Source organism: Calypte anna, chromosome 2, assembly GCF_003957555.1.
Source record: "Calypte anna isolate BGI_N300 chromosome 2, bCalAnn1_v1.p, whole genome shotgun sequence".
In the NCBI taxonomy this organism is placed as follows: domain Eukaryota; kingdom Metazoa; phylum Chordata; class Aves; order Apodiformes; family Trochilidae; genus Calypte; species Calypte anna.
The window spans coordinates 104,052,401-104,124,489 of record NC_044245.1 but is presented as its reverse complement, the minus strand read 5'-3'; the positions used below and the strand labels follow the sequence as shown (position 1 = coordinate 104,124,489).

At 38.8% G+C, this 72,089-nt stretch overlaps 1 protein-coding gene across 1 annotated transcript; it reads right to left on the bottom strand.

Annotated features, from left to right (window-relative positions):
• Nucleotides 1-17,582: 17,582 nt before the first annotated feature.
• RBBP8 (RB binding protein 8, endonuclease) lies at nt 17,583-51,421 on the bottom strand. Its single transcript, XM_008497591.2, has 19 exons — nt 51,060-51,421; nt 47,999-48,221; nt 43,141-43,183; nt 39,600-39,695; nt 37,524-37,636; nt 35,724-35,799; nt 33,690-33,853; nt 32,228-32,329; nt 31,115-31,212; nt 30,405-30,532; nt 28,563-29,448; nt 28,350-28,476; nt 27,197-27,294; nt 26,281-26,395; nt 25,200-25,370; nt 24,529-24,598; nt 23,529-23,625; nt 19,570-19,711; nt 17,583-17,804 (listed from the first exon to the last, which is right to left on the bottom strand). Exons 2-19 carry the CDS (start codon nt 48,108-48,110, stop codon nt 17,707-17,709), a joined length of 2,736 nt encoding a protein of 911 aa, XP_008495813.1. The 5' UTR covers nt 48,111-48,221; nt 51,060-51,421; the 3' UTR covers nt 17,583-17,706.
• Between the last annotated feature and the right edge of the window lie 20,668 nt (nt 51,422-72,089).

The following is a 72,089-nucleotide window of genomic DNA, read 5'->3' as shown; positions in this document are numbered from 1 at the left end:
TATAGCCCAAATGTGTGGATATTTCAGGAAATACATTACAGAGCATTAGGAGTAAGTCCCATGAAATATCATTAAAGTTGTCCCCAAATCTGTACAGTTTTGCCCCAATTAAGAGTCAGAGGCAGGACACTGTAATGCTCAGTGCCAAACAGTCTGACGGGCAAAGGTTTTAAAGGGGAAGGTCACGTTCAGGGAGGATCTTTTTTTATCCTCTCCCATTTGGGGTCCCTTAGGTAATACAGACATGGAGCTGTTGGAACAAGTCCAGGCAAGGGTGACAAAGATGATCAGAGCTGAAGCATCTCTCCTATGAAGACAGGCTCAGGGAGTTGGGGTTGTTCAGCCTGGAGAAGAGAAGGCTCCAGGGAGACCTTATAGTGGCCTTCCAGCACCTACAGGAAAGCTGAGTAGGAAGTTTTTACAAGGACATTTAGTGATAGAACAAGGGGTAATGGTTGTGAACTGTAAGAGGTGAGATTTAGGTTAGACGTTAGGAAGATTTCTTTCCTGTGAGGGTGGTGAGACACTGGAAAAGATTTCCCAGGAAAGCTGTGGATGTCCCATCCATGGATGTGTTCAAGGAGAGATTGGATGGGACTTTGAGCAACCTAGTGTTGTGGGAGGTGTCCCTACCCCTGGCAGGGGGGTTGGAACTAGATGTTCTTTAAGGCTCCTACCAACCCAAACTTCTGTAAGCCTATGATTTGAATATTCCCTTTCAAGTGTTACAAAATGTAAATGAAATAGCCTTGTGTGGGTGAAACCTAGGAAGATCCAGGCCTGAAATGTGCCAGCACTGTTAACTATTGATAGAATAAATGCTTTTTTGTGCCAGCAATGAATAGGTAATTTCCCCAAACAGCAGCAGTATGGGTCAGTGTTACCATGAGGGTATTTTTAGAGGGAGGGAAGTGTTCAGGTAGAAAAGAAGTGGTTTGCAAGAGAATCAAGACTGATTTTTCCTGTAAACATGTCTACACCAAGTGCCTTCAGCATGGGTTTTTCTGATTTTCCACATGCCATGTGGACAAAAATCCTTACCCCTGGATGTGGACATGTCCCTGACCTGGGCAGTGCTTCTCCCTCTCATCCCTCTGCCCTCCTGGGGCATCTCCTCTGGCAGCCCTGCAGCCCAATGTGCACAGCAGATGATTTCAATGTGCTGTTTGAAGCCCATCAAAGAGATCTTTAACACAGTGTGACTGACTTAGAGGCTTTTTGCTTTTGCATTAGCTGCATGAAGAATAAAGCACATCTGATGCAGGACATGGCAATGTTTTGTCTTGTGCTGGAATACAGGGGCTTTGGCAGGCCAGACTGCCAGAGGGACATAATCTCTGCCCTCACTCTTCCTGACCAGGGCTAATGGAGCTGTTTTTCCTGTGAATTTCCACCTAGGGTATTAAAATGAACTTCTGCCTGAAAGCTTCTTCCTTGGAGCAGCCACCCTGCCTCTGTATTTGCCTTCTTTCTATAAATCTCTGTGCAGCTGAATGGGGCTCTCCTCTCACAGCCTGTCTCCTGTGAAGCAGAAATTTCCCCCTGTGCAATCCTAGGGAGCACTAAAACTTCACCTCAGTCACACAAAACCATTCTTTTAAGGATTTGGAGGCATCCTGCCCCAGTGATAGTTACCTGAATGCCACCCATCAGCTGTATCACAGCCTGAAGTGAATTGGATGTTTTGTTGTGCTTTGTGCCTCTTGCATCGCTAGGTCAGCAGGTGAAAGGGTTGGTTTTTGTCAGTTTTTATTTTGTCATGTTTTTTTTGTGTTTTAATCATCATTATTTGCAGCCAAATTCTAAAGTCCATGGCTAAGGCCCCTATGGTCAGCTTGCCTTCAGCTCTTCCTAGCAGGGGGCAAAAGTTGAGTCAGGATCTGACCTTACAATCTGAACATAAGCAAACAATCTGTCGTGGACAGCTCACGGGGGGTGGGGGGGCAGATAAAAAAAATATGATGATTCAAGACAGCGATGTAGTTAACCTGAGATCATAATTTTCACAAAGGCAGGGGGTAACAGCTGTCTGCTCATCAGAGGATTATATCTTCTCGCTGTTACTCCTGTGACCCTAAATAAAATCTCTAATGCCAGAGCAGCAGCGTGGCCTGGGGATTGCAGTGAATAAATCTCTCCTTTCTGTTTTGGAAAGGTTTCTGTGGATAGCATTTCCTTCTGAAGTCTTTGCTAAATTATTTTCCCTGTCAGTTCCAGGATGTGGAGATTCAACTGATCTCCCTCCCTTTCTAAATTTGTCCGTGAGGGATATCCATGATGCTGAAGAGATAATTGAAAGGCATATACAAATACAGTGTTGAATTCCCAGATTTTCCTGTATTTTGGTTAAAAACCTGCCGAATTATGAAGCTTAGGCTGTGCTAGATTTAAAAACACATGTCCATCCAAGAGCACAACATGAATGAATAAGAGCATTAAATTCTGCTGACCATTCACTTGCAAATTTTTCCACCGCATGTGATTCCAGGACAAATATTGATTGAATAACCTCCGTGTGTGTGAAGTGTGGCCTGACACCCAGAACGACCTTTCTCTTCCGTGTCTAATCACCACAGATAGCTGTAAGCTTCCTTTTGTATCAAAAATCTTGTTTCATAACCCAGCTCCCCTGCTCTTTGGAACCTGAGTTTCTCTGTTTGTTTGTTCAGCCATTTGAGGTCTGCTGGGATATTTCTGTTTGATTTGCTTGTTAGCTTTGTTGCTGGATGAAATGGCCCCAGGGCTAGTTTGTTCAAGGCTTTTTTTTTTTTTCCTTTTTTTTTCTTTTTTTTCCTTTTTTTGTTTCCTTTTTTTCCCCTTTTTTTTTTCTTTTTTCCTTTTTTTTCCTTTTTTTTTTTTTTTTTTCCTTTTTTTTTTTTTTTCTGGAAGAACTGGTGGAGGGTTTTGTTCTCCACAGGCTGGCCAACATAGCTGGCCATGAGGTTTGCTTTGCTGCCCACTGCTCATCCACCAGGGTGGGCAGCATGTGGGCACACACATGTGGGCACTGAGCATCCCCCAGTCCTCCAACAGATTTTACCCACTGGGCCTCCCTTTTTGTTTTTAAGAGCACCAGCTGATATTTTTAGATGCTGATTTTTTGGGATGCAAGTCTGTGACAGCTTTTCTTCTCCTGAGCCCTTGGGGAGATGCAGGGTGGAGGGGGTTAGGGTTGATATTCATTTGGGGAGAGCTCAGCCAAAGCTGGGGAAATGGAGGATGGAGCAAAGCAAAGGAGTTTGGATGAGACAGTCTCTCCTAGGGATGCCCTTTGTTACAGGGAAAGAAGAAAAATATAATAATTGACCTTATAATTGCTTTTCACAGAGAGCAGTGTACAAGGCTCCTGTAGAGTTCCCACCTTCCTTGGAGGCTCACCACTGGAAAACTGGGGGAGTGCCCAGGCACCACGCACACCTCTGTACCCACCTTCTACATTCTGGGGACATGTTCTAGGAGCTAAAGCAAATCCAGGGCCTGGATTTGTTTATCTGTTGGGTTTTTTTCCCTCACCGAAACTTCTAATGTCTCCAGCTCTCAGAAAAGACACGTACATTCCTGGAGTCTGCACTGCTGCCTTCTAGTCCATGAAACAGTATGATTTCTTCTCATGTTAATCAAAAATATTCATATTCATGTCTCCTGAGATTCTGATTCTTAATTCTCTATATAAATACATATGTATGAAAATAAACACACTATATATATCAATAAGTATGTGTATATACCCTGCTGGCCTCCCCTTTCCTTCTCTTCTCACAGACTGAGCAGTCCCAGTGAGAGGACAGTAACTTTCCATCACAAATGCTTTTCCTGTGACTGTTCCTTGTTTTCTAAACTGGCCACATGAAAATAGACATAACATTTTCATTTTAGTTATCTATAAATAAATAGAAATTTGACTTCCAGAATGTGTTACTAGAGCAAATCAATTTGTTCCAGGATTGCTACCATTTAAAAAATGTACTTTCATGATTTACATGCAGATAGCTCCCTGCTTTAAAAAGCACTGTGATGATGATGAACCAAAATCTCTGTTACAATGGTTACTTACAGCAACTTCTGGTTTTAGTTGATATTTCCTCTGTTAGATATTCATAATTCAAAATCATATGCTCACATCTTTTTGTTACCTCCTTTTAAAGACCTGATTAAAACCAGATCTTTGTCTCCATCTGTCCAAGCCTGTGTCTGAAGCCATGTATGTGCTGAACTGAGGGGATGCAGGGCCACAAGAAGCCCTCTTCATCCCCTGCCTGGACTTATCTGGCCAGTGAAGGTTGGTGTGCAGACTTCAGCTGCCAGCAGAGCTTTCCTGGGAATTGCTTCCTTGGCTTCCTCCTGGGCCTAACTGCAGGAGATTTCTTTCTCTGAGGACTTTTTAGCATGTGCTATCCTGATATCCAGGCACCAGGTATCCAGGTATCCACCCTCCAGGTGGGTTACAAGTCAGTGTGGACACGGTCAGCTCCTACTGGTCTGCTTCTTCTCTTTGGCTTCAAGTTGCCAAAGTGTGTGCAGCTCATTCTCTCTGCTTGAAGGAGATGGGACAAAAAGCAAGACCTAGGAGGGACTTAGTATCACCTGAGATTTTAGATCACTTTGGATTTTGCCTGCTGTGAACAAGCAGACCCACATCAAAGAGGCATTCTCAACACAGTCTGAATGGAAAATATGGAAATATTTCCTCTAATGCCCGGCACAGGAAAACCATTACTGGCATGGAGCTTTAGTCAGCTCTGAGCTAGGACCCTTTGGCAGAATGGCAGGACACTCTTGACCCTTAGTGTCAGGGCATGTGGGACAGCATTGTCCCACAGTGATGTTTTGCTCATCGCGGCTTCCACGGAGATATCTGCATATTTCACATGGGAACAAGCCTCCCTCCTCCATGGAGGGTGTGAGTAATCTATATGCCCAGCCATAACCTCTGGTGCAGCAAATCTCCCAGCTGTTGGAAGCTGGGATGCTCTGCTTGCTGGGAAGAACAAGCTTGCTGGCCTTCACCTGTGTCTTCTATATATTTTCATTAAGTTACATCTGTGGTTTAGTGGACCTCTGCTCCAAATAGATGTGCCGCTCTTCCCATGGCTATCTTACAGACATATAGACTAAGCCTTGAAGCTGCCTTTCATTTAAAAAACTCCAGTATGTGGGAAAGGAGAGCTTTGTCAGGATCTGTCCCTTGCTGAGGAGGACTGTCCATGCAGCACACACAAATGCTCAGTGCACTGATGTGGAACAGGTCATGCCAGACCAGTTTGCATTTGGGTCACTGTATTGACAGCTCTCTCTGACCAGCATGTTTAACTGTTTGTTTCCCTGGTACATGCACTGGAAATCCCTGCTCCAGAAATGTCCACCTGCTGAGTAAACAGGCTGAGTATTAGGTTGGTAGAGAAATCCTTGTTCCTTCCCTTAAGATGTGAGCTTGCAAAAGGTTTTGCAGCTCAAGCATAGATGACACTGTACACATCTGCCTTCACCCAGCTGTTTCAGTCACTTTAGAGTCTCTTTACAACATAGCTTGGAACTGATGAGATGTGGGATCAGTCTTCTTTCTCCTAGAGAGTTGGACTTAAAATCCCAGCTCAGCCTCCTTTAGACTCGTGTCTAAAGGACACTACTTTTGACTTCTTGTGTGCCTTTCTGAGCCCATTCACCACTACCAAAGTGTGCATATTTTTGCACCACTAAGAGAAATGTCTGCTCCTCCCTGTCTTCTCTGTTCTTTAAGCTCATAAGCTCATTATTGTGACAATGGGAGGTGACTGTGGCCACACGTTGTCAAGTTTTCGATGCTGTTAGACCCTGGGAGAAGGAATCAGTGGTTTAGGGCAGGGATTCTTTGTTAACTCCAGTTTCCCCATCAATCTAATCCTCCTGGGCACTGCAACATTCCCCCTTCCTTCCCCTTTCTTGTGAGACACCCTGACCCACATTCATGGTAGTTCTGCTTTCTCAAGGAACTTACCCCAGGAGAAGGAACTGCATGTCTTAGCACAGGGCATGATAAGGGACCATGATGGGGTTTTTCCTTCCCCACTCCCAGAGAAGAGAGATAATGAAAAAGTCATTTAGAGAGGCGATTTGATGAACAAGCACAAAGTGGGGAGATGGGTGTCTTGGAAAAATAAGGTGGGCCAGGCCAAGCAGTGCAAAATGCTGCAGAATGGGGCACAAGACTTCCAAGGAGAGTCATGTGCTGGTATCTGCACTTGGCAGGATTGTTTTGGGCTGGGAATACCTCTGTACTGTATTCTGTGGAGGTGGTGCACTACCCACTGTTCCTGTGTTATGATTGCTAAATTAGAATGTTCTTCCAAGATTAAATCTTTTTCACATCATGAGGTTGTTGGGTGGAATTTAAATTCTAATTTGCATCCTTCTGGGAGCAGAAAATGTTAGTGGAGGCTGAGAAATGGTCTCTGAGGGACCATCTTCTTGAGGTATGCTCCACATTCCTGCTAGTACAGCTCTCCAAGGCGGAGGATGCTCCTGCTTTACAGTAGCAATGGTCACACCTGCACGTGGGAGGTGGATGCCAGTACAGTGTGATGCAGGTGTCTGTCCCCATTCTGCAGGCAGGACTCTGACCACATGAGCATTCTGCCTATCAAAGCACCCATGGAATCACAGCTTGGACAGATGCAAACAGGAGATGACAATACAATGAAAAAGAGGAGGCCCAATGATATTGGCTGCCTGGCTTGCAAACATCACCAGGTGAACCCAAGCTTGTCCCCAAGGACATCTCCAAAACAGCTCTTTGGAGCTGACATGTTAATCAGGAAGAATTTTTTTTTTCTTACCTTTTTATTCAACCTAGGGCTGCGACCAAAGCCTTCAGCAGAGGACTGTGTCAGAGCCCCAACTCTGTGTGCACCTCATGTGACAGGTCTGCCTCTTATAATTGCATAGCTTGAGAAAGATTACTTGAAAGAGTGGCTTTGCAGGGAAAAGTGAGATTGCAGACCAGCTATTCACAGTGAGCAATGCTTGCAAAATCAAATTATCTCACGTGGGACCAAAAGGCAGGCAAGGGAATGAAGCTGACCTGCTTCCACCGGGTCTTTTATTTTCCTGGCCAGAGGACACAAGCCATCACCTGTGAAATTTGCTGTCTCCACTCAGCTGGGCAGTAGATCAGTTGTTCCAAGCAGTGTCACAGCCAACCCAGGCAGTCGGTGTTTCCACTTGATACCACATCTTGAGAATTTTAGAGGGAATTTTAAAGGTTCTCAGGAATTCTAAAGAGTTTGAAAAGCTCTGAATGGAATTTTGAAAGTTTCCATTGCTTTGCTTTTGTAAGAGGGTTTTTTTCCTTGTGCTTATCAAGCAGATGCTTGCTTAGAAACAGGTCAGAATTCCCAGACTCATAGGAGATACTCTCTGCTTTATTTTGCACTGTTTAGTACCCAAAGCTAAGCACACAGACTGTCCCTGTGAACAACCTGAGCCATTTTGCCATCCAGGGCCCTCCTTGCTGCTCATGCTGAGAGCTCTCCTAAGGCAGAAGCAGTAGGAAACCATCTGTGTGTGAGCTGGAGAAACTTATGTAAACACAGCCAGCTTTGGGACTGTTATTTAGAAGGTGTTGGGCTAAATGATTTATTAGTGTGCTCAGCACTGACGCTGGGAGGGTTCTTCTCAGGTTGGCTTTTATCACTGACACCTCCTTACGGGCTCACTTACTGGAAAATTCTTAGTAACAGGATAGTGGGAGGGACCTGCAGCCCTGGGTCATGCAGCTGATGCTCTGGTGCTCAAAGTTGTGTAAGCCCTTGCAGCACGAAGGAACAAAACCCACAGGCACGGCCAACCTGGAGGCATGGGCCTTGCACGAGTGAAATCTGATGGGCAGAAGCATCTCCCTCTTCACATGGTTCCCCTGCATCCCATAATGTGCCACCCCATCCCTCTCCGAGTCCCTCTCCCCTTCTCTCAGCCTGATGGGTGTCACTTCCCAGCCCTTGGGGCTGAGAGTCCCCTGGGACACCCCTGAAAGGGCCCACGAAGGGACTTGTGTCCCTCATGAGGTTATTGGAGTCTCCCTACCTTCTGTCACACCTCTGTGTGACACCTTTCTGTGTGTGGAGGGTGAGCCTTATGTCCCAGAACTTAACAACACCGGGTGGGACATGTGGAAAACCTTTTGCCACCCAGGTTGTTTTGAGAGCTTTGTTTTAATAAAAGCAGAAATTCAGATGATCCTTGGATAGTAGGGGCTGGAGTTCTGGCCATGTAACAACTGTGGGCGTAGTGCTGAGATCACAACCTGCAAAAGCATTGCAGCAGTGACACTGGGCAAGTGGAATGGTTTGAAAACAAAAATGCATTAAGTGCACACATGTAAGTAGAGCTCAAAAAGGAAGAGCTCAAAAGGGCTGACAGGCAAAAAAAATCCTGCAATTTCAGTCCCTAAAACCTCCTTCATATAAAGTTCTGTGCAGGCTACTGCTGAGCAATAAATGAGTTCCTATTATTCCGAAGCCTTAAAAAAAAATTGAATAGGCTACTGAGTGGGCAGTTCAGAAACACTCCTTGGAAAATTCTCCCCTTTGGCATTAGCCATGGTCAAGGAACATCAGGTCTTTTATGTTGTAGCTTTTTTTTAACCTTTCAAAAGAATGAGAGATGTGCAGAGCTGCAGACATTCTGCTTGAGGTCTGCGGGGGTCGCAGCCACAGACATAATCACATTATTTTATTTTTCTGTGCTCTGTTCCTGATATTTTTCCACTTGCATGATTTATTCTTTGCTGGTATATAGCATAAATATGTAAAAAAGATGCAGTTCCCTCTGCTTGAGTGGAAAAAAATTACAGAAAAGAGGCAGCTAAGATTTAAAATACAGTAAGTCAATTTGAAATATTGGATTTAACAGCCATCAGTTGTATGATGGCTCAAGGAAAGACACCAGAGTAGGTTGATCCAGACTGGTGAGGTTTGAAAGTGCTGTACTATAGGCCAGGATCTGCCAAGAGGATCTTGGCTGTTTTTATGTGAACATACTTCTTGATCTCTGGGGAAACAACATTTTCACACAAAACTCCCTCCACATGGGTTGCCCTCTGCCAGTGCCTCAATCTACATCTGAACTTTTTGCAATGGGACATGAATTACAGCACCTTGCCTTCTGATTGCTGAGCCCCATCATGTTTCAGAGCATCTTGAGTCTCTCACCTTTGAAACAAGAGACCCTTTTGAAAACATTTTAAGTTAGTTTGAACCAAAAGCCTGAATCTGGAATTGTGAGAGAGACAGGAAATTACTGAAGGAAAATATTTTGGGAGATTCTTGGGAGTCTTGTAACTGTACGTTGGAGGTAGTTCCCTCCAGGAGAATGACTCAGTGCTCACCACAGCTTGTGGGTGTCTTTGCCTCGTGTAAAACGAGCTACCATGGGTTATGGGGAGATGGCTGAGCGCCTCTGGAGTAGGTCATGTCAAGCTGATATACCCCTTTTGGAATAACCATTTCCAGTCTCTTGGTAATAAATGCCTTCAGTCTTAGTGTTCATATTCTCATGTCCTTCCCAGCTTAGTCCTGGGATAAACAGATTCTGCTGAAGTTTCCTTCTTACAAAGCCCACGAGATCCATTTTTATATGTACTGAACTGGAAATAGTTTTCATCAGAAAGGGAAAGAAATTTAAAAAAGAAAAAAAAAAGATAATTTTTCAGTTCTAGTTCATATTTGATTTAAAGAGCAGAAATGCCTTTTAAAATTAACCCCTTGCTGTGAAGCAGTCATACATATGCAGTAACTTTATGCAGCTGACACAGTCGGGAGATCACCAGTCTCCACAGCACACGACTGTCTTTTGAAAGGTATTGTTTGCATTTAATGACTTGTTAAATCTTAGTTCCCCTAATATTATGGTAGAACTATTTGGTTCTCTAACTCCTTGACAAAATTGTCACAAAAGCCTCCTTTACTTATTCTTAGCATGGAGAAGAACCTTAACAGCATCTTGATGAGTGCAATTGTGGAGTGGTTTACTAGTAAGCACCACTAACTCAAGAGTCCCCTGGCTGATGCTCTCCTTTAATTAAAGCAGAAGATGGAGCTGATGAGACACATGTGCAGTTCCTTTGTCAGGAATGCATAATACCTTTCAACAGTCAGTAAAAAATACTCTGTGTCAGTACTCTGAGGTTAAGGAATAAAAAAGGCTTTTTGAACACCACACTCCTCCGCCCCTTCCCTAAACAGTTAATTTTTTTGACACAAGCTTGAGAAGACCAGAGATATATTTCAGAGTATTTCATGTGCTTATCTATCATAAACCAAGAGAGAAGTAGAGAGGGAGGTATGGCTAACAATATATTTTTTTTTTACTTTTTGTATTTCCTTTATTTCCTTACTTAAATGTCAAATTATTAGGACTAAATTTCAAAAGTCCCATTGCTTTGTCAGAATGACTTGCCAAGCACTTAACAGTTTGTCAGCAATTAATAGAATGTATTGTGTCAGCCTAGCAAACTGAAAAACATTCAGTTGATACCCAGCAAGCAAAACACTTTAGAAATGCATATAAGGAGCACAATGATTTCAGAGAAGGTTGTCATGACCAGCTTGAGTTTCTTGCCTGCTTCTGTTAACTTGACAATAATGATATAAACTGAATTGGATAAAGACAGAGTGCAGTACTTCAAGAAATCTAATATTTCAAAACCAATTCTTTGAGATGTATTTTTGTGAAAAATTTTGCCTTTTTCTTCCGAAGTGGAACACTGCTACAATTTCAGATACTGTAGGTTTCCATGGAGTAGAAATAGGAAATCAGCTTTTCTGATTTGCAAGGATCAGTGTCTTGGTTCTAATTATGTTCCTCCTTAAACCTATGTGATAAAGTACCTGTATTTTAGCAAATTGGCTTAAGTGAAGACAATTTGAATCAAAATAAATGCCTCTTCTAGGACATCTGTTCGACATTAAGAGAGTACCAACTTCTTATCTGATACTCATTATCCAAGATAATGTTAGCATTTTTTTCATTTTATGCTTCCTTTCAATTGCAGCTTAAATTCCCAAGCTCCCAGAAATGGTGAGTCATTAGGAATGTCATTTCAAAGACTGTATTTAATCTCTTTATCTTTTCCCAAAACCGATTTACCCAAGGACACAAGTAAAGCACATGTAACATTCTCAAAGGCCTCCAAATTGTTATTTCTTTCTTATCTAGCTTGATTTTATTCTCACTTTATTTAAAACTGTTCTAAAAAGACTCATTGAGTTGCTAATTTTGAATGTAAGGGAATTAGGTGGCTTTTATCACCACACGGATTTGGACTGATGCCTGGGTTTGAATTTTGTCTCCTCTGCTTCTTGTTTCACATGTATTTGATCCACAGCACAATCTCCTGTCTATTCCTTCCATCTTTGGAGTGCAGGCTTATAAAGATCATGTCTTGTCTATTGATATGGTATTTTTTTCAAGGCCCTAGCCGAAGGAAGCTGTTGGCTAAGTATAAACAGCATCAGGTAAGCTATTAAGTGAAAATGAATTCATTCAAAGCAGTTATTTAAGCTGCTGAATATCAAACATTTTAAATTAAAGACCTAACTGATTTCTATTCTGAAGTTTAAAGTCCTAGGTAACAACTTCATGGATGTTCTATGTAAAGTACTCAGAAATAAGAACGAAAAAAAGAGGAGCTCTTCTGTATTCCGAATTGTGCTTGAAGTTATATTTCTTCTGATACAGTAGTTGAAATGGATTGATAAGTGTCATCACCTCATGGAAGTAGCATTTTTGGAAAAGAAATGGGTAGACTGGAGGTAGACATGGGAATTCCTCCCATTATATCTGGGGATACTTTCTTCACTTTTCCTGCCTGAACATCTGTGCATCACCAGATGATATTTAAAATTTTGCTTATGGCAAGTGCAAAGTGTAGCCACTTAATGGTGTAGAAAGCATGTACCAAATGTTACTTTTCTAATCTAGACACATGTTTTGTTTTGATGCTGTCTTCCTGATAAATACATGCTTTTACCTTAAACCAGCTTTTCCTTCTGTAATTAAAAACTTCCCTTCTGTGCTGACCTTAAGCTGCCACTGATTTTCCTAAAAAGAATGCTAAGAAGATGCTAAGAGCCTTGGCTGTGAATGAGACTCTGCTTAGCCTTGTTCATGGCTGCAGCTGGAATGCAGACAAAAACCATCCAAGGGCAAGTGGTCCTCAAACATCCTTCTCAAAGTTCCTGGGAGGGCAGGATTATCTCCCACTGTTGCCAAGTGTGGGAGACAGTCCCTGCCCTTGACTGGAGACTGCCACTGCCTCAGGCACAGTGACTGTGGTGCAATAATTCCTTCCAGCCAGATGGGAGTCCTTGTGGCTCTGTGGCTGTGATGATGCTTGCACCTCAAGCACTGTGCCCAGGATACCAAATGTCTCTCCATATGTGTATCCTGCAAGTATTCTGAGGAGGAGAAGCAGATTAAAAACAGTGGGAGAGAGAAGACAATTGTAGCTCTGGAAAAATCATATATTCATGTGACCATCAAAGGGAGAAGAGATTTATCTGTATTTACATCACTCATAATTTCAAACTTGATGGCCAAAATCCATTGTGTATTTTTATAGCATTATCCTTGTCCTAAGGCACAGCAACCCAACCTGTGCTGACCCACCACTTTGTAACTTGTAAAATACTTCACCTACAGCACATAATTTTCCCATGTCCTGACATACAGGAGAGCAAACTGTCCTCCAAGACTGCACACAAAACACAGCACACTAAAGAAGCAAGAGGAATTCTGAGAAAGAACGCTGTACATTTCAGTTGTTTTCAGTAAAACTGTTCTACATGGATGAGCTTGGTCTACCCTTCATTGAACCAAACAGTAAGCTTATTTCTGCATTGTCTTGCTCCCTTGCTTGGTAGTTGGTTGTTCATACTTACACACAGGGAATGCTCCTGGACATTTTATGCTTCCTCTATGCAGGAAAAAGGCAGACTGAACCTATTCAGACCAAGAAGTCTTTTTGCACCCACAAACTCCAGACGTATCATCAGTTTGCTCTTCCAAGCTCTCCACGACTGACTCATTTGAATACAACAAAGCTCTTTCTTTGAGGGCTGGGGCTGACAAGGCTAGGCCAATATTAGTGCTGATTGTATCTAGAAAGAAACATCTACTGACACCTCATGATGTATCAACAACACCTCATCACTCTCTCTCCTTCCTCTTCTTCCTCTGCTCTTCCCCTGCCTATATTTTTTTTTTCTCTCTCATTGTTCTTTTTTGACAGGATTTTTAATCTGCATTAATCAGCAGACAGACGCTGCTTTCCTCATGCTTCATTAGGGACAAGCCATTCATCTTTTCTGTGTGAGGAAGGCAAAGTTCAAAAGCACAACTAATTAAAAGCAACTAATGACCGAGTTGGCCTTTCAGACAGTGCAGGAAAGACAGCTTGCCTGTGGACACTTTAACAACAATCTGTCTGACTTCTATGCTCCTGGCAGCCAAAGAAACAGTTTATGATCCAACAGTTGTTTCTCAGGCTGAGATAGTGCTCTGGATGTGTTAAAGCCGTCTACCTGCCATCTTTATATCTTGGGGAATGGCACTAGGCCACGGACATGAAGGCTGTACAATTGTTGGGCCCATGCCAGCGTCTGAAAACCAGAAACTTGAGTATCTGCTAAGAATTACTAGGAATAGAGGGGTGATACTGTGTTCCCCAGTACTCCAGAAGAGTAGAACCACTGAGCCTAACCTTGGATCTGAATTCAGAAAAGCTGATTTTCAGAAACCACTCCAACCCATTCCAACAGGGGTCATTTTGATGTTGTCAATTGGGTGGGTTTGTATTCCTGTGGAACTGGGATGAGGCTGCCAGGTGAACATGAAGTTGACAAATTCTCCTAGTCATGGCTAATGTGTTAGCACTATGTACCTACATATTCATTAGAAAAGATGCACTAATCCAAGCTTTCCCTTGATTCATGAAATAGGAAGGTGCAGCACGTGGACACATCTGAATCCCAAGACACTGTCACTGATAAGGAAAGCAGAAGACAGCTGTGGCTGTCCTGGTAGGAATGCCAGATGGTGCAGGCATGACCCAACAGACAGTGCTATTCAAAGATTTCCATTTGGATGCTCACACCTGAATATGCTTGAAATTTCACCCCCCTCTCTCAACTTGTGAGTATTGGCTTTGGGAAAGTGAGCATACAAATATTTGGCTCATAAACACTGGCTTTAGTAATTTGTCCCAACATACTCCAAAGACTCTAACCCTTTTCAGCTTATTGATTTTATCTAGAATTGCCCTTTCCTCTTCACTGCTTGCAGATGTGGAAGAATTCAGCTCATAAAAGAACACAGCCTACTCCCCTGGAAGCCCAGCTGGCCACAATCACATGCTGCTATACCACCAAGTATGAAGATAGCCAATGCTAATTCTGAATGTAAAAATCCCTGAGGTTTTTTGGGTTTTCTTTCCTGAGTCTGACTGGCTCCTTTTTCATTCCATTTCTCCTGGATAAAAAATAGACATCGTGAGAGTTTGCTAAAACTACAGGTAAATTGCGTAATCAGAAGTTGCAATTAGAAATCCCTGCAAATAAAAACCTTTAACTAAATTTTGAAATTTTTATACATTTCAGTCATCGTTTTTGGTACAGAAAAGTTGCTCAAAATTCTGGTATTTCTTTAGGAATTTCTCTTACTTTTTGGAAGGGAAATCAGTCTGTTCCTATTCTTGTTTCCAGGTTTTTTTTCAACTGAGCTTGTCAAGATGATGTCTGGCTCTCAATGGTGAAATGTTTTTTCTGGCATTAGAACAGCTAGGTAAAAGATAAAAAAATTTTAAAGGCAACTGGAGTCTCAAATTAAAACTGGCTAACTAAAGAGGAAAGGGGAGGCCTTGAATTAAGTGTAAAAGCAGTTCCTTGCCGTCCTCTAGTGGAGCAGTAATATCCCCACAGACACTAACCACTCCTTTATCTTTGTAAATAAACCTGCTGCCCCTTAGTGATCAATCCTTCCCATTCACTGATCCCACACTTCATGACTTCCTCAGCATTTATTGCACCTCTTCTGGGTCTCCTTTCCACACTGTACCTTACCTTCTGCTTTGCAAATTCCCTCTTCTTTTCTACGTCCCAGTTCTTCTTACACAGTGAATAATTTAACCAACTTTCCATTTTGCCCTCCAACCTTTCTCAAAACTCTTATAAAAAGGCTGAGCAAAGCAGGTCCTAGCAAAACTCCACTGCAATTTCCTCCCACTGTGGTGATTTATGTACCTTTCAACAAGCACAATCCAGAAGTTTTTCTTTTTATATCATGGCAGGTTGGTTCTATTACAAGCTGTCAGATGAATCATGATTTGACAGCCTCCAAGAGTCCAAAACACTGTCAGAATGACTGGCCTTTAAAACGTGTCAACTTGGCACAATATATATATCTATAGGTCTTAAAATCTTATTCATTATATTGCTACCACTGTTTTCAATACTCCATGAAATTCATGAGGCTGCAACTCCACTGATCTCCCTGGAGTCTTTTTTAAAAGTCTGATGGCAGAGTTATCACTTTGTGGTCCTTGACCATGAGAGTTGCTTTATGTGGCAAGTTCCATGCTTGAGTGAGGGGGTTATAGCAGCTGCTTCTTTCACTTTTAAATCCACAGGAGCAGCCTCCAGTCCTGGCAGCTTGCTGATAACTCATTTCCCTTTTCTGCCATTTTAGTTTCCAACTAAAATGTGAGCTCCACTCACTTTCCCTACAAAAAAAAAAAAGGTTCTTAAGTACTTCCATAATGAACATTGGTGCAAAAATCCTAATTTTCCTTGTCACTGTACCTTTAAGTGTTCCCATTGTTGTTTTATCATTTACACTACTAATGTGCTGTAGTTTGGCCTGGCAGTTCTTAAAAATAGGACTTTTAATTAATTAAGAAACTTTTTCATCTAGTCTGCTGGAATTTTATATTATTTTATAATATATATAAATATATAAATATATATATATAAATATATATATATAAATATATATATATAAATATAATATATAAAATATAAATATTTTATATTATATTTTATATTTGATGAGTGTCTCCACTTTCCTTTTTGTGGACTAACTTGTACTTTGTAAAGGTTCACCCTAGCTGAAGCATGGATTACTTTGCTACCTGCTCCAAGAAATGTATTTTTACAAATCTAAATGTATTTATTTGTAAGTGTTGATTGTCAGCATGAACAATGAATGTTCATATGTTCATTAGTTTATATGTGAATTATTAAGGATTTTAATTAATTATTTGGCTTTATGCTTTTGCTTATTCCTTAGAATATATCCCTGTGAAATGCTAAAGCAAATCAGCTAAGCAGGTAGGGTGGGGACAGTGCTCTGCAACTCCCTGAAAGGAGGTTGGAGCCAGGGGGGGGTTGGTCTCTTTTCCCAGGCAACTTTCAGCAAGACAAGAGGGCAGGGTCTCAAGTTGTGCCAGGGGAGGTTTAGGTTGGAGATTGGAAAGAATTTCTTTCTGGAGAGGGTGATCAGGCACTGGAATGGGCTGCCCAGGGAAGTAGTGGATTCTCCGTGTCTGGAGATATTTCAAAAGAGACTGGATGTGGCACTCAGTGCCATGGTCTGGTAACTGCAACGGCGGTTCAAGGGTTGGACTTGATGATCTCTGAGGTCCCTTCCAACCCAGTCGATTCTATGATTCTAGTGCTATGCCTTTTATTTTCTAAAAGGCCAGTGATTTCAGCCTAAGAAGATCTCGCATCCCTTACTGTTGCAGTTAAGTTAATCACATTTTTTTACTTTCCATTTTAGGCATATGCCATCACCTCTCCACCAGCAGAACCTACCGCCACTCCTATATAACTTCATCTGGAATTAAATGGTCCTACCCACTAAGTTTTTAAGTACATACATTTTTTTATACACACCCACACATAAAATACAAGAATAGAAATTATAGATTTATAAACATAAGTGCATCTGTACTTTCTATTATTTTATTTTGGTTTAGGACACTTAAATAATCGCCTGCATGATGATCTCTTTTTAAAGAGAATTCTCACTGGTTAAACCTCACTGATTGCACACTGCTTGAAGATTTTGTTCTATTCTTGAATTTTACGTTATTCCTAAGTAACTGACAAAATTTGCAACACAGTTTGAATACTTCGTTTTCATACCTCCAAGCTATTAACAGTAGATATGTCTCATATTTAATACAGCTTTATTACAAGTAGATATAACCATTATTGCCAAAATAGAAAGGCTATATAAAAAAATCCAGTGCAAAATAAAAAGCACCCTACAAAATCCGCATTTCTGTTCCCACTGACAGGCATTTAGGCCTTGCAAGAACAACTGATTTCAGTGACTTCAAAGCTGTTACTCAGCAACACAAAGTTTAGACAGGGCTTGCTGAAAGTTTAGTTGTCACCTTCAAAGGAAAAAAAAAAAGGACACTCATTGTCTGACAGGTGCAAAAAATAATACAAAATGTATTAACACAATTTGAAACAAACGTACATTAAATAGTTTTGTTTCCTGGTACATCAGATTTTCAAATTAATTTTATAAAATTTACATCTTTAATGAGACAAGTTATCTATCATTGTGGAAAATACAGTTCTTTATTTCAAGTTTATATTAACTATAAATATCTAAGGACAGGAAAGATCCTCTTCAACTTGGTGCGCCTTATTTCCCCTTCCTTTATGTCTTCTGCTCTTTGCCTTTTGGAGAAAACATTACAGCATAAGGCTGACGTCTTTTTGGACGTTGACAGGGAACAAGTTCTTCTTTAATATATCCTTAAAAGAATAAGAACAAATCTGAGGTAAGAAAAACAAAATTAAAACATTCTTAATTTCAGTTTCATTTGCCATTTACCCTCAAAAATTAACTTGCAAATTTTTTTTCTAGTGTGGCAACTGGATTTTACTTGAGAAAACACCATAAGGCTCCAGGGTGCAGTATCATTAATAAAAACATTCAGCATTTCTAACAGAATGCATATCCCAAACAGGTAGGAGCAGTGAATCTCTCTTATAGGGTATCTCACTCACCTGAAGTTATAAATGGACATGCCTGATTTAAACATGCTTTTTCATCAGTTCTAACAGGTAAGAGTAACCAGGCTGGAAGAGGAAGGACTATGATTTGTTAATCTTGAAAGACAATGATCAAGGATCAAAGGTTCTACAGTGGTGAGAACTTGCTCTCATTACTTTTGGTAAACAAGGAATGGCTTAGCCTCATTTCACTGGCTTAGCCAGTGAAATTGGATACAGAAGAGAGGAAAGAGTCTGCTTAGAAGGGAAGTGGCAATTGAGCAGCACTCCTGAGGTGTTGGCAAGCTGGACTGAGGAGTCACTTTCCCTTCTGTATTACCAGAGGCTGAAAAGAATCACTTTCCTGAAGCTGAGCCAAGCTCACGGAGCCTTAACAGCCTGCAAATTCTGTGATTAGCTTAACTCTTTGCAGTGGATATTATAGAAGGGGGAACCTGACTAGGGCTTCAAGAGCAAATTTGAAATTTGTCCCCACAATGAGGGAGGGAGACTTAAATTTCTGAACACGGTGTTTAATATATATATATATACATATATATATATATATATAAAGACAGCTTTAAATTTAAATTAACTAGACTCAGGAGATCTTGATTAAGCAGTATGATTTGCACTGTGAATGTTATGCCACTCCCTAAAAATCAAGTCTCCGTGTTCTGAAAGATTAAGGATGAGAGTGCAACACTAGCACACAGGAACACATACACATTTCTGGCTATATTTTCCTAAGCCTGACATGAAACTGTTATGGAAGAGTTAAAATAAGTGAAGATAAGTGCTTCACAGTTAATAAAATATACACAAATTAAGATGTAAGTAACACAAAGAAAGTTCATACAGGGTTTTACACCTTAGAGTTTCACCTCTTCATAGAATGACAGATTGGAAGGGACCTCCCTCAAGGATCATCTGGTTCAACCCTTCTAATACTGTATTTTATATGAGATGTCTCAGCACCCTGTCAAGCTGAATGTGTGAAGAGGGCTCAAAAAAACCTCAAGCAAACAGCTTCACTAATGTCACTAACCTCAACATGTCACAAACAAGTAGGGTATATGTATTAAAAAACCTACTTATTCACAGCCTACCTTCAACATTTCCATTAACATGTGGTATTATGGAGCTCTAAAGATATAAAGGACACCAACAGTGCTGCCTGACTCTCCTCACAAAGCAAAATCCCTCAGCCTTTGCCTTTGAAAATCTTGAACCTATTCTTGCTTTGGTTCAAAGACATGTAGGGTTTGAATTAAGTTCTGTGAAACTCCAGATTGTTTCTGCCTTCTCTATCTAGGTACTAAGAAAGTTTCCTCATATTCCCCTCTTCTTAGTAGTACAAGAACTGCTAAAAAAGGGTAATATTTATTCAGAATAATGGCTGCTGCTAAGTAAAAAGATCTCAACAATACTAGGTGGGAAAGGCTGTTTTATGAGCTAATTTCAAGAAACCATTAAAAAAAAAATCAGCTTTAAAAGGTGCTTTGTAAGCCTTTTTTGCACAAACCTCTTTCCACACAAGTCTGAGTGGAAGGAAATCCAACCTCCCAGAAATTTTCAGGTGTATTTGGAGGAATGTAGCGAAATCTGTGTCTTGAACAGGAAGCTAATTTCTTTTCTCTCTCTTCTTCAGGAATATCTGCATAATACTGAATGTTAGGAAACAGAAATAAAAAATCCAAGTTACCAAACTCATACATACAGAGCAACTGCTTTACATAATGACTTTGTCAATCACTTTTTATTAAAAGAGTTATCTAAAAATAATGGTGAGGACAGCCAAGAGCAGAGATTTGTTATCCAAGTGACAAACACCTGGACATTACCCTAAAAGCTCACTGAATATGCAGATTACATATAACCTTATGGTTACATGTTTGTTAGCTTTGTATCTTTTAGCATACCCTAGGTGAAGGTTTCAGCATGTGTACATTTACTTATGTCAACAGTTTTAGTGACTGATTTTGCAAAGCGGAGTAGCACAGCTGTTGGAATTGATGGGAACTTTTGAATAAACTAAGTTTCAGCTCACATTTAAATAACATAGAAAAGTGAAAAAATGCATTATGAAATCCTTGCTGCAGAATTATTTCCAGTGCCTAAACTTAAATAGTATTAACAGCGAACTTAAGTCAAAATCCTTCCTACTTTATTATAGACAAATTAAGTGAAAACAGAGAGCTAATTTAATTAGCAGACTGATGCTGGGATGCCAGCTGGGCATTCCCTAGAGTAGACATAAATCATCTAGCTACTTTTTCATCCCTGTCAGCTGTACTGGAGGCTGCAACAAGAAAAGTATATAAACTCTCCAAACTTTTTTGCTGGGTGTTTCCATGAGCAGCATTACTAAAAGATGTTTTATGTCCATGCAGCTCTCTACTGTCCCAGTTTGTGATTCTAGTTAGCATTTCCTATAAACAGCAATCTGGCACTTAGGTATCAGAGTATCAATATCTTTCTCAAAGCAAATGCACTGTTTAATTCAAGCCAACAGTCACCATCTGGACTGCACAAGAAACCTGACCCTCCTAAAAGTGGTAAAACAATTCTACTGAAATAACAGTGTAACAATTCAAAAAGGCAAAACTAAAATTAAAAGATTCATTCAGTCAGCTAGAAAGTGAACTAGACTGGGGAAATCAGGAAAGGAACAGAATGCCTCTGCTAACTTCCTGTCCCCATCTATTGGTAGGATTTCAGAAAACCCACTTGGAATTGTAAAATACACTGATAAATTCCTTTTTTCCAACTAGATGGCAGACAAAGCATAAAATAGGCATAGAAATTCTCCTCCAAAAGAACTTGAGATATAAATATTGATGACTGTGTAGAAAAGAGTAATTACAGCTCTGAAAATGTAAGGGACAATACTGTATGAACCAGGGAAAGCAGACTTGTTTAATTGCAAAATTTTGTAGCCTGTAGGAACTGCAACTCTGCCTCAAACTGAGGCACATTTTCTACCCCCCTCTCCCCTCACAGTCAATTCAGATTTCTTGCCTTTCTACAAACTGTGACACCTAAATATACTCTGCTTTCAAAGCCCTTATTAGTGCAGAAATGGGGTCTACTAACATGTAGTTGTCCTGGTCAAGAACCGGTTGTTAGCAGGTTGTATCCAAAATTTCAGATTACTGCTATGTCTACTACAAAGTTCTTGTTCACAAGACAGAATAAGCTGCTAGTTCCAAAGATAATATTCAGGAATGAGGAATGGTTATGAGTCCCAAGTAAAAGGTTCTTCAAAAGGTATTGTTCATAAGCTTTCAGTGTGCTATTTTTTTTTTCTTTTGGAATTAAAATGTTTATGATTGTTAAGGAATATTTATGGATCAAACAATTAAAAATACAGTACAGTGTTTTAGGAACAGAAAATAAAAAGACCAATCAATAATAAAGCTAAGTACACAATCAAAAGACAGTAGAAAGCAACATTTTTTTCTTAAATTTTTTAGAAATCTATCAAGATTGACAAAAAAAAAAGTACATTTATGTCTGCTGGAAAGCTAAAAGAAGTCTTCAGCTGTTTTCTAGATTGATCTCTCTACCCAGAGCATTTTCAATCCACGCAAAACATTCAAGCTTGGTTTTTCCATCTGTGAAAAAATACGCAAAATCACATCCTACAGTATCTTCATGGTAAAAGAACCCTACAGTTTGCAGTGTCAAAACCAGAACAAATCTTTTAAATGTTCCTCACATTAGTTTAGCACAATGTAACTTACTAATTTCTGTAACCTAAATATTTATAAAAATATCTGACTGATTCTCCTGTTAAGTGTAGCTAGACTTCAGAACCACACTAACGTACCTGTAAGGTCTGCATAGAATCTTTCCCTCATCACATGGGCCAAGTCATAAAAAAACAAACCAAGACCTCTTATCAAATGTTCTGCACTGTAAAGTGAATGAGAAACTTCAAACAAAGTTGAAGGTAAGGAGGTTGATGTCTGCTATGGCATGTGCCAAAGCTGTCTCTCTCATGTCTTCTCAGCATGACAGGTATCTCCACTCACACTGCTTGCAGCACACGGCCAGAAACAATTTACTGATTCCTATCCACTCCCTAAATATTTCCTTAGACTTTGGAGATTTTTCAAACCCATACGACTAGTAAGGAAGCCAAGACTTCTTTAAAGTAGCATTTATGCTATGTCTAACACTCCCTTCTTCCATAGGCATTTAATTCAAAGCTAGTTTTATTGTGGTGCAGTGTCACAGCCTAGAATTCCACACATTCATCTTGAATGACATACACTTAAAAAACCCAAAACCAACAAAAAAGCCAAACTTTTCCAAAGTTTAGTATGGAAACTTTACATTGTAAAATTGGAGTTGTAAATGTTGCTCAACACCACCGTTACCATTCTAACTTGCCAAAAAGTAACAAGAGCTACATTTGCTGAGAGGAGAGATAATCTGTAGTTTACAGAAAAAGGAAATTAAAACACTTAGCACATGGATCTTGGGCCAAGAAATAGGTCTGGGTTTTTTCCATTTTGTTTCTTTTTTTTTTTTCCCCAGCATCTACAACGTCTTTAAATCAAAAATATTTTTTTAAATGGTATTTATAGTTTACTGTAAAAATTGTTGGTATTTAATGAGTTTTACCAAAGCTATTTTACAGGAATGTGTTTTTGTTAAAAATATGCTCTCATAATTTACACATCTAAGTAAATGTGGCTTGACTATGAAGTGAATAGCAAAAAGATACATGAATAATATTGGTTTTATATAGATGTGGAAAATCAGTGAAAGGATTCGAGAATTCATCATTACTCAGTCATTAATCCACACTTCTGGCGAGTTACAATGTATTAGATCATTGCTTAATTAACTCCAGCCTGAAAGTCTATTAATGACCAAATGAAATACATTCTTACTACACATGTAATTACTTCAATATTTTAGCTCTGCACCAAGTAACTGAGAACAGTTTAGTAATCTGAAAGGGAGGAAAAACATTTTTACATGTTTTTGCATGTATATACACATTGACTCCTAATGCTGGTGCAGTCACCTGAAAACACAGATACACCAGAAAGCAAGATAAAAATCAAACTCCAAATCAAGATTTAGTTGTTCAGGGGTGCACCAGGACACAGAACGTCCTCATTCTATTACTTGTAAATCTCAGAAGAGCTTTTGAAACATCTGATTATTCCTTCACTAGCTAAGGTATTTTTTATTATCAAAAATTTTACTGGAATCATGATGGAAGAAGTTTCTGTCTTCATACAGATATACCCAACTTTTTAACACTTTCTAGGTTATGTGCAGTTACTACAGTTAAAGCAAACAAATCAACCCAAAACTTGGTAAAATAGCTTTGATAAACACTTCTCTTGCTCTAGGTACTGATGATCATGCAATCAGATTAATAATTTCAACAACATTTTAGCACTTAGATATCAGCAGAGTTGGAAGAATGGAAGACTGACCAAATTTGAAAGCACTACTTACTATTTCACATTCCTTACAAGTATGACCAAGCAACTTTCTTCTTTCTTCTTTTCTTCGAATAACCTCAATATGAGGAAAATCCAACACAGTATTCTTTCTGAAAAACAAAGATGTTTTCACACAGTAGTACATTCATTTCTTCTGCATGTCTTCATGGAAATTTTCATTTTTCAGAACACAACGAAGGAGTGTCTCGAGAAACTAAGAAGTGTGAGAAAATGCCTGCAAACTCATAATACTTGGGGGTATTTATAGCTGAATAGGACTATTTTGTAACTATAACAGTTCCAGGATTTTTAAAAATCCAGTATGATCTTTCATACAACCAGAGGTTTGCATCTCCTCATTATGGCTTTTCACACTGTTTAAGTAATTTCTAGATCCAAATTACTCAAATCTGTATTTTCTGTAGAATATTTTGTATTCAAGTTGTGCTTGAACTGATTTCTGCAAGAGGAAATAAAGAACACAGCAGATTGTTTTCAACTTACCTGCTCATTGAATAAGTTTTCCTCTATAAGGAAAACATGTGCTAGGCTAAAAAAATAAGTGAACAACTGAAGGGGTTGGTGACTATACAGAAAAGCAACAAAGGATGCACTGAGAGGTGCAGTTGATAAATATCACTCGCTTAGAGGAAGGGCAAAAATGTGAGAGAAAGAAAGGTTTTTATTTCAACAAATGACCCATCAGCTCCTTGATCATACACTCATGCATGACCACATGCCTGCAAGGAACAAAATGGATTACAAAATATGGCATTCAATAAAATTATAAAAAATAGAGGAGGCAATCTCTTCTCTTCAGCAAATGTGACAGACAGGCATCCCAGTGTGTTTATGATTTCCCCCCTGCCCTAGCTTTTATCTAAGGCTTTTATTTAATTCAGCAGATCTTTTACCTGAGCATCTTCAGCTGCTAGTAAGTTAGGCACAAACAAGCTCCTTGTAGGGATGATATAAAGAGCCTTAAAATGCCTTTACAGAACAAACAAAATTACCTTTCATCACTTTTGAAATAGGGCTCCACAAAAGCTTTCTGCTTGGCTTTATCTTGTTTATCCTCATGTTCTGAAAATAACATAGGCAAAACAAAAACTTACATGTCATATAAGGTTAACAGACTGCCTGGAGAAACATCTGTACAATTTTAGGCATCTACTAGGAAACAGAAAAATGCCATGACCTTCAGTATGAGAACACAGACTCCAACAGTTATTAATAACAGGGAATTGATTGAACCAGTAATCAAAACGCATTACTGGAGCAGAAGGAGAACAGCAGTGAAACAAGTGAAAAAAGATAAGCAGATCAACAAATAAAAGGTAGATAAAACTACAAAATACTGCAAAACCTTCAGTAGAATCTAGGATAGGGAGAAGAAAGGAACCAAATCAAAAGCTTGTGTTTTCTCTGAGTCATTTTTCTGTACAAGTCCTGTGCCAACTACTACACGTCCCATATTTGTGTGATGGCTATATAAATGAACTACCAAAATAATTTTCATATTGGTTTATGTTATGTCCTTACAATGAATAAATTTTCCCATGAATTTACCAAAAAAGAACTCATGGTTTATTTGGCATATTTGTTCCCAGAGAACAGAGACTTATTGCAAATGAGCTTCTGTATTTTAAGCAGGCTACTGAGGACAAAACAAATTATATCCCACTCTTTAGTTTCTTGCTTGCTGCTGTTATTCCCTTATCCTGCTCTTTATCATGAAGAGCTTCTTTTTCATCACATGCAGACGGACTACGATCTAGTAGGCAGGATTCATATTCTTCATGGGTTGTCCGATCAAACATTTCTGTTAAGGTATCATTCATTTTTTTTTCTCTTCCTAATATAAAAAGCATAATGAACATTCAAGTCAGTGTCTCAAAAATAAGTCAAGAAAGCTTATTTTGATTGAATGTGTAACAAAAAAATTAACATTTACTTCCCGCTTCATTACTGCTTGACACCAGTGATACCTTTATTATTTCTGCAACTTCTCTATCAATCTTTTAAAAGTGAGCAATGCTCATCTACTTATCATAAAGATACCTTGATTCAATTTCTAAAATTTGATTAATTACTAAACCACTTCAATATAAATTCAACTTTAATACTGGGTATGTGAAAATATTCTTCTGGTGATTATGGAGTTATCCAGGCAGAAGGAAATACTTTCTGTGGGTAGGAGATAAACTACGGAAACGTGATCCAAGTGCAACAGCTTAAAAAAACAAAACATGGTGGTAAAAGTCACTGCCCTGCGGCCATGATTCACCACACGCCATAAATTAAATGTGATATAAACACCTTTGGATTATTTTAAGTGTACTATTTCTATTTATATGCCATTAAAAACGAAATTAGTCTCCCCATAGAAAATATGATATGATTACACATGGCAAACTTTAAAAGCTGTTTGTTGTAAGAGTGATTGCTGCAGGTGAGATCAAAACTATTATATGGTTAAGTATTTAACACTTTAAATACAGTAAAAGCATAGTTACTGGCTATGCTCAAATCAATACAAATCCTATAATTTTCTTAATCTAAGTTTAAAAAAGTTCAACAACCACCACAGATACTACTAGGAAACAGACTGTTCTTTGTAACCTACAAAAATACATCAGTGCTGTTTACTGCTAGCCATTTTCTATTATCTATTCATAGAGGAAAAAAAATTTCCTTTACTCTTTCCTCCTCCTCCGAAGATAAAAAATAAAGAAAGCAAACCAAAGGAAAAAAAAAAATCTTACCTGGACTGCTTTCCTGGTTTTGCTCTTCATTTTTCATTTTTAATAGCACACTTTCACTAACATAGGTATAATCCAGATCAACAACTTCCTCTCTGACTCTTGACTGAGAATCACCCTAAATAAAAATAAGCAAACATGTCAATTGCATTCAGAAACAACTGGTATAGTCAATGTCATTGCTGTATATCTGAAACACTTCCACAAAGTTACTGGCCTATTTTTGAACACTGTGTATTCTTTTTTTTTCCTGCAGTAATGTCTACATGATAAAGACATAAAATCTAGGTAAGAGATTTGAAATGCAACTGTGAAGCATGTATCTGGTGGGTTACATTATTTAATGGGCAAGAAATGCCTTAGAAGTTTTAATGTTAATTTCTGAAAGGATAAAAACTACAAATGAAACATGCAAAAATTAAAAACTAGTCAAATCAATACATTTTAAGGTACATTTTAAGGTTTAGTCTCACTTAAAGTGAGACTAAACAATACACACTGGGGAAATTCTTAGAGATCCTCATAACCAACTTGCACCCAAATCAAAGGAAGATAAAATTGACAATCTGTACATTTTCTGTTACTTAACATAAAGAGATATTACAGTGAACATTTTCAGAGGAAAAATTATGAGGTTTAGAACATCTTTATTTGCCTTGAAAGAAACCCAAACCCAGTCTCAAATCCATCAGTTTCACATTGCCTGGCAGAGTTTATCAAATAAAACCAGACAGTGGAAATGTTTTAGGATAACATCAGTACACTATGTGCAAACAAACGTTTCAAAATGCAAACAAATATCAGATTTAGATTTTTGTTAGAAAGTGGCTTTATTCTGCCCAGAATAAAGTTCATGATACTACTTCTGTAGGCTTTTTTTCAGTACCATTGAGCTTGAAAACATGTAATATAAGTTTACCTTTGTATCAATCACAGTAATGTCCATTTTATATCGTGAAAGGTCAGCTTCTGGGTCTATGCTCCAGTGGAGGTATTCTAAAGGTTTATCTTTCAGGTCTGGATGCAGAAAATATGAGAAAAAAGACCAATAATCAGATTCAAACTCTGCCAACAGCATCCCCTAGTGTGTAAATGGTAAGTCAGCTTTCCTTTTATCAATTCATCTTTGTGCTTAGGGATTGAATCACTCAAACAATAAACATGCTTTCTTGGTGTAAATATTATGTCTGAATAATTAGATCTTAAAAATTTTTGTCATATCCGGGAAGCACACAACTCCTTTGTGTTTGTATGAGGTATGAAAGAAATAAAATAGTCTTGCAGGTAAAATCTTTGTACTGTGTAAATGGGAGAGCATTAATAGTGGATAGCAGACATTAGATCAGTAAGAATAAAAAAGTCAGGTCTTAGAATATAAGAGTACTGATCATACTCTGGTCATTGTTCCAGATAAGGCTCTTGATTTATCTGAGAAGTAGAAGTTTAGATTCCAAGCTACTTGGCCATACCAACAACTGAAAGACTTTTTAAAAACTCATAGTGCAAATATTCCTAAATGAAATATGTAGGGTAACAGCTCAGCTAAGGAATACAGCAGCAGCGATTCTACAATCCCAATTCAAAAAATAAGTTTTTAAACTGGGGTCACTTAATAGGAAAGAAGAAACAACTTCTAGTAAAAGTATTTCTCAGCAGTTCATTATCACTAAAGGTACAAATACCACTAGCAGATCATCAGGAATTATGAAAAATATTAAGAAAATGACTTATTCTTACACCTAGGTGCATTTTACAAGCATCTAACATAAAATCAAACTTATTGTCATTTTATTTCAGCATCTGCTATTCACACACTGCAGTAAATGACAATGCTAAAAAAAGATTCCTAACCTGTTTATAGCTGAGTGCCAATGTTATATTTATTATACAGTGGCAAAAGAATGCCAGGAAGATACAGATTGAAAATGTGAGGGGTAATCTTGAGAAGTCTTGAATAAAATGAGACTGACTTAGAAGAACAATAGAAAAAGTGATTAAAGTGGGAGAAAATAAGGTATGAAAAATTCTATTCAACCATAGCACAGGCAGTAGGAACATTTTCATCAAGTTACCTTGCTCATTTTGCAGTTCTTTATTTTTTGATAGTCTACAAGGGTTTGGTTGAAGTACAGATGCTGGTTCAGATTCTCCATGTCCCGTTTTTATTTTCTTTCTATTTGGTACATGGCCACTGGCAACCTAACAACATATTGCAATTTTACTATTTCACAAAATTTAAATACAGTATTTCATGGGAGAAGAAAAAAACAGTCAGAAAAGCATACCTTCACATCATCAAAAAGTTGCTCTGTCTCTGCAGAAACTGGCAGTGGTACAATTTTGAAGGGAGGAATTTCTTCTTTCATTTGGATCTGGATTTTCTTATCAGGGAATGTTTTTTCCAGCATTGCTTCTTGTAGATAAGATTCCTCTTGTAAATCTCTGCCAAACAAACAGCTTTCATTGTTGGCATTTTGAACGGACGATGAACCTTCAGGAATGGGCTTCCCTAGCTGTGAAAATATGTCATGCAGAGTCACCTGTTTCAGTCTATTTTTGCAGGCCTCCTCACTTCCTTCTTTTTTCTCTTGACAACGAAATCCAAAGAAGCGATCCGACAGATCCAAGGGCTTATCAACTGTGTTATCCCCATTAATATGCTGAACGTCTGGTCGGAAGGGTAGAGAGTTCTCTTTGTTGAAGGATGTTTTTTCACAGGTAGTAGCAGGCTCATCTTCAGCTTTCTTTCTCTTAGCACACCTGCCTTCTAGCTGCTTCTGGTGTATGAAAAGGAAATCGCTCTTGATCACCTCATTTTTAGCTGTGCAAATGTTTCCAACACAAGCTACAGCCTCATTAGTGTTCTTTTTCACAACCATTTGCCTACTGATAGAGGTCTGGCTGATAACTGACTTGATTTCCGTTCCAAGATTCATTGGTGCAACAAAAGCAACATCTTCAGATTTTGATCTACTGTTATGAGATCTGGAACTGGATGGATTGTTGAAGAGGTTGGTTTTGAGATTAGGCTTGAATCCTGAATCTGAAATACAAGGGGTATGACTTATACTTGAGTTGTTCTTCACATTGCTAGAAGCTCCAAAAACAGGAGAGGCTACCTGAGAATCCCAGTCAACATGTGGTGGAGTGTTCTGACATGGATCTGAAAGACTGAACACAATGAGAGATGAGATGTTTTTCTGGAGTACACAGGGGGCTGGGAGGAGGGAGAGAGATACACTATAATTATAAATTTCCCATCAGTGATCTACTTTAGATTTGTCAGAGCCGCTAGTATTAATTGCAAACAGAAGGAAAAAGAAGAGGGAAATTTTTGGTGTAGGAGTAAGGATTGTTGAGCTTAGAGCTGTAAAAGGCAAAAAAACCCAGAGCCCTCGTCCTTCATTTTAGTATGTTGTGAAATTCCACTCCTCATCCAACTCAGAACCACGGAGAGAACATAAGGCCTACCCAGGGATCTTTTCTACCAAAGGATCCTGGACTCTGAATGCAGTGAAATGGAAGAAAGTGTGACTGATTGCAAAAGCAGTCTATCTAGTTTCTCGTATAGATCTTAAAACCACAATACCAGATTCTCAAAGCTTCTGCAAGTGAAGGAAAAATGTGCAAGCTTTTGGCTACTCTGTTTTTTACCTGTCATCAGTAAAACTTACATTTAATATGACAAATAGGGGTTAAAATAAATTGAGTTCAGACCACAACATCCTAAGGGGAATAGGAAGGGCAACAGTCAACTGGTGTGACATCTGTTCAGCAAAAAAAATTTTATGATCATTTTCCTACTCCAGCTCCAGACCCCATACCCGCAGAAAATCTTGCAATAACAAAAAGTCAGTGAGAGGGATTCTGTAAATAGAAAGCTTAAACAGAATGAAAAATCCACAGTTTTTCATTTTACCAGTTCCTTTGTTTCTAATGTGATTTACTTGAAAGAAGTCTGTATAATACATATATATACATATATATGTATATATATGTTATAAATTGAAAATATTTCCATATCTGTACCTTTAAAGCAAACTGCTGTAAGGTTTAAATTCTACTAAAACCAGAACATCACATAAGTCTGTTTAAAACAATATTAACAAAACCAAGTGGAAACACACCCTAAATTGTTGTCATCATTTCTTGGTTCAGAAGCTGGATGCTTTCTTGAGCCTTCAGACTGCACGCTCTCCGGGGCCTGGCTCATACCCTTGTTAGTGTGAGGAGGACTCAATACAATCTGGGACTCCTTGCAAGCAACAAAGAAAGAAGTGTGAAAATCTATTTGAATTTAAAAAATAGAAGTATGCTAGGTTTGCACATAAATATTCTGAAAAAACATTCAAACCGAACCATTCAAAACTCAAAAAAACAACAAAAGTTAAAAAAGAGAAGAAATTTTGGCCAACTTCAAAGAAATCTCACGGAAATTTTAAAAAATCATCATTCAAATGCACCCCCACAAAAATTAGCCTGCAGACTATAATCTTCACTGTAGTTACCAAGCAAAACCACCAAATAACGTCACCTAAGTCATCACCAAATTATCTTTTTGGGGTCTTTGACTTGTACAAACTTTACAAAGGAACCCAAGGATTCAGTCCCCTTAGTCAAACTTGAAAGTTGTATACACAGCAGGAACTGCACTCCTCCCCAACCCCTAGACAAATAAGTAGTTGGATCTCTCCTCACTAGAGCAGCTCTGTACTGAGTAAGCAAAAGTAAATCAAAGTGAGCTTATTAAAAGTCAGAATTTTAATGCAAAAGAGAAAAACACTTTTTGAAAGCAACAAAAGGCTGGTTATGTAACAAGTGTGAGAATACCACTTACAGATTCCTCTTGAACAGCAAGTCCAATTGTTTCTGCTACAACTGCAGCCAAGTTAAAAGATGGCTTTGGAACAGGATAGCCTCCCATCCTTGATTGATCTGTACAAGAAGAAAGACAGTCACAGTAAGTTCCATATACATTACAGTATCTTACTACCCTCACACAGATGGTAAAGAATTAAAAAGTTCACAAATTAAAACTGGCAATTACAGAAATAGAAGATGGGGGGGAAAAATGAGAACAAACTGCTGTATTCTCACAGAAAAATATGCTTCCAATTTGAATACACATCCCCAAAATTAAAAAACAAAGACAAGTTAGTGGAAAAAGTTGCTTTTCAAGACTAGCAGGGCAGGACACGAATAGGCTGAGGAAAGCATATAGAAAAAGTGATAATGTATATTTAAAAGTAAAATGCTTGTGTTGCATACTTCCTAGAAGACACATAATTATTAAAGAGAGGCTTCCCTTCTTTCAGAGTTTTAGTATTACTTAGTTTTCTAAACAGAGGCAAGGTAATATGATGGGAAAGTACATCAACTACAACAATGACAAACCTGCCCTGAGTGACTAATTCCAAAATGCTGATTCTCACAGTGATTTATAGTTAAATACTTCACAGAAAAAAAAGTCAGGGACACAGAAAGTTCCTGACAAAGAACTTAAGGACTTAAGACTTAAAAGAATTGTACTAATTTACAATTTCAAACCCAGGAACTATTAACAGAAGGACTTCTAAATGTTTCATATTCATGTCAGACAGAAGTGCAACACTCAAATTATTTTTATCTCCTGTATAGCTGGAAAGTCAGACGTAGGACAATTGGTTAAGTTTCCTAAAATACCAGATTTCTGCAGTAAGATCTGCACTGAGCTTCTTTTTATTTCTCCAATCTAAGCCCTGATGGTATGACACACTAGATTCTGCATCTAGTGGCATACAAGCATTACAAGATAGGCATTTCAGCAGCAATTCTGTGATTAAACTTAATATCCTTTTTCTGGATCCTATGTTGAAAGAGATGAGCTTCCAGTTGCTGATGAACCCTCAGTTTTACAAAATTTTTGCCCTATTTTGAAGAGAATTAGAACTAAATCTATTAATACACTTACTTGGTATAGGGGACAGTTGTGGATCACAGGTATCTGCCACTAGTATCTCTTCTCCATGGTGACTGTTCACTTGCGTGGAAAAAAGAGGAATTTTTCCAGATTCTAGGAGAAGATGTAGAAACATTTTGACACAGTGAAATCAGGTATCCTCTTGTGATAATTTTGTATAGATACTGACAATGATTCTGATCCTAAAAGCACTTGAATTTTGATATATCAGGAGATCCAGTAACCTAAGCACATCCGATTATTTTTATTCTGAGGTATCACTATGACAAACTAGTTACAAACTTTTCATATAAATGCCTTCGTTCACAAACAGGAGCCTAGCTAGTCAGCCATAAAACAATACTGATCCACAATTACATCACTTTCTATACTAACCACATAAGAAGTATGTATTAAATCAATCTTTGACCTCTTAATATGGCAACAAAAAGAATAATCCATCCAAGGGAATAATTTTCTGCAGCAGCTAAGGTAATGAGAAGGTGAAAAGTCTGACATTTTAATCGTGATGAACTTTGTGTCATGTAGTCCTTTTTGTCTCAGCACCAACAGCTTTTCATAGCCATTAACTGTGATAGGTATATACAGCATTTCCTAAAAATTTAATTTGATTTAATTTAGTAGTGATATTTTTTATTTATAAAATGGAGAGGGTAGATATGTTTAGAAAGGAGAAACTATTCACACCACTAAAATTAGACAAAAAATAAAGGGTGTGAATAACCAACCCACCTTTTTCTCCCCATAGCTGTGTTATTTTTGTTCTTGTAAAGAAGCTTTTAGTCAAGACTTATGTTTAGATGTAATCACGTTATTATAACTTTTTTATTCCACAAGATAAATGAAGACATTAAGACCTAAACTGTTTATCATATTTCCTGTGTATCATTAAAACACAAATACGTAGTCCCTTATTTCACAAAAATATTTTTTATAGTTAAAATACATTAGTGCTCTATGACATTACAGAATTAACCTTGGAAATTAAGTGTGCACAATACTTCTGGACTTAAACACACACTAAAATGCAAAAAGCTGCTAGGACAAGATATTTGTCAGTGCCAGTAACATTGCTTTAATTGTAATCATTGCGGAAGGTCACAAAGCATTAATTTTACTCGCCACTAGGTGGTGATATGGCTGTACGCATGAGTTAAATCCCAGGGGAGAAAGGGGTTGGAAAACGGTTCCATTTGCACGAGTTTGAGTGAAGACGAGTAGGAGGCTGAGATAAGCTTTGAACATATCACTAATAAAACAGTTAAAGCTATTTTCCCCTGAGTCGTGTATTATAGCACAAATGGAAAAAAGCCAAACCAAAACACCCACAAGACTTTGAGTTTTCTCCCTGTGCAAGCATATTTATATATTTATATATTTATATATGGTATTTTTTCTTTAGTCTTTCAGCTACATTTTAAAATTAATTTTTAAAAATACACAATACTCTTACCACTGTTGCTTTCTGCAAGTTCCAAGTCTGGGTGTGTATGTTCTGTGTATCGGATATGCTTATTCTCTTTTTTTCTTCTCATCCGATTAACCAGAGAGAATGAAGAAACCAGAACTGGAGAATCTGGAATGACTCCTAATTCCACTGCTTGTTGTTTTCTCTCCCTGAAGACCAAATTAAGTGGTCAAATAAAACCCCAAGTCAGCAAGATGAAGAGATTTCATTTCAGAAAGCAGGACAATCATTTGGTTCAAGAAAGCAACAATTCAGAAAATCCAGGCATCAAAAAGTAAGGCTAGAACCCAGTTTTTAGTCACATCTAACAAAAAAATTCAGTTGCTCCATGAATCCTGGAAATGGCACACAACCCTAGCTCTTCACATCTGCAGTCATCATTTAGCTGCTGAACTATGGAAGGCAGAATTCTTCCCTAGAAAAAACTATGGACTGTAGAGTTTCTACCCTGTCCTCTGCAGCATGTGCTACTTCAATGAATGCTGAAATGGATGGTCTGAGTCTCTCTCTACCTGTATGGAAGTCCCTGCATACCCCAAGGATACTGTTTTTGGACCATTTTAAATGGTAATGAACTATACTACAATAAAAACAACCACTCTCCAGACCATTGGATGATGCCTTGTATTCACCTCACAAAGGTCTTCCGAGAGAAGCATAAAAAGTGGTGTAAACCAGGTAAAACAAGAAATGTAAAACTCAACATGAGTAACAAAGTTTATTTTCAATCACACTGCCAGCTGTAACAGCATGTTGCAGACTCGCATGTAAAAATGAACAACTATGTCCTTTTTCTCAGAAATCTAGATGTAACAAGAAAATAACAAAAAAGAGCATTCATTTCAGTTCTTCCAACTTAAATACAGTTTGGTGCAGCAAAAGAAAATCACAAGGAAATCTAACTCAGTCTGCTTGGTCGTTTTTCTGTAGTAGCACTTTTCCTTACGAATCTCAAGAGAAAACATGGGCTAAAAATAATTTCCTAACTATAAAGAGAAGGATGTATGGCTTTGATCTCCAAGAAGAAGAGGAAATATGGATGTATTTCTGCTTGCAGTGAAATGAACCACAAGACCTTATCCAAAATTAATTAAAAACATGATGAAGAAAAGTAAAAAGCAGCCGAGCTTGAGACAATAAAAATTTCTGGAGCTATGGTTTTTACCATGACTAAATAACTTTGAACACTTAGTGTGAAGTCTTGATAAATCCTATAGTGTGCCTTTTGTAATTCCCCTTTAGCACATTTACAAAGAAAGCACCATAACTGGAAAACTAGATCACCCATTAACAGTACCTTAAGAATCAATTCAAACAGTAAAACAATATATTCACCCATTTACTTTGCAAACTTAAGTCCTGTCCCATTCCTCCCTATTCATGAACTTTGCTCATAGATAGGCAAAATTGAGATGAGTTTCAGATGATGTTGGACTACAGCTATAGAAGAAAAAAATGCTACCTCTGCCTTGCTAAGTGCACCATATTTGAGCACATTCTGGCTATTATAAGATTATAATTTGACAGTCAATTTGTAGCTCATTATTTTTATGGTTTTCTTTTGAAATTTACTATGCTGCCTTTGTTGTGGGTTGGTTTTTTTTTTAATTGTAAAATTATCATAAATTTATTTTTTAAAATTATTGCAAGATCCTGGAACTTTCCGAACAGCCTCTAGAAACTAATTTTCTGAAGTCCTAACCTAGGAGAAAATGATTGATAAAGAGTGAATAAGAATAAAAGAGTGAGATGTAAGGCTTTTGCTATGTGCTGCAACCAGAAAAATCTTCAACAATCACGAAGTCAAATTTCTATGACAAATCTGTCTCTTGTTCTGATGCACACAGTTAAAAAAGCACAAATTTGGCACAATACAAAGATGCTAGATTTATGTTGTTATAGTGGCTGTATACACATCTATTAAAAAAGAGAAAACTCAAATTTTAAAGACTCAGAATCTGATATTTATATTCCCAGGCACTGCTACTGAGGAATGAAGACTGGATATCTTGAACTTACTCCAACTCCTTCTGTAACTGCTGGAACTGTTCAGTTATCTTTTTATTTTCATCCTGTAAGTTGTTTTTTTCATTCACTGCAATTTATTAAAAAAAAAAAAAGAAAGAAAAAAAAAAATCAATGTACACACGTTAGCATTGCATCATATCTAATTTTGTCAGTTCCTTTAAGAAACAGAATAAATTCTAAAACATAACACCATACCCCCTCTATGAGTTACTGGAATTAATTTTCAAGCTAGTCATTAAAAAGATTGTAAAATTATGTGTGAGAAAAGGCAAAGGTATCACAATTACTGGATCAAATATCTGTTCCACACAATCATTAACTAGTGTTGTCCATGCACATACAACTGTGCTGTAAAGATGAATGAATTGCTCACTCAGCTCCAAGGACAAAAAGGCTTCCTTAGGTCAAAGGCAGCCTATGAGATATTAAGTAAGGAGAATTTGGGTTTGGGCACCCAAGCAACCAGCTGAGTAGAGAATGGGGGGAAAAAACCTAATATTTTTTAAAAAATTGTTTAATATTTTGTCATTTTTTTTTTTACTTTTCTTAATTTTCAGCTCAATCTGCCCATACTTCAAACAAGCTTATCACGTCCCCTGCAGCCTTTTCTCCATGCTGTCTCAAGCTAATGTAGTGACAGCTCCCATCTTTTTTATTCACTTTAATTTTTACTTTCTCTTTTTTTTTTGTTGTATGTTTTACCTCTGGATTATTCTTGACTAACCATTTCTGTTGGTTGCACAAAGTACATTAATTGTCATATAGATCTCAAATCAAGCCCATGGAAAACTACTGTTCTGTCAGATAGCATTCAAGAAGATTGGTACCTAACAGATGTTACCTTGATTTTTAAGGCTCAGGAATTTATTTAAAGATTGGTTGTATCCTGTTTGTTGTTAATCATTAAACTCAAGAATTCATATTTGTTTTAATATCAATGTCCAATATTAAAAGCCCTTGAAAAGTTGATGTATATTATAAATAATACATAATCAAGTATTTCTATCATTTAAGCACTGAAAAGCTACTTTTTATGTCCGGCATTCCCCATATTTTAAATCTCACTTTATGTCTTCTTGTTCTTAAGTAAGACAACTAAATGACACAAAATCATTAGTTAATGGCAATGATACCGTTAACTTTAAATCCTATCTTGTATTTTTTTAGCACTTTCTATAATCTGTCTTTCCAAACTCTTTTAACAAAGATATTTGTTATGCCCTGCCTTATGTCACATTAGGTCATTTCAAGTCCTTCATGTCACTTTATTTTTCCCTGTCCTCTATGTAAAACTTCCGTATTTCAAAATGAGCTGGCTACAAGCTGCCTGGCATGAAACAATTCTTTTGTGGCTTCAGAAGGTTAGGTGAAGGTTATGGGTTCCTCAAGTTAAAAATCCAAGACCAGCTACAGGTTGACACAAGCTGGACCCAGGGAACTTGTGTTTGAAATCGCTACTTTGTGATCACCAGTTTTTAAGTCAGGGTTCCCTTTGGAAAACTGGCATTCAATAATTCTATGCTTTAGGCATAGGAATAAACATAGCAGACATTTTATCTACTGTAAGATTTTCCACACTCACTTTCAATATCAGCACTTCAATCAAAGAAGGTGAGTCAAATGACTAGTAATTAGCATGTTACATATTTTAAGACTGTAGAATTAAGTATTCCCTGACTGAATTAGGTCTTACTAAACACACCACATATAAATTACATCAAGTTACAGGAATTCATGATGCACTAGTTTAGAAAACTGTGTTTTGTATTCAGACTTGTGGATAAAACTCACTAAGCTCAGTAATTAGCTTAAGATTCTGCTGCCGGATATTTTCGAATTCTTGCTGCTTCTTTCTCATATGTTCCTCAGTTACAGCACAGCGATCACATAATCCTGCTCTTAATCTACAAAAAAATTAAGAGAAAAAATATTTGGTTAGGAAAATATTGTCATACTTGAAGCTGATATCCACACTTAACTTGCTCTTTGAACAATGAAAACCAGAAACTTCCTGACAACCATGCATAGCACCACAAAGTCCCGTGGTTTTAAATGTTGCCATAGCAGTATTTTGAGATTTCTGAACAATCAATACTACATGTACTAAGGATTGGATAGGTAGGTACTGGATACTTCTAAAGCAACACACGTTACTTTATGACAGTGGAGCATGTTACACCTTTGCACCGAAAGCACTTGTGAAGTGTTATATTAAGAGTGGTCTCAGATATAAATAACATTCTAGCAAATACAAATATGCAAATAATTTCAGTAAATATACTTACTACTTCATCTAAGAAGGATATATCACTATCATTAAGCAAAATAATAAAATAGGACAAATACTCAGTTCACTCTCTTAACAAATACCCCAAAAAAACCCCGTGAAATCCTTTGTCTTTACCTAAACACAACACTTGGAAATGGATCCAAAAGTCCATGTGAGGCATGGCCTCCACAGCCTCTAATGTTTTATATTAGCTTTTTAAAGCAGGTGCAGTATTGGAAAAGGACTTGTTTCTATCACTCCTCCTTACTTGACACATTCATTCATGCAATGAAATATGTCTTTGTTTCCCAGGTGGTAACTGAAGTATATTTATTTCTGCTATATAACAAAAAGCTAATAGCACTACCAGACTGAAAGCCACTCTCCATTTTGCCTGCTAAATAAGACACCAATTGGTGGAGAGTTCTTCATTGTTGCTGCTATCACATTACATATTAAAAAAACCCAACTAAACCAACAAACACTCAAACAAAACATCTAAATTTCCAACACCACAGCTGAATATTGGAAGCACAAGCTATCTTGGTTTATGGGTATTTAAAAATCATGGAATTATAGAAAGAGTAAAATACTGAAATGCCTCTTCATATTAGCTTATCTGACTGTAATAAACATAATATTATAATCTCCTTATATTTAACCACTTTAAATATTATTTTTGTTTTCTGCAATGCGAGTACTTCATCTGCTAAGGGATTAGGATAGTCCATGCACTCTGCAAATGTCTCTCTACCTATGTGGTGTGAAAATTTATTACCTGCATGGTTATAAGTTCATTCCTAATGCAGACAATCAGAGTTGAAAGCAAAATTTGAGTTTCATAGCTCTAAAATCTGAGGTAGCACAGGAGTGAGGGAAAATTTATTATGTCATATTCTCCTGTTCACAGAAATTGTCTGAGAGCTGATGAGCACCAAATTTAACATACGCTTCCCCAAAAAGATATAATTTTTAAAAGATGAAAAAAATGCACTGTAATTTCATGTCTATTGGTTTTGTTTTGCTACAGCAAATTAAACAGAAATAAGGGAAAGGCAGAATGGGTTAAAAGGTAATCAGAATTTTAAAGTCCAAAAGAAGGTAAAAGAACCAGTGATTAAATTCAGGGAAAATAGACATCTGGTAAAAAAGACACACCCTCCCAGAGCTGAAATATTTCCTAGGGAATTATTTAATGAGTTTCAAAGTGTATTATAAAGTTTGTGCTTGAGTTTTGTGTTTGTATAACATCTCAATTGACATCAAATTTACTTCTACAAAAATTAATAGAAAAGCATGTGCTTTAAAATGGCTGTTTGTCTCCCAAGCTGATCTGTTTAACTTCTATTTATCTTAACAGATGAAAGCAAGCTAAAAACTTCAAAAATAACAAAAAAAATTCAATCAGAAGAATCCAAGTTCTGCACTTTTCTTTAAAATGCACTACTGGGATTGTATTAGAAAAGGACTCACTTGCTAAAAAAAAAACAAAACAAAACCAAAAGAACAACCAAAGAAAACCAACTTGCAAAGTATTCTGAGCTCCTCTGTAAGATGATCAAAACACAACGAAATAAAACCAAAAAACATTATTTCACCTGTCTTCTAAAACCTTGATAGTGTCATGAAGAGCTTTTTGCTGTTCCCTGAGCTGTTGGTTCTTGGTATAAAACTCTTCGAGCCTCTCTGCATCCCTAAAATCAAAAAGAAAAAAAAAAATTAGGTCTAGCTTTAAATCACAGCTATTAGTTTTTCAAAAGATATTTCCCTCTGGCATGTTTCTTTCATATTCTTGGGAAATGTGATTATCATCAGCACAAATATTAAGCTGAAAACAACCGAAGCAAGTGTTTCTGATGAATGGTAATTTAGACATGCCTGAGTTAGGAAAGGAGCAAGATAATTTCTAATTCATACTGCTGTTGAGCTTCTGCTGATAAATCTGATTTTTTCTTGAGACAAAAATTAGAGTTGATGACAGTAAAGGCATAAATGCTAATAGTATTCAAGCAACAATTTCAGGGAACAGAAGCTCAAGGGATTCTCTCATCTTATTGTGTAGCCGAGCTGTTGGGAAGCTAATTGGGGGTCTTTCACAATCAAGTCATTTTGGTGTTGCCAAGACTATTTAATCAACAAAGAACATATCCTGCTCAAAAGAGACAAGGAAAAGCAGTAATATTAACTTCATGTTTCTAGCTCTCTTCACTTGTATTATCAGATCAAGCTCTCTTCAAGCTGCAAAGATATTATAAGCAACAAGCACCCTTTTTTTTTTTTCCTACAATGAAATTAACTTTCAATAAAAGCTAAGCAGCTAAACTGATATAACAAGACAAAGACTAATTTCTGAAAATTCATTCCCAGCTCTTCTTTTTACCATGGAATCCTCTGCATATCCCATGGAAGCAGGTGCTTGCTTTCAGTGTGCTTGAAATGGATTATTTGAGGAAGCCATGAAACTGGGCCACAAAAGGCTGCTGAGCACACACATAGCAGGACATATTTGCTCATTTGTTATTGATTCAATTCTTTTACACAGACATACTTTTAAATTAGCACTATCCCTTTAAGATGCATTAGTCAAACACATTTCATATTGCTGGCATTAGAGTAATACAGGAAATTAGCAGTCATGGGACATAAAGTCAATTAGATAGCTGGAAGCTTCTGCAGTGTACAATCACACATATTGTATTGATTCTGAAATTTAAGCAGACAACATGAGGGACCATTTAAGACTTGTACTTTCACTTTGGGAGGGCAGTGTGCTCAAGTTCTGTAACCCCAGTTCATTCACCAAGTAGAGCCAGGCAGAATTTGAAAGCTGACAAAAGGAGCCTGTAACTTCCTGATGTTTATGGTACAAGAAAACCCCTCTTTTTGTTTGTTTGTTTGTTTATGTAACTTACAGAAGGCCTCAGAGAGCCTGATTAAATTTAATTTAATGATTAAATTTTTTCTCAAGCTACCTTCAAATCATTCTATTTTTTTAGGATTCCAATGCACCTGAGATAAACATGACATTTATGAAGGCACTCTGCATAGTGAATGGTCTCTAGCCCAGTATTTACAAGTCATTAGCTCCAATGCTGGTGTGGGGTACAAAATAAGGCACTTATTGTCAGCTGGATACCAAGTCTGAAACACTAAACCTCAGGTATTCAGATGCACTGAAGAGAACAAGACCTCCTATGCAAGAGCACTGTATCTACAATGTGGTAATTGTAGAAAGATTCCAACAAACAATAATTAAACCATTCTTTAGGTGTCCAGTCACATCACTGATAATATTTATGATTTAGAAAATTAACTTATCAATTTCAGATTTCAGAAGGTGGAAGCAACTCATGATACACCACATTAGCAACAACCACAAAAGATAATTTCATCCTTTTAGATTTAAAAACGAATTAACTACTTAATTTCCTAATTATACATAAGAAATAACAAGATGATAAACTTATTTTTTTCTAAGAAAGTAAGTGTAGCCTCTAAGGATAAAGCATGGCCCAAAAAAATTGGCCACAGAGTCAGTCCTGATTGGAAACCCTACTGCAGGTTTGGTGAATTGCACCTCCTCAGCAAGCATGAGAGCAATACCTGGTGGACAAGAGTAAAATCTACAGCATTCACAGGTGAGGTCTGTATGAAAGCAGCTGAAAAGGGAGAAAACACAACACTGCACAGCCTCAAAGTGCTACTGGGGTTATCCAGTGCCGGTTAGATGGGTGATATTTAGCTGAAATAAGCTAAACAAAGTCTCAGAGGAAGTTTGAGCACTGCAAAGGCTAAAAAAAATTGAACAAGGTATCTAGGGAAAAGAGCAACACAGATATTACACAACTGTAGGCAATTTATTCTAAAAGCCTAGTGAAAAGAAACAAGAAAAGTTTTCCATGAAGTGAGACACAGCTATATCATTACAGAAGTTACAATAAAAGTAAACAGCAAGTATGTAGTGTGGTACAATCAAATTATACTAGAAAAGCCAGTATCACAAGACGTATTTACATACTTCATGTTACAGTAAAAAGAAAGATGGGTTCCACTAGAGGGATTTTTGTCCTATGGAATGACACCTTTGTTTCCCTCCCAACCAGAAATCTCATCACATTGGGCAGTTTAGACAAGATCTGTGAAAAATGCTAGATATTTGCTTGAGTTACTATTGTACAGAAAACCCTGCAACACACGATGATCATATTTTCCTGGACTGAGGGAGAATTATTTCCTGCTTATACAGTTTGAAAAGTGTAGCTAAAAAAAGAAAACCACCAAAAAAACCCTAATAGGAATTAATGAGGAAGAAATCTGACTAGAAGACAATAAAAATGTAAGTTCTGAGAAAAAGACAATCTACACTTTGAGAGCACTGTGGCTGCAATTTAAAACTATAACTGTGTATCTTTGACTTCAAATGGCAATGCTGGGAATGCAATATGGGATATTTTTGCTGATTTTAAGAAGAGTCTAATTTCTTCAACCAGATATAATTATATTGTTTTCCAAAGTGGAAAATACTCTTACACAGTGTTTTATAAAGTGCAACTCATAAGGCAAGATCATATATACTATTACCATAACACAAATGCAATTAAACCTGAAGTCAAAATTTGAATAAAGAATACATTAGCATACCTCTTATCATTTAATTAAAGACAGCTTTCATCAGTAGAAGGAAAATAAAAGCTGACTAATACTGTAAACACATATTGTGATGCTACTGCACATGTAAACATTGTAGTTCTGATTTTTTTCCCCAAATTGTTTCTGATTAACAAAACTAAAAATTAGTAGAAATAATGACTGAAGAAGAAGTTTCATATGTTTTAAAAAATAAGAATTAAGTGAAAAAGAGCAAGGTATTACCAGAATGTTTATTGAAAGCTGACTGAAAGCTGACTTAAAAGCACAACACCTGGTACTAAAGGCACACATTTAGCAAAAACAGAACTCTACAAAACGTTGGCTTGTTGTCTTGTCACTTCTCTTTCACAGACTTTACCTTATTTTTTTATATCTGGTACTTTATTACTGGTATATTTATCTGGTATATTACTTTATTTACTTTATCTGGTATATTACTGGTACTCAGACTCTCTTTTAATAAAAGAGATCATTAGGATGAATACTTACAAGCATCTTTCCTTTTTCAACTTAGATATTTTCAGCTGTAAGCCTGAAAAGTGGAAAGAAGAAAATACATGTTATAAAATTCTGACTAAAAAAAACCCAAAACAAAACAAAACAAAAACAAGAATTAAATTATAAATTCTAAATTAACTCTCGTTTTGCCAATGTCTTATGCAAAAGAGAGAGAAAATGGACTTCCTGGGTATGTTCTACAGGATCTTGGAAACAAATGCAGCTAATATGATCTCTAGAAATAGTGACTTCCTAAACAAACATATAAATTCCCTCTTCAACAGGTAGAAAAATGCTTTTGCAAAAATACCACACATAAATACCAAGCACTGTCAATACATTTCCAATGACTATGTCTATATAAGTCACAAATACAACCAATGTTCTCAGCAGGTACAGCCAGCTGACAGCTCAGGGGCCAGACAGCAGCCCAGCTGATCTTCTTGAAAGGTTTTGGGTGCTTGTGTATGTGCATAGGGCAGGAGTATGAAGGTACATCAAGTACAGCACACCTTAAGTGGAATGCAGTGCTATGGAAACTGATGTAATACTAGCCATGGACAAGCTGGCCATTCCTATTGTAAATAAATGTCAGAAAAATCAGACTCCTGCAGCATGACATTTTCCTAAGTACAACTCAATAGAAATTTTTGTATGGCATCAGAAAGTACCGTAACAATTCTTTTCTGGTGCCAAATTTTCTTTTAATACAAAAAGTTCTGAGCAACTTCAAGTTGAACATAAGGTGTCTTGTGAGCTTTCTTGCAAAAGCCTTAGTCATTTAGGATAATAGGATAGACTTATGAAACCAGAACATTTTTAAGAAAACTTCAGACAGTTCTGAATTTAAATGAAAACACCTGATACTACATCCTGCTATAGAAAATGTAAGGTAAAAAGAGCAAACAGATTTCTTTTTCCCCTCCCCTAGCACACTCAACTTTGAGCTGAGGGAACAGCTCAAAGGGGAAAACTACTTTCTTAAGAAGGTTTGCTCTTCAGGCCATTTACAATGTAGGAGTCAAGCCAGCCAGAGCCTCAGTGAACCCATGCCAGACTGCTACCAGGTGCCAGTCAGACCATGAGGGAAAAATGCACAGAGATTATTTAAAAAAAAAAAGTTCTTAGTAAATACAGCAATATTTCTGTTACCTCTAAGTGTTCAGCACCTGTGAGATGTTATGTTCTATCATGCAGATCAGCATAGAAAGAGGGTTTATTTTTTTAAGTAGTTGCTACTCATCAAGTCAATTAGGCATCTGCAATTAGAACCCCTATAAAGTGTGCTTTAATGCTGCTCCACGCCCATCGGAAGGAATGAAGCTGCACAACAATGCATCTCCTGTATGAACAGGTTGTCTGTTCAGCAACTATTTAGGACTGTAACATTGGCAACCTGAGCCACAAACTGAAGAGGCAGTGCTCAAAAGGCCCAGTACTGTGCTACAGGTAACACTATCTCCCCTCTCACCTGAATTCAGGAGGAACCCAACTAGTTACTTAAAGGTTGCTTTTTTTTCTTAATTCAAATGACTGCAATGAGAAGGCAGGAAACCAGTTTCTTGCATTTACCCAAGAGCATTGAATTACTGCATTGAGTGTAATCTCTTCCTTCTGCTTTTCCAGAGCACTGGAAAGGTTTAAGCATACTTTTTTTTCTTTCCCAAACTTCCTCACTTAGTGCTTCAGTGAGAACATAGGCATAAGTGGAACTATGTACATTGACCATCCAATTTTACCTCCCCCACAATCTTTCTATGGAATAGGCAAACCACAGACTATATAAATCTACACTACCCAAAGCTCTTCAGTGTGTTAGTGAATGACACACTGTCCCCACTGAAGTGATGAAGACTTCCTTTAAACTATCATGAGGCAGCCTAATTAAAAGCAGAACACTATTTCATGAAACTTGCAACTTGATTAGACTAGGTAGCTGTAATATTTCAATTAATGACAACTTCTGTTCTGATGACTGTTCAGATGCTTTAAATGCACTTTCTTAAGACTGCAGAATCTTTGTTGCTGAAGTTTTCTCAGAACGGGTTGGACAAGCTTCTGTCAGCAATGACACAGACATTAATTCTACCTTAAGGGTAGGACTAGAGGTAAAGGACTAAAGGTAGGACTAGATGACCTCCTAAGATCCCTTCCAGCCCTGTTTTCTGCAATTATGTGCTTTTCAGGAGCTTCCAGTGATTTCCTTTCCTACAGCAATCTAGCAAAGAGATTTCTTTCCTCATTCTTGTCTCCACATCTATGACTACAGCTTTTTCCCCTATTGGTATCTTCTGCATTTCATCAGCAAGTAACCATGTAATTATTTTGAGCTAGATGCAAGTATTAAGACTTGCAGAAATTAGTCACTTCATCAACTGCATTATTAAATTCCTTTCTGATTTGTGAGAACTATGCAAAAATCCCATGCATTCTATGGGTAGGAAATAAAAGCAAGTATAGTTTTCATGATCATTATTCTGAGTTGATGAGCACTTATGAATTCTGTGAAAAGCCAACTGACATTGACCATGCTCAACTTCTTTGTAAACTGGTTTGTAGGAGTCTGACCCACTGTCACATAATGAATTTGAGAGAAAATGGGACTATTTTGTCAGAACATTCGTACTTTTTTTACAAGGGACCAGCTTAAAAGAAGAAGAAGCTGGTTTTATTTAGATAACATGTTGGAAGAATACATCCTTTTCAATATAGCACTACAAAAATTAAATAAAATCCATTTGAAACTGTATGAGTTTGAAGTATTCTCTAGTGTATATTTTATAGATACATATTATAGCATGTATAATAAGCCTGAGCATTTCAAGCTCATGTCATAAAACCTACTTTTTATGGACTTGTAATAAATAATAAGAATTCCACCATTACAGTCTTCAGTACAATGTGCACTGTACACTGAAAAAGCTTTTTCTCCAGCTACTAACTTTCCCTTAATCCACCCTCCACCATCTTTAAATAATTTTTTGCTGACATTTAGATTGGAAACTCATGAGTCAATTTTAATTCTTATTTATAGACTGCAGAAACAAGCAAAGTCCAGGCAAGTCTGTGTTTGATGTTTCTAAAATATCTTCCAGTACCATTTTCTATAGGAGGATCCCCACCTTTTGAAAAAATTAACTATCCTTCAGGCATGTCTTTGATGTTATCATGGAAGACCTAATTTTACCTAACACGGTGTAGGACATACTGACAAAGGGCTAGGCATGAAAAAGACTGCCTAGTGGCAAAATTATCTGGCCACACCCAGCATGCATTTTAAAGACTATCTTCACTTGCATAAAGAAAACCAAAACTTTAAAGTCACGTGCTGCACATCCCAAGAAACTAGAGAAGGGGTCACTTAACATTATCCTCAACATTAGAGCTTGTTGTTTGTTCAGTTTTTGTTGTTCAGACATGCCACAGACTGCCAGATCCCAGGCTGCAAGTACTTCCGCATTTATCTGCAGTTGACATCATACCCACTCTGAAAAGAACCACCAAGAATTTAAAACAAAAAAACCCCAAAAAATTAAAAGAAAAAAGAAAAAGTCATAAAAAATAATTAAGATATTTTTTGTATTTTGGGACACAACATATGAATCACATTTTATATGGTTACACATAAAATTTTTTGATTGTAACAAAATGCTACTATCTGGTACATCTTTCTTCTCACTCGACAAACTGATGCAAGTTTTTTTGTTTGGCTGTTTGTTTTTTTCTAAATTACTAACACAAAGTGTCAAGGCCGAGTGTTGCAAATTGTCAAGTCAAGACTTTCAGTGGCAGGTATGAGACACCCATCCATTATAAAACAATCCCCTACAGTTTCTGAAATTAAGAAGTGATGATATAACGAGACATAAATGGACAGCCTGGAATTGCTTTGAGGCTGGGGAAAATGACCGAGGTCATTGGAATGGCCTGGCTACAAGACCTACTTCCACGACTACAGCCCTTAACTCACAAAAACTCACCTGTTTTTATTCCACCCCAATATAAACACTATCTCATGCATAAGGATATGCTTGTTGGAAGACTCCGTCAAACACCCAGAAGAATGGGTTGTGTGACTTAAGACTAGCAGAACAAAATCTTAGCTTCGTATGAAGTACGGTTGGATATGGATGATCTTTAAGGTCCCTTCCAATCCTAGACATTGTGATTTTTAGCAAGACATTTAATGAAAACTACTCTTAAAACAATATTATAATAAGAATATATATATAGTGCAATAATTTGTTTTTGAGTGTTATTACTTTCCTGCACTACTAAAAATGAACAGACACTAAGTCAATCGATACTGAAATTAATATCACATCACAAAATATAATGTAAGAACAAACAACTCTGTTGAGAAAATTTAGAGCACTAAAAAGTGAAAAAAAACCTTTTCATTTCAATAATATTAATCTGTAGTGTTTTGCACAACTTAGGGAAATAAACAATGTAAACCATTTTAAAGTATCAGAAGTGACTAAACCCAATGGCAAAGAGAAAGAAAGAAGCAAAAAATTCTGTTGAAGGACTTGATTTGGAAACTTTGAATCACGGTCTATTAAAGGTTCAGTAACATTTACATATACGAAGATCTAATGTAACATTGTGTTAATGTTTCTTCACTAACTTGGTAAATCATTTTTACTTGTTGACAGTTTAAAACTAAACCTGTTAGGTCAGGTTTATGTGGTCAGTCTGTAAAGATCATTTGTAAATGTCCAGCTCAACTTTCCACATCATGAGAGACATTAAAAACCTGCTTAGTTCCATGAAGATGGAGTAGTATTCTGGTTCAATGTTCTCCTGTGATAACAACCTTCTGTGAACCCAAACATTAACAGTTTACCTTGTACTTCTTTATCATGACATTCTTTCAGTCTGGACCACAATTCCTTGAAGAAATCCCCCGTAGGTTCTGCAGAACTAGGGCTCCCACAGCCTCCTCCAGATGCATTCATCCTGCTTTTCTCTGCTCCCAATTTCTTTGACGTGTTTGCAGAACAGGCTCTCTCCCACTTTAGGTTTTAAATTACATAGTTATGAAGCAGTTTTTGAAGACAAGTGTATGCCTGAAATGACAGATGGACAACACTTAATGTTTGCATTTATCAGAGTATAACTTTCAGCCATGGATCGAATACAAAGCTCACTGCCTATCCTTGTCAAGTTGTACTTACATGCTGACAGTCACCCTGAAAGTGTGGAACATGCTAAGTATTTTGCTACAAGTAATTATAAACTAATAGAATTAAACACCACCATCACCCCTTTAAAAGTTACCAACTTAAAATAGATTAAGATGCTTGGTAGTCTCTACTCTACTCCTATGTGAAGTTACAGCTAAAAAGAACTCCTGTTTTCCAAAAGTAAATTAAGCTTCCAAAATCTGGCTGTCAGCAAAAACATTTGTCAAAAGCTTTGTCAGAGGTGTATTTGTGTATGTATAACCTTTACATAAACATGGTTTCAAATGACATCTCTGTGCAAAGAAAAGCTCACATCCCCTTGAAGTCTTCATGATTCAACATGGAAATGTTTCACTCTCCCTGACAGTAATCTCAAAATTTAGAAATCTCCAGAACATCAGTATCTGAAGAGAACTATTTAGTGTAGCCAGACTGCCTACACAACTCAGAACAATCTTACCCATAATCCTTCTTTGTTTTGAAGATTTTCTTAGCAAGATTTACCTCAGGTAAACTACATGGAAGCGTGGTACTCAGAGCTGGGTCTGAGCCAAAGTAAGATTTAATTCCATTGGCCCTGGGTGTCCAATATTGAAATACTCATATAATCTCAGTCCTTCAGCTTTCCATGTGAGATACTGGGTATTCTAAGTTTTTGCCATTTTCATGCAGTGTTAAACCAACACTGTATAACAAGGACTTTGTCATTACCCTATGGACAAAGCTATTTCTATTACTGTCATACACATTACAATAAGCAAAAAATATACCTGAGGTATTTTATGGTATTCCTAAAGTAGCAACCTAAGCAACAAAATCACAATGTCTATGTAGGCAAAAAGAAGGAGCATTTGGCTCTCAAATTCTTGAGGCACAAGTTACAGTTGTAAGTCAGAAGATACAAGGTCTACAGTTAGACAAGAAGCTGCATTTCTTATCTTGAGAGCCTTCAAGGAACTTAGAATATCTTAATACAGCTACTGGTTTAGCTGGTCCCCTAGATTCATCATGACAAATTGTTCAGTCCAGTGGTCAGTAACCTTGTAAAGGGCCTGGAGGCCTTAGTTCCAGTCTCCATTCTTTTATCTCTGTGCACAGTTTCAAGCAAGTCACTTTTCTTTCAGTCTGGATGTCTTTCAAATGAAATAAAAATAACAGTAACTGGAACAAAGCATGAATCTCAACAACACAAGAACACTCGGACTGTATGTTTTTTATAGTATTAGGATACTGAAACACAACAGAGCTGACAGAACATTTGCTTTACCATGCTTTGTCTTTAGAAGATTCAGCATTCAATTAAGTACCTGGTTTCAAGTTGGCTAATGTCCTTTTAATGTTTGTCAGTGCTCACTGCCAGTGCTGATGAAGGCAAACATAGGAAGGCAATCATTTATGTTGCTGTACCAAGTGTTACAATGCTGGAGCAAGTTGCTAGTTGGAAGAGGAGGGAAATAGAAATGTTTAGGATGTTCTGTGAAAGGGTTAGTCAAGACGATGGGAGCAAACCTGTCTGAGAGCAGCTCTGCTCCCTGCCTGTGTACAGCAGGAGGACATAATAGAACACAATAGAAACTAAAATCACCTTTTCAAATTAGCAACAGCTACAATTCTTCAGCAGAAATTGAACAGTAATCTGCATTGCATTAAGACATCTCACAATGCTTCTTTGTGGAACCAGCTGCCTAATGACAGTGGGAAGGTCTTTTCTTTGACTGTCTTTAACCACAGTTATCTCAAGAATCATCCTTTTCTCCATCTAGTACTATGGCAGTGCAAGCAACAAACTTGCTCTCACCATCTTAGATTTGAGTATGTCAGAGGAATCTTTCAAGGGCATCTGACTCTAGAACTAGTAAAGACTGTTCCTAGTGGTTTTGATTCTTTTTTTTCCTCAAAGATGACTGTAAGAAAAAAATACACAAAACTTGCTCAGAGTTTCTGCAAATTAGAAGTACATCAGCTGAATACAAACAGGGAAAGAAGAGAGTTCTCCCAAGCTGCACCTGCTTCAAGATCTCATAATGATACATTTCGTTCTACAGGTGTTCAACCTGCCTTCAAATAGTGGGGCCCCCAAAAGTGCTCAAGTTAGAGCCCTTGACAGGTCTGGGCAGTTGCAGAGGTGTAGAGGGCGACCAGTGATGCCAGCTTCTTCTCTTATTCTCTAATCCTCAGAAAGGACTTTCCAGACTTTAGGGGGAAAAGTAAAACCTGAGCTGGATGTACAGACACATGCAGGCAGGGAAAGAGCAGAAAGCTGTCCTGAGGGCCCTTCTCCCAAATGTCCTGCTGCCGTACACAGGCAGGGAGCAAGGGCTGCTCTCTCCGACCGAAGCTTTTACAGAACAACCTAAACATTTCTATTTCTCATCTCCCAACCACCAGCTCCCTCCGGCATCATGAGGGCTTCGCACAGCTACACAAACGATTGCCTTCTACACACCCCTTCGTGAGCACCGATAAAGCACCGATAACGCTCCGAAGCTGCTTATCTGCTTTTATACTCAGCTGACGGGAACACACTCACTTCTCTGATTCTGGGAAGCAGAGAAGCTTCTTAACCCTCACCAAAAGACAACAACAACAAAACCCCCACAGCTGCTCCTACAAACTCAACTCTCCTCTACTTCCCAGCGCTGGCTCTAGGGGGGTCGGGGAGGGAGGTTGTGTTTGTTTGGTTTCCTTTCCCTTTGCACAAACACCGGACAGAAAACTCACTGATGCTCTGAGAAATCCCGGCCAGACGGAAACAAGCACCGGCGCCTCAGCCTTCCCAGCTTCCCGCCAGACTCATCTCACGCCCAGGACACTGCACGCCAGAGGAGGGGTCGGGCACATCCCGCACGCCCCCTTCTCCCCACTGGGCAGCCATGCCGGCCAAAGCCTCCGAAACGGACCGAACGGGGCGGAGGTTACCCGGCGGAAGGAGAACTCAAACTTTGCAGCGTGCCCTCGCGGAAACCCAACGGAACCGGGATCCGGGGGAGGTTGTGGGAGGAGAGGAGGGGTAAGGCCCCGCTCACAACGCGGAGTTATCACGGTGCCCGTCTCCGGAGGAGCGGGGAGAAGCGGGCAAGCGGCCGGGACCCGGCGGCGGCGGCGGCGGTGAGGAGAGAGCGCGCGCGCGCGCCGTTACCTGGTTGGCTGCGCGCGAAACGGCGGGAAAAAGGAATCTCCGGGAGACAGCGCCGGGCTCGCCGGAGGAAGGAGGCGGGGCTCGCTCTGCTTCCGCCCTACTCTCGCGAGAGCGGGGCTGTGAGGGTCCAGGAACCCGGCTCCTCCCCCTCTCCCTCCTCCTCCCCTCCCCCTCTCCCTCTCCTTCTCCCTCTCCCTCTCTCTCCCCCTCTCCCTCTCCCTTTTTCTCTCCCTCTCCTTCTCCCTCTCTTTCTCCCTCTCCTTCTCCCTCCTCTCTCCCTCTCTCTCCCTCTCTCTCCCTCTCTCTCCCTCTCTCTCCCTCTCTCTCCTCTCTCCTCTCCTCTCCTCTCCTCTCCTCTCCTCTCCTCTCCTCTCCTCTCCTCTCCTCTCCTCTCCTCTCCTCTCCTCTCCTCTCCTCTCCTCTCCTCTCCTCTCCTCTCCTCTCCTCTCCTCTCCTCTCCTCTCCTCTCCTCTCCTCTCCTCTCCTCTCCTCTCCTCTCCTCTCCTCTCCTCTCCCCTCTCCTCTCCTCAGGGCTGCCCCTGAGGTTGGCCGTGTCCCCGTCATTTCACACTGCCTCTGACAGGCGTTGTCTCAGCTCTCTCCTCCTCCTCCTGTGTCTGGCCTGACCCTTGGCATCTCCTCAGACAGCAGCCAAGGGCACCGAAGAGCCAAGGCCTTGGCGGGTGGCCGGGATTAAGCATGGCAGCAGGTGTAAAACACTATGGAAAAGCAAAGGGGGGTATGAGAGACTCAGTGTCACATGCAGAAGAAGCCCTCCTGAAAGAAATTCTTGCTGGTTTAGATGTAAATAAGATCTTCAAGGCATACTCCTATGGCAGAAGGAGCCTGTCTGATAATCAGGGTATGCTGCCCAGTCTTTACCTTTTCCACAGGATTGTACAGCTCACTGCTGGGGTGTGCACACACAGGATGTATTTCCAAATGCTTCCCCACCTTCTTGATCTTCAGAGATTCCATGAGTTTGTCATCTTGGCATACAGAACAGCTAAGAGCATATTTGATGTTTTATGTGAGTATGAAACCTGATTGACTCATATAATGAGCATAGCATAAAGCAGCAGAACTTCCGTGTCACTTCTGAGAGTTTTAGCAATGTCATTTTTTGACATGAGTTGCAGATAAATTTTCTTTCATTCACTGGGACCAACCCTGCTGTCTGCCATGAGATGAACATCTTGATTTTTAGCTCCTACTTCTTATTAATGAAATAGACACAGCTTTTCACTCTTCTGCATTCACATGATCCCACTGGACAATTTTGGTATGTACAGAAACACTTACAGAGGTAGCTTATTGGCACGTTTGGGTGACACAGTGGTCATCAGTTTGCAATGGCCTGTGCTGCAAACACGTATCTCTAGATCATCAATAGTGGAATAAAATAAAGGGTATTTAGTATTTTTTAGCTGTTCTATCCTACTCTTGTTACTTCTCCAGAAAGTATCATAAATAACGAGCTACTACGTAAACTGGATCTGAAATACTATTTTAACATTTCTGAAGTGTTTTAAAGTATTGTCAGACAGGAGTCTAGGATGACGTATAGTTAAGCAGGCTTTAAATCTGTTGTTTGCTTTTGTTGAAAATACTCTTATTTTCCCATCAAACATATACCTTGAGTGATAAAGTATTTTTTTAAAATCTTGCAGTTAACTTTCCTGCCCATTCCCCACCATTATTTAACCACTTATTCTTCAACTAGAATAAAATAAATTCAGAGTTCAGTATTTCAGCAGTGGATTACTTATATTGTAAGTTTGATCCATTATCATATCAGTACACGTATGTTAGAACTAAAATTGGCTACATCTTAGGGAGGAAATGGTCATAATGGGTTATGATAGATGCTCCAGTCTTCTAAAATAATGCTTGCTGGTAGCTTTTTATTATACTTTTGAAACTTCTATAATCTAAAATTAGTATGTGGTCTAGGAAAGTAATAGTTTCCTCTGACTGCTTCTTTTAACAGATGTCTTAAATATAAACACAAATCTGATAAGTAGCAATAGAACAGCCTACTTGCTGATTGTTCAGGTATTTTACCATAAACCTGGCCTTTCTATTTATAAGAAGTACTCTGGAAAATAATTATGTCATTAATTTTGTTTCCTGATAAAATTTTTCTCATGTTCTCTCATGTTGAACTTCACAGCAATATAAAAACCATTGTCTTCTATGGTGTTATTCTTACCTACTCAACAATAAGTGGTAATGGATTAAGACCAGCACCTGAACTTTTACCTTTATCTCCCTTAAAGATTTATTTGATTTTATGTAATTCCATAATCACATGGTTGGCTACCAATTACTGAACAGATGAGGTGCCTGCCTCATTAAGTGTACTAGAAAACTACTGAAGAGTCTGGTATTCCAAGTTCACTTACACTGGGTGTCTTAAGCTGAGCAGTCTGACTGGAGCTGCATCCCATTCATCCCATAAGAGTAAACACACACACCTAGACAATAAAACTGTGGGAAAAATGCTGCACAATTGTTGTGCTTGAACAGATACGGAACTTTCTCTGCTGTCATGGCTCCTGTCCAGATTTCGAAATAGCTCTAAATATGGCACACGAAACTAGGTGACAGAGTACTTACCCGTGAACAACTCTAGAAAAAGGGAATCTTAATTACATCCGAGCCAATTGCAGACCTGGTTGGTCTGAAATGTTTAATCTTCCTAACAATATCTGAAACTGTTGATTTTCGACTGTGCTTTAGTGGTAATGCCTTCCTTCTTGATGGCTGGACTGTTGGCCAGCAAATAACTAATGACTGGATTTCTCTTGTGAGAGTATTGCAATGTTGCAGCACAGGCAAAATGAAAAATAAGCTTCAGTTCACACACCCCTTCCCCCTTCTTTGGGGGGGGGGTACAGAGGCTGCATCAATGTTTCTAACCATCCAGGTAGCAAAAGGTGACAACTCACTGCATGTGCCTACAGAGTAGGGTCAAAAGAGACTATCTGAAAGCTTGTATTTTTGGCTTCTACTACCTTAAATTTAGATGTGGAGATTAAAAACAGCTTTGAATTACACTGGGAAACTCAATTTTCAATAATTTAATTGCTTTAAACACAATGGTAACTATGTAATTTTTTTCCTGTATTATAAATATATATATGTATAAATTTATATATACACACATATATATAAAATACTGAAGTCCTTCCTTATTCTCATGAGATTTAGCAGACTATATGTATACATACATGGCCAGTGTGCTCTCAAGCTCCTTGACTTGCAGATCTGCATCGAGGGATAAATATATTGCTTAGCTCTCTAGTCGTGTTAACTTAATGAACTTTGTGTTATCGCTGCCAATAAGGACAGCAGAGGAGCCCAACTACAGACACAGCAAATACGACCATGTGGCTCAGTTTAGCTGCCACCTAAATGGCATTTGAACTTGGAGTGTAGGAACTGGCAGTGCTCTGAATGGTATGATTTCTCAGAGCTGGGAGGGCACACAGAGCACACCACTGCTGTCTGGCACAGGTAGTTGCTCTCTCTGGAAAAACAGGGAGGAGCCACTCCATCACCCCCACTAGTTGAGTTTGATTCTTCTCAAGCTGCTTGCGTAGCTGCTTTTGAAATCGAGCCAAGATCAAATTCCCTGATGCCAGTAACATTGTTCACTTCAAGAAACCCTCTTCTTTGAAGTGCTTTCACTGCTCCTCATCTGTAGTCAGAAACAGCCAAGATTTATTCAACTGAAACTCTCAGGTCTTTTAGAGAGCCTTGGTGGAGAAAAAAAAAGGAAGTGAGGGATGCTGCTGCAGGACCCCAGTGCAGTGCTCCTGGTCCTCAGACTGTAGGCAGCAGCACCTGTTTGTCTTAGCTGCATGCGGAAATGTTTTGCTCCTGCTGATATTTCTCTGCTTAACATGAATAGTCTGAGTGGTTGTGCATATTTATCTCAGCCTTAGATGGCTGTTTCAGGCTTGGGAGGCTGAAGTAAAAGTAGTTTAGTTTCTGTACAAAACCATGCCATCTACCTTTTACTGTAGTGAATGACAAGAATTCAGGACAGGAAAACAAGCAAAAGAGAAAGAACATATGGGAAATAGTATTTTACTTACCTTTTAAAGGAAAAAGATCCCCAAACAATGGCCCTGCCCTTTCTGCCCCCTAAAAAAAAAAAAATAAAAATAATAATAATAAAAAAAAAAGCAACTGAGGAAAATCCAAATAAAACAGAATACAGAAGCTGCAGAGAGAGAGGATGGCAAGCAGTATTTTGTTAAGCTGATTTATTTGGTTTGAGGTTTTAAAATGTGCTCCGGTAAAATGTTGTAGCTTTAGAAATCAAAACTCACTTGTAGTATTTTATGGGCTCTTCAGAGAGTCACTGTGCAAACCATACAGTTCAGTGAGCTGTAATTTTTTTCTTTTGAAAAATGGCTTATTCCTTAGCAAGATTTCCTTCCATAATTGATAGCAAAATCAACAGAGGTGACAGAAATGAAATGCTTGTTGTTGTTTGGTGGTTTTTTTTTCCTGATGGATAGTATTAGTTTCTGTGAGAGTACAAAACTTTTCTGTTTTCCCACACTTTGAAGAAAAACTTTTACACACAGATACAATCCTGCTAATGAGAAGGTAATTTCAATCTGCTATTGATTGAGTTTTTAAGCTGTTCAGGAGGCCTTTTCATTGCCAGTCTACAAAAGAATAATAATGTTCTTTTTTACAGCAACCTGGAAACAACTGTCAGTAAACACCTCCATAGTTGAAGCTTCCTGTTGTGTGACTATCATAAAGTCTTACCTAATCCTGTATAGATATATTTTTATCTACTGGTTTATGTCCACTGGGGACTCCGATTTATTTTTTCTATGTAATGGAAGGGAACCAAAATTATTCAACTTAAAGACAGACAAAATTAAGTTTGGCAAGGGATTGCAAATAGCTGTGTGAAGGTTTTCAAAAATGTAGTTACACAGATAGGGAGAAGATTCACATTTACTTAAGTTAAAGGGTTATTTTGTCCTAACAGGCATGACAAAACCTGTCTTCATTCCTTTCTATTCAGCTCAGCAAGTACTTCTGTGCTCCAGGAGTTAATCAGTTACCAGATTCCACAGCTTTTGTTTTCACACTGTTTAATTTTTCTTATTTGACATAGAACCTGTGAATGGATTCAGCTGCAGATACAGGTACAACTTTCAGCTCTGCCTACCTGCTCTTTATGACCAGGACTGCTTTTTGTTACCATTGCCACCACCGTTACTCTTCCTGAACAGCTGAATTTCAAGTATACAGAAAGAAAGCAGTAAGACTGACAAGTACATTTCCTATCTTACCTTGTAGCCAACTCTGACTATGTAAATCTAGGTTTAATTAAGTAACTCCGCAAAATTGAATAATTCAGAAAGTTAGGCTGGCAAGAATTGGTAACCACACATCTTACTGTAATGGCATTATTGCTTGCCATGACAGTGCTGTTATGAGACAGGAATTATAAAAACATCGTATAAGAGAGAAAACCAGTAGGCAATACTTAAGTCACCTGCTGAAAGTACTGAAGTCATTGGCACTGGAGTTTCCATCTCTCACTCCTGTGCTTAGTTCATTGAACTGTCCCTCCAGTAAAAACTCTTGCAGACAGAGCAGATGGTGTTAAGCTGCACACAGAAGGGTCAGAAAGCTGTACTCACAAAAATACTGTCAACAAGCACCTTAGAGACTGGCAGCACTCAGACACATTAAGGAGATAGCCATTATACCACTTCAAGCATAAGAGAAATTTTTGCTTAAGGTTATCTTAAATTAATTTTAAAGAAAGACTTTCAAAACTCACCCTCTGTTTGAATTGTGAAAAGTTCTGTTCTTGATCGGGGTGATAAATATTTACTATTGACTTCCCCTCCAGCTATAAACCTCAAGTGTAAGTAAGATGAGGAAGCCACTGTGGACCACACTAGAGAATGCCGAGAGGAGATCTGCTGCACCTAAGATATATACAATGTGCAATGGATAACCTAATATGCCTTTCATTTAACTGGCTGGGCAGGTTTCTGCATTCTGGAGAGCATGGAATCATACCAGAATTTGTTGGCATAACAGGCCCGTCAGACCGGTTCCCGGGGCGCCCAGGAACCTGCCCAACCAGTCTGCATCAAAGGCCGGCCCAACATGCTGCAGCTCAGCTCAGCTCAGCTCGGGGAGGCTTCTTACACCGTGAATTATTCACGCCGCTGTCAGCTCCCAACACACTGCTCGGAGAGAATGATGTAGCCTCCAGCAAAATAATTTACTGAGGGGTGGGGGAGTGATACATCCTTGTTAAGTGTAGCAAGATCTTATTGTTATACATTTTCTTTCATTTTATATGTAGATGCACTGGGCTAGAGGTCTTGCCCATCATAAGTTCAAAGAGAATTTTTTTTTTTTAATTACACTAACCATGCAGACTTATCATCAAATAGCACCAAATCTTTAGTGTGCCCGGCTAAAAAAAACCCCAAATTATTCTCCAATTCAGATTTATTTCCAGTCCTGCTCAAAGTGTTTAAGTATGCCATATATGTATGGCATTGCTTTGTTACAGCTTTGTGAGAGACAGGACACTGGGATCTTGCACATGGGATGTGCACCTCATGATTTTGCTGGAGCCCTTGGTCAGTGCAAGCACACCCTGAACTACTGCACCAAATATTTCAAGGTGAAACAGGTCGGAGAACATGGAGTGTATGGGACATGCTTCCATAACCACGAGGAACTACTTGTGAGGCAACACCCACCTCCAAAGGATAGAGCAGCTGCTCTGTTACAATACCATTTGGGCTGCAGCAGCAGCTGCACTGCTTCTTGTTTGTGGCTGGGGGCAAGAATACTTGCACATATGCCCCAACACAAGCCTGCATCAGTCTGGACTTATTACACTTTTTTTTTTTTTTCAGACACAAATATAGACCATAATTTTCAGATCTCCTACTGTGTTTGCAAAGGTGTTGACTAAAATCAGTAGGAGTTGTAGAAGTTAAAGGCTTCTGGAAATGTGATCATGAGTACATACTATCAGTCTGCTCAACTTATGCTTAGTCAGAGTCCTTTGTTTTTTTACTTAGTCACCTAAGTTTAAACTCTCAGACTTGAAAAATTGGCTCTGTTGAATTCTGTCAAAGGCTCTGTGCAGCTGTAGAAACCTGTGTTTGTTTATAAAATGATCCCATGGTGGTATCATTTATCCTTTTTTTAGATAATTTCTTACTTACCAATTTTAATAGTAGTTACTAGACAATTAGTGATCAGAAAAGGTAATTGCCATAAAATTCAACCGGTGTTGTGCAGCATGGGCAGTTTTTTCATCGATGACCAGAATACATAGAAGAAAAAAATGCTCATATTTTAATATACTCTACTCAGATTGTCTTACTAAAGGGAAGTAACCCTTCTTCTAAGACTACATCTTATGACAGCCTTGAAAGGAAAGCTTAATTCTGGAGAAGGCAACTGGATTACTTACTGAGCTGAAATGACAGATGTATGCTGTTTGTGCTTGCAGTCACACCACCTTAGGCTATGATTTCATACAGCTAAGCAGGGCTGGGCTTGGTCAGTACTTGGATAAGAGATTTACAAAAAGTTTGCTGCAGGAAGTGGTTTTGGTGATTCAGTAGGCTATACTGAATAACTGAGCACCAGTGCCAAAGGCAATGGAGACATTGTGTCCTGGCTGTGCCACAGTCTTGGTTCCATATAAACCTGAAGTTTTTTAAGATTCTAAAGCCCTTTCCAGAGGCACTACATCCTGGACTGTAAATACCCATCTAATGCAAATGTACTGTGCCTGGAAACACTGCCTGCAATTTGTTTTTATGAGTGTCACATAATTGGATAAACTGTGTAACTGATTAACACAGGTTAATTACAACTCAAAATAGCTATTAGACTACTGTATGGAAAAGGTTCTGCTTACATAATAGACTAAAGAAGGGCTGACATGCTTTAAAGCTGATCCACTCCTACCAGATATTTCAGCTGGTCTCATAAGATACTGCTTGAAACCCTACATTCTGTATCCTAGCAGATTGTGGCAACAAACAGGGCTGAGGAAAGGACATTTTCACCATTTTTAAATGGGTAGAATAAATGCCAGCTTTCTTGATGCCTTTTTCCAGCTTAAACCTGGAGCCTTCTGGTGACTCATGGTGGGCCTTTAAAAGACATTGGGGTTGACATTTAACTGTTTACTGAAGTCTCAAGAGTAGAGACATCAAGTGGATCTTTACCATTTCTTCCTTTGACTTGGTAGCTTAAAGAAGGGTTTGAACACTTTTTTTCCTCTCCACTCTCTTGATCCTCCAAACCAAAACCACCCTACAGATTCAGTAGGGGCTTCTCATACAGGGTAGCTGGCAGGGTTGAACCCTGCCTAACCTTAAATTAGGCTTTTATGTTCACTTCCACAAGATACAGAAATTACATTTTTCATAAGAAAAAAAGCAAAGATATAGGACAAAAAAGTCACTGTACATATCAACATATTCTTGGGTAAACATCACTGGAGTGGTGTTCTCTGTCTTGTAACACATGCTAATTCTTAAAATACATATACCACAGAAATAAATATTGTAGTGTTGGACTTGCTTGAAGTTCTCTGTGAGAGAGATTCCTTTTTCTCCTAAGGAAGGCAGTATAACTAACTGAAGTACTGAATCCTCTTTTATTTCAAATATAATTTGCAATAAAGGGGTAGTAGAAATGAATGCTCCTTCACATCAAACCTATTTTTAAACACTTTTCTATCTGAGAATAAATGATAAGCTGTTTGTCATCTCCAGCTTCAGTCAAAAGTCACATAATTCTTATCTGTGAACTCTTCCAATTTGTACAATGATCCTATAAAATCTTCAGGAGCAGGGCTCAGAGATGTGCAATTCTCAAAAGTTAGACAATCTAAATGGTGCAGGCTTCAACTTGTTCTTATAGTGAAGGTATGCACAAACATTCATGTCTACAAGTATTCATTAGAGAGAGTTTACAACATACCTCCCTGTAGCTATCAAAAGCTGCTCAGTACTTTCACAAACAAATTCAGATAACACACATGCACCCACACCCCTATCAGAGTTAGGTAATATCTCTCTCCTCTTGGCTGGTGGTGTTGCAGGGACAGGGAGACTCTTGGTTCACAAAGGACATGTTGAAAAATAAGCCAAGTCCCACCTTGGATAGGGAAGGGAGGTAGCAGCAATTTTTGACCTAGAAGCTAGCTGGAGAAAAATGCCTCCAAGTGAGCAAAAGGATGTGCCCCAAAGCATCTTTCTTATGCTTTTCTGAGCAAGAACAGGTTTAGAAATTGTTGCTACTGATTTGCTGATGACAACAATTTTTTAATGTACCTCAGCTGAGACAGCAGGGCTGGTGCTGGCAAGGTATCAAAAAAAGCTTACAAGAGAAGTATCACTATTCTCACTACAAGAATAAGCCTGATAGAAGAGCTTGGCTATTTTGCTCTGAGAGGAAAACACCTTGAAATATGATTCTCCAGTGTATCAGTCTACCTCTTTCTCCACAATTCTTGAAACTGTCTTAAACAGTTGGTTCAGCTCAGTAACACAAGACAGGAAATCAGTTCTGTGAGCTGGGTGTAGAGATGTCTCATTATGAGCTGTAGTGCTACAGTAATGTTGTGAAGAAATGGAAGAGAAGAATCGATTCCCATGGATTTCCAGTGTTCCCTTCTGCTTTTGGAAAGAAGGAGGGAAAGAAAGGAAATAGAAACAGAAAGTAGCTGAAGCATCTCAGACCGTCACACTGGAATGATTACTCTGAAATGAAATTGCACAAATAGCTGGAATCTCCATTTTTATCTGATCCAAAGAATTCCTCTCTACAAATAGTCCTTTCCAGTCCATCTCTTTTATAGAGAGTGATTGGTTATTATTCATTTCAGAAAAGACTGCCACAGACTAAAGGTTCAATGTCCCCCGTCATTGGATTTTCTTGATGTCTACTTCTAGTTTACCAGGTTTGAACTCATGAAGCATTGCAGCTTATCCTCTTAGAAATATTTAGGAATATTTTGCCTTTTTTTGGAAGAGATTAATCTTTACAGAAGAGTATTTGCTATGAAGAGAGTTATAAACCAGAAAGAAGTGGAACTGCTGTAATTGTTAGAGGGTTTGAATAATAAATTTTTTTCTGTTATTTGTCTTCTTTTTTGGATTACACTATATTAACAGGCTTCCTATGTGGAGACATGGAAGCATGGGATAACAGGAACCTCACAGTTATATTTTCCCTTGCTGAAATTAGGTAATTTATTTTCCCATGTTGTCTTCTACGTCTCCATTTTTTTGAAACATGAGAACTACTTTCCCACCTCATAGTGATTGAGCTTGTACTTAACAGCCTTTACTGCAGTCCTGTGTCAAAGACCTTGAAAAATCCAAGTAAATAATCTACTACTCATTTACCTGCTCTTTTACTAGTGCACCAGATAGTTTTATTAAGGAACTACAGTTTTCTATTGCAGAAGGCTTGCTGAAATGGTCTTAGCATACTGGGTTTCTCCTTGTGTTTCATATTGGTGCATGTAATAATACTTTAAATCAAACTGTTACTGAAGAAGGTCTTAATAAATTTTTTTCTGGACTACTCACCATCCAAAACCAGAATATTAAAAAAAAAAAAAAAACAACTTTCAGGTTCTTTTAAATAGTAGTGAGAAAATATAGTTTTGGTTTGAAACCTGGTTTGTTAGTGAGAAAATATCTTTTGTTAGAAACTTAAAATGCCACTTCAATATGAAGTATCTTCCAAATACAGAACATCAGAAGAAACCCAACCACACTTATGTGCTGTTACTTTATTTAGCAGTTTCCTTGTTGCAGCATTTTCTCTTCCATTTCCTAAAGATTTGTTGTTCTCTCATGTTTCTTGTACTTTGAAACAATATGAGAAGGAGCATTTTTGGAAAATTCTAGATGAAAGTAAAGGAAAGAAAAAAAGAAAAGCAGATTTTTGCAATTAATATCTGTCTATCAGGTAGATTCTGAACTTCTAGTTAGGAGCTTTGCTAATTACTTTACTGAAGCCAGATTTTTAATCCTCTTATGCTACTTTTCTTGTATCATAAAATAATCAATCTTTCAAAAAAGATTACTGTTCCAGGCTGTGATTCAGGCTTCAGCTGTTAAGGTAGCTGCTTGCTCTTTTAAGCAAGGGGGAAAGATAAACTTGAGGAGCCTTTTCCCCTGTGGTCCCAGTAAGTACACAGAATGCCATTGTACTTTATTGTAAACCAAGAACCCTTTTCCAGGCCTTGCATGATGAAAGCAGCAAGTCAAACCCATCAAGTCTCCAGTTTTGACCCTCAGCCCTATGACTTGAACCATAAAGGTGTGCTTAGCACATCATCCAGCAGATCAGCAGCCTGCTGTAATCCAGTAACCATCTTCCACTGGTGAGTTTGATTCTCTGGGAGAGGTCCCACAGCATCCCATTGCAATATGCAGGAGAGCATTCTGCTAAACAGTGCCTTGTGCTCAGGTAAACCCCTTAAATGGAGGATTCCCTAGCTGCATTTTAGGGCTTTTCCATCCTGCCTCTTGCCTGCCTTATAACACGAAGAGTCAGATGTGTCCTTTTGTCTTGAGATGGGTTGAGGTACTGCATTGCATGTCAGAAAAGAAGAATCAGAAGAATATTTTAAATAAAATGCACTGCATCATATTTAGTTATTTTGCTTTTAGGGCTATATGGACAGTAATTTGTCAAGGGTGGTACTAATGTATGTTTAGAATATGTAGAATGGGACCAGTCTTCCTTCTTACTTCATCTGTCTACCTCCAAAAAAGTTTTTTGGTCCACTTTTTGAGCTGCAACATATGGAAATTACAAAGTGCTATGAGAAAGGATGCTAAATCTGAAGTTAACTGCAGTTCTTTCAAAAGCATTCAGAAAAATCAAGCAACCTATAGATAATCCAGGGAAACTGATGTTTATATGTTTCTTATGTCTCATTCCTTAACCATGTTCTGTGTTTCTAAGGATATCCAGAATTAAAAAGAAATTGGTTATTTTCTCATGTTCCTTTTATTTTCTCTTTGTAGGAAAAGGAAGGAACCTCTGACTCTTGAGAGCCTTTGGTATTGGTCTTAGTTGTCATTGTTTCTTAATATAAGAAACAATGAGCTCTTATATTTCTTGCCCACAAGGACACATTGCTGGATCATGGTCATCCTTCCATCCACCAGCAGCCCCAGGTCCCTTTCCCCTATGCTGCTCTCCAGCAGTTCAGTTCCCAACTTATACTTGTACTTGGGGTTGTTCTTTCCCAGATGCAAGACTTTACACTTGCCCTTGTTGTAATTAATTAAATTTCTCCCTGGCCAACTCTTTCCAGCCTGTCCAGGTCCCTCTGAATGGCAGCACAGCCTCCTGGGGTGTCAACCACTCCTCTCAATTCTGTATCATCAGCAAACTTTCTGATAGTACACTCTTATTCCCTCATCCAGGTCATCAATAAATATATTGAGTAGGACTGGCCCCAGTACTGACCCTTGAAGGACTCCACTAGAAACAGACTTCCAATTAGACTCCATCCCATTGACTACAACTCTCTGGCTTCTCTCTCTGACATCTCTGTGCAGACCTGCTGACCACCATCCTCTGAGAAACACAGCTGGATCCCTGACTCTCACAAATGGCAAAGAGGCTGTTGCTTCCCTTCTTGATTTACCCAGAAGACAGGTTTGCAATCTTGTCCCAGTTGTGCCAATGAAAGTGTTTGTGGGCTTTTGTGGTGGAGGGCATCAGTGAAATAATCTGGTTAAAAAATTATATACTTGAGCAAAAGGAACTTCTAAACCAAAATTATTAAATTGATATAATAGCACAGCCCGCAAATCCTGTATTAGGGTTGCCAAAGGACTGACAGACTTTGGCAGGGCAGGCAAAAGTGATGGATCCATAGAATTGTTTTTTAAAACCTATGTTTCATTAAAAAAAAGCCACCAATTGTAGCATGTCTGAGTAGGTGCATGTTTAGACCTTTTCACTATATGAAAGGGACCAGACTTTTAGGAAAATAGCACACGCACAATAACCCAAGCCTTATTTATTATGATATAAAATTTGTTCAGGCCTTAATTTCATGATTAAACTATATAATGGACTTACAGCTACGGTGTAAGCACATTACTGGGCAAATTCTCAAAACAACAGAGTACATTTTCTTCATTCTCAACTTGTTTATCACTGAAGAGGCGGATCAACAGAAAAAACAAAACAAAACAAAAACCAACCAACCAACCAAAAAAAAGAAACCAACCAAGAAAACAAACACAGAAAAGGTAATTGTGATTTAAGAATGTATTTCATGTCAGATTTATTTTCCTCCCTCAGGAAAGCTGTATAGCTAAAACATAAACTCTTCACCTGCACAGGAAAGATTTAAACTTTGAAGTGATGCCGGTCAGATTTCTTTTTGCACTCTGGTTACTGTGCTGTGCAAAACACCACAATATTTTCAATGCTCTAGTGATCAAAAAAAAGAAATACAATACAGACACAATGTAAGTATTGTTGTTTCTGTAAGCACTTGCAAGCTTCTCAAAATTCCAAGGGAAGTGGGAATTTGCCTTAAGGAAAGCATAGTTTTTCTAGTACTACTAGAAGCTCCTGACAAAAGGCAGTTGTGTCAGGAGTGATGGCTCAGGCTGCCTTTATCCCAGCCTTTATCCCAGCCTCCACCACAAGCAAGACCAGAATCCAGCTGATAGCTCACTGGGATTCTGAGTCATGCTGTCTGAGAAAACAGATGCTGCAGAATTTCAGCCTAGAAGGGCTTTTAAAATGAATCAGTTAAAGCTGCCCCAAATTCATCTGCAACCACTTATACTGATTTCCATTTCTAATTGGCTAAGGTAAGCTGGAAAGCCTACTTTTAATGTGAACTTCAGTGATCAGACAACTTTCTGGATTTGTTCAGTACTGTGTAAAGTCTTAGCTTTCATCAGTTTTTCTGACAGAGGAAGATGAGAGAGAAGTAAGCTAAAAGGCCTGAATTTGCAGCACTCTAGGTACTTTGTCCTAGTCCCCTCTGAATTAAAACTTTTATTAAGTGTACCCTGCTTTCAGAGTGGACTAACTAGTGAGCTCTGATGACATTGCCTAGTCCACCTGGCAGTGGTTACTTTGTATAGCTGAGGCCTAACTTAATCTGTTGAAACTTGCTCATATCCCACATATGAATTTCATTAGAATCCTTCCATAGTAAGCACAAAGTGGACAGGAATGTCAGCGAGCCTGACCTACAGCATCTCCTCTAAAACTGGTGCTTGTACAGAGCAAGTGTGTAAATGAATTGGCTGCTATGTAATTCAGGTATCTAAAAGGGACTTTCCTACCATCCCTTGTGCAAGTTCTCCCAGTATTTTCTTATTTAGAGATACTTTTTTTCTGAAATAAAATATTTGGAATTTGATCTAGAATAATAAAAATGAATCTACTTGTACAGTGTCAAGGTCTTGAGTATTTCTATTTGCAAATCAGCAAGGTGGTTGTCTTCTGTTCTAAGCATCTAGAAGTGCAAAATAAGAACACACTGATGAAGGTATTGTTTCTTTGGCCCAACACTGAGAAAAATAACTGATGCACTGTCTAGAATTAACAAAAACACATTAAAAAAAAAAAAAAACAAAACCCAATGCTGACAATCTTATTTCTAGCCAAAACTAAATGTGTAATCATGACTCTCCTTACCTGGCCCAAACAAACCCTCCACCTACCTGCCTATAGCTGGGCTGACTCATATACAGTCAGGACCAGACAGTATGATCTGTAAAATGGAAGCAAACAGGGGACTAATACACAGAAAAGAATACTGTCTTAAAGAAAAGCCTTTTGAATTAAGTAAGTGAATATTTGAGAGCTAAATGAAAATCTGAGAGAACAACTTCCTTCACCTCAGGCAATTTAAAGTCCATATGGAAGAGTGAGCAAACAGTGTATATGTACTGCTGGTCTTTTTTTTTTTTTTTTTTTTTTTGTGACACTCATGTCTGTAGTTCACTCCTAGCTCATATGCAAGTAAATACAAGAATATGATTAATTCTAAGAACAAAACTCAGGGACACATATTTGAGTTATGCTTTAAAAGGCACCAAAACAAATCCATGTAGTGTTAAACCACATCTGAGGTGTTGGTGAAGGCTCTGCTACCATTTGAGCAAACTCCCTTGTTACATATAGATACAAAATATTTCACTAATGAAGTGCATAGAAATGTTTTCCAGCCTGACACGGACTATCTCAGTCCAGTGTTTTTTCTCCTCTTAGGTTTTGGGTTTTAGGATTCAGCAGAGGATTTTCTCTGTTCTGTGGGGGCACACAGAACTAGGGGGTGAAATAGGTTCCCCTGTTTTATAAACTGGTCTGGCAAAGATCCTGCTGCCTAAATGGCTGTGCTGAAAGGGACAGGGAGTGCTGTTGTCCATGGAGAACCTTGCTGTATGCCCTGTGCAGCCAGATACTTTTCTGCTCCTCAGAAAAAGGGCAACAAAATGGTCAGATGGGGGCTATTTTGGAGTGAGAGTAGCGGCGAGGGAGGTGGTACACCTAGTTGCAGGAGCAATTTACTACCACTTTCTTCACTGCAGCAACAGGGGTTAAATCCTCGCTTCTTCTAGTTTGTTAGCACCTGTGAGTTACTTTATCCTCTTTTTTAGGGTGCCAAGATCCAGTCTTCCCTACATGCTGAAAAGCCCTAGGACAGACCTGTGTCAGCACTGCTGGTTTCTAAGAATTCTGCACACTTGTATACTTACTGTGCAGATGATACCTTTGTTGTTTTTCCAGTCATGTCTGCCTCTTATATTTTAAACACAAAGAAGTACAAGGATTAATCCAAGTGGAATGTGCATACTGGAACATGGCCTATTTGTTACAGGAAACCATTGTCACGCGTTACTGACAATCTGACATAGGCTCAATTGTCTGAATTACAGCGTAAAATGGGAACCTTACCTTTGAGGAAATATAAACCATTTATCAATGGCTAATCTCCAGGTTGTTTTATTAATGTCAGTGAGAAACAGTAATTCAGTGACAGAGAGAAGTTGGTTTTTTTGTCACAGGGACTCTGCCTGGGTCTGACCAACAATATGTGCGTTTTCTTCAGAAAACATTCCTTTTTTGCCTTTTTTTTTTTTCTTCATCTTTTTCAGTGCTAGACCAGAGGAACAGCACAAAAAACCAAACCAAAAAAAAAACCAAAAACCACCAACCAACCAACCAACAAACAAAAGTCTGGTCTTAATGAATTTCATGGCATAGTGGGGTGGATCTCAATTGTTTCTGAAATTGGTTTGAAAACCCAAACCAGTCACTTTGATTTCCCCCTCTCTCCTTTCTGGAACTTTCTAGACCATGTTTGGCCCATTCCTGGGCCGTGAAAGTAAGTGAAAGCACAGGCATGCCCTGGCTCCCCACCACTTTGTTGACTTTGTTGACAGGATCCTCTGTCATTCGGATCAAAATACCCTTTTTGAGACAAAAAGAAGTTAATTGGTGGGACAAAAGCTACCACATTTGATTGCCTTGCAAAGTTCCTTCTAAGTGACACCAGAGTTACTGAGAACTCAAATAATACTTTGCTTCAGTAAAACCATGGGAGTTTGTGTCAGCCATAGGTATGAAAGAAAGGTTAGAATGAGCCCCTGGGAGTGGGCTATCAGGGATATCAGGAGTGATCATGGTCAGGAATGCTGGACGGGGTGCTATGTTTTGGGTTTTTTTCTCTTCAGGCTTATGACAGCCCTATTGAGCTGCTGTGTGGAGGTTTGGCATCCTCTCATTTTCAGCTGGCCCAATGAAACAGCCCACCTCCTCTTCTGGATGCATATATATTTATATGTTGCAGGAGCAGAGAGGGAATAGGCAGCACAGAAAATCCCATGAGGGATCACAAAGCCAAAGTACTTGGTTGATGAGCTACAGCTGATGGGGCAGCACCATGAGCTGTAGTTGTTGACAGGAGTAGTTGAAGCCAGGAGTGGAGGAGAAGGCAGTGGCTGGCACCAGTGGTGATGTTCAGGGTGTGAGTAGGAAGGAGGGCATGAGAACAACAGGCAGGACAGCTGACACAGCAACAGCAGGGTGAATCAGAGTGCAGTAAAAGGAGAAGGAATTTTGGACAAGAACACAGACAACTTGGATTTGAATTTGGAAGTTTTCTTCTTGTGAAAGTAAGCGCCTGCTGGTACTTACTGTCAGGGATATTTAGAATGTTACCCAGAGACTTAGGAAGCAGTTCACCTTTACTGGGCAGAGGCAAACTGTCTATTCATTTTCTGGAGATAAACTGGTTTGTGTGAAGAAAATGGATGAACACCTTTGCTAAGCATATTGCAGTTCTCAGAGAAACCAGACAGTCCCAGCATCTGAAAAACAGTAACATGACTGTTTCCAGTCATTAGCATTTTCAGTGGTGTGGATGGAGCTGCATGCTTAAGAATTCAGGAAAATATCTTTATCCAAGCAACTTTTCTCTGTTTCTGTTCTGGTTCAGATTTTCCTCTGATTCCACTCCAGAATAATCACCTTATGGCAATTGTTAGAAAGGCTGAAAGAGCTAAACCAGGGTGAATATGGCCTTTTTGTTTGTGCTATCTGTACTTTTTGTACTCTAAAGCTCAGGGTGACACTTGATATTGTACTTAGTCAAAGCCTTTCAAGCAATGCTCTCTGTATCAGATTAATGATGCTCCGAGTTATGCAGCAGCAAATCAACCAAATCAATACACATACAATAGTTCAGGTGGCTCTTTGTGAAAAGAATGAAGGACTTGCTGTGACAACAACACGGAAAGATAGAAATATGTGGGCAGATGGCAGTAGGGCCACGTTTGGACAAGTGAACAGCCTGAAGTAGTGTCATCTCACCTGGCATGTGACCTGAGAGAATTTGGCTCTGAGTTCTTTCCTCTCTTTTGCATGGCCCTTTGTTCATTGTCTTTCTGCAGTGACTGATGTTTGAAATCCATATGCTACTGCTGCTCACAGAGCTCTAGCACCAGAGGAAGGCAACCTGAGCTTTAAAGACACTTCAAAAGCAAAAGGACAAAATATCTGTCTTAGGTCAGCCATCTAGGCTGGTCTTTTTATAAAAAGTTTTACCCCTGAGAACATTGCAGTTGCCTAATTTTGAGCAGCCATTACCTTACCTTTATTTTGAGGGATCACTCAGCTCAGCTGGGACCTCTGCACTTCCCCCAACAAGAGTAGCCATCTCAATATCTAAATACAAATTGATATGTAAAATACTTTTTAAAAAATCCTGCTGCTAAGTGAAAAAAAAAAAAAGAGAGATAAAGCTGCCCATTTTTATGTAAATGTTTGAGTCAGAGGAGGAGAAAGGCTGTTAGTAGCTTGAGGAGTTTGCCTCTGCAAGGTTGGACTACAAGCCTTCCAGAGAAATTCCAATTACATAGTTGTCAATTACTAAATTATTTTTTCTGTTATTTGCTACTTTTCTTTAGCTAGGTGATCTGGTTTTATCATGTGGGAAGATCAAAAAACATAAAGCAGCCTGAAAGAAAGATAGGAGAAGATGCGAGTGCAGAGAACCTGGAAAAAACCTACCAGATGTGTGGCCTTGGGGAGGCTGAGCTGGCTTCTAGCTGGGATGGAGATTCCAGAGTTGCACTCGTAACTCACAAGTTATGAGTGACTTAGGAAAAGAAGGTGCACAACAAATGGATTTTTATTTCTGTGCTTCTTGTCCCCTGTCCCTGCCTAACAGCAGGAATATCTCAGAATATCTCAGGAGATGATGGCTTAAGGCAGATTGTGAGAAGAGCAAGGAGGCTGTGAAGGGATCCAGCACAAGTCCTGTGAGGAAGGGCTGAGGGAGCTGGGGGTGTTCAGTCTGCAGAAGATGAGGCTCAGGGGAGACCTCATCACTCTCTACAACTCCCTGAAAGGAGGGGGCAGCAGGGGGGGTCAGTCTCTTCTCTCAGGTGGCTCCCAGTAAGACAAGAGGGCATGGACTTTAAACTCTGCCAGGGGAGGCTTAGGTTGGATATTATTAGGAAGAAATTCTTTACAGAGAGGGTGATCAGGCATTGGAATGGGCTGCCTAGGGAGGTGGTGGATTCTCCGTCCCTGGAGGTTTTTAAGAAGAGACTGGATGTGGCACTCAGTGCCATGGTCTGGTAACCACAGTGGTAGTGGATCAAGGGTTGGACTTGATGATCTCTGAGGTCCTTTCCAACCCGGCTGATTCTGTGATTCTGTGTGTGAAGAAAGATGTTGACTTCCTAATCCAGAGTCCTTTCCCTGATTTTTTCTACAACGTGACAAATAGAACAACACTTCCATGATATTTGTATGTCTTACAATAATACATGCTAGCAGTAGAACCAAGGCCAAGTGCCAAGATAGTTAAATAATTCCTCTTCCTGAATTACCCATAAGGTTTATGTTAGGTACAGCAATTATCTCCTCTAAACTATTAAGCGCAGAGAGGGTAGGGGGCTGTTCCCTGCTGTCTTTCTCCCTGCACTGTGACAGGGGCGGTGAGGGGCAGCGTTTGCTCCTGCGGTGTCACCACAAGGCGCTGTGCTCCCTCCCGCTGCCGCCAGAGCCGGGAGGGGCAGCGCTGGCAGCCCGGGGGTGAGGGGCTCTGTGCCTGCACCCAGCTGCCAGCCACCCATTGCCTGAGAAGCAGGTCCCATCCCAGGGCATGAGGCAGAAAAGGGTAAGGCAGGCACCGGCGCATCCTCATGGGTGTTACACCGAGGGAAAGGCAGAGGGAGATGAAGCGGTGGGCAGGAGGTCACTCTGAGAAGCCGGAGCTGAATCCTGCGTGTAACTTAGGTCTCCAACCCAGGGCGTACCCGCAGAGCTCCATGTTAAATTGCACAAACCTTAGAGATTTCTTTTACAGTTTAATTTCCTCCTGCTGCTAAAACAATGTCAGTCGCTGGCCATGCTTGCTTTGCATAGCTTCAAGGTCTCTGGCAGCTTGAGCAAACAAGGAAAACCGCAATCAAAGGGTAAAACATGCTACTCCTTGCTTGGACTTACAGTCTTTCTGCTGAAGGTGCCTGGTTGCTTTTTAATTATCTTAATCTGATTAGCCTTCACTGGACCTGTTGTATGATAATAAACCTAAACTTAAACCCAGCAGTCTAAAGCTTCTGTGTGACTCTGTAGGGTGATACATTACCTCCCAGTCTGTTTGCAGGATATGTGAGAAGGCCTCTGTGCCAAAGGTGGTGAATTTAAGCTGTTCTTGCATTTTATGCTTATGAATTACCAGATGTCCTGTGGAGGGTCCCATGGCCATGACAGAGCTCCCTAAGCCATGCCTGTAGGTTTCACTGCAAGGGGCCAATGTACTTGAGTCTGCTTTGGGATGCACAGTTTGCTTCAGTGGTTCTTTCCTGGTGTCACTGGCATGATTTAAGATACAGCTTTCTGTCAGTTTGCAGAACAAAGATAATGCATCTGACCTACATTTAATAGCTAGACCACCATCTATCCCAGCAAGCCCACAGTGAGTAGGCAAAACCAGAGAGCAGTGCACAAGCAGGTGATGAATTTCAGCTCCTTCCCAGAGGGCCAGGCAGGAG

Excerpts from the sequence above, each read along its gene's own strand:
- RBBP8 (XM_008497591.2), bottom strand. The coding sequence starts at position 48,110 with ATGAATGCATCTGGAGGAGGCTGTGGGAGCCCTAGTTCTGCAGAACCT. Across the intron at positions 28,477-28,562 it reads AACTTTTTGATGATGTGAAG|GTTGCCAGTGGCCATGTACC; the intron begins GTATGCTTTTCT and ends ATATGTTGTTAG. Across the intron at positions 23,626-24,528 it reads TATTTCAAAAGTGATGAAAG|AAAGAATACTGTGTTGGATT; the intron begins GTAATTTTGTTT and ends TTTGTTTTTCAG.